Raw genomic sequence first — 72,089 nt, forward strand, 5'->3', positions numbered from 1 at the left:
AGTGATGGACACCACCTTCCTGAGACGTCCATCTTGAAAAATACCCTTGAGAGTGGGGAAGGTTTTGTTTTTCTGTTGGGATTGGATGAGTCTACAACATTCTGGTGTATTTTGTGATCCTGTACTCTGGAGAGTCCCCACCGGGCTGCGATGCAACCAGCTGAAATTATCTCTACCAGTTAGAATACATCTGTAGAAATTTGTAAGTTTCTTTGGTGAAGTATTAAATCTCCACATCTACTTAATGAAGTAGAGCTGCTGACCTGTCTTGTTTGTGATTGCATCAACGTGCTGGAAGCCAGGATAGATACTCCGAGGTGTTAATGCTCAGGAGATTGAAGCTACTCATAATTTCTATAACTGACCACTCAATGAGGACTGGAGTGTATTCTGGTCTGAAATCACTGACAGAAGGATACTAAAGCAACAGTCATTGGGAAGGTAGCCCAGTCAAGTTTCTGGACAATAATGCCTCCCATGATGTTGATGGTGAAGGACTTAATGGAGAACATATCACTGAATGCCAAGATTATGAAGTTAGTCCCTCTCTTTGATGTATGCTTGTGCACCCGTGAGCTATGTATGAGGTCAAGTACTGTTGGAAAAACCTACACTGAGTATTGGTAAACAGGTCATCAATGAATGTGCTACTTCATAGAATTTCCAATGGCATTATCCATCATTCAGCTGATGGTTGAGACTATTAGTGCAGTAATTAGCTGGATTGGATTTGTCTTCGATGTTTATAAATACGGTATGCTTGGGCAATTTTCCTAGTGTTGGGTAGATGCCAGTTTTGTACTGCATGGGAACAATTTGAAAGAGATATCTTTAGATCTGGAGTGCTACAGCTAGAAAATATTTGGTCGTATATCCTCTACAATAACCATGCTCTGTACTATTTATTGATACTGTGTACGGTGAATTGAATTGAATAAAGCCTGGCTTCTCTAAAAGTGTGGCTCCTTTGTCCGTGTTTGTTAATAGATGGGTGGGTGGGAAAGGGGCTTGTCTTGCTATTGCTCTTTGTTCTGTTGTTATTGTTGATGCTTGGGTTGTTCTCCTGAACATTGCGGTCATGCTATGTTGGTGCTGGAATGTGTGGTGACTCCTACAGGCTATCCTCAACATAACGTTGGGTTGTGATGGTTGTTAACACAGATGACTCACTTCACTGTATGCTTCGATATACATGTGATAAGTAAGTAAATCTGAAATTGGCTCTGCATCTGAATCCAGGATAGAGGCCACTTAGATTTCATTTATACTTAAAGAAGCCTGGATAGCCAATTGAACTGGGCACAACACACACAAAAATACTTTAAATCCCAATTTAGAACTAAGATTAATTATTCATTTCAGATATGAACAAATCAAGTTAGCATCATAAAATAAGGAAGGGAACAGTGCTATTGAGTTATATTATGTTTTAGCAGCTGGATATATGCATTTTATCAGTAATGGTATCATCAGCTTGATATACTGTGAGGCCCACTGATCCAAAATTCACCTGACTGAAGTCAGTTCAATGCTGTCATTGAATAATGCATTTAGGGTTGCTAGTGGATAAATTGTGGACTTTCTGTGTATGGCCACACATTCACAGGAGAGTCTTGCTGGTAACAATGATGGCAACCAGAAAACACTGAGTGTCTGGGCAGCTTTCGCTTTCTGCCAGAGTGCAGGTGCAGATGCTACTCCAGAAATAAGCCTAATATTGTTTAGGGTGAGAAACACTTTGGTCTTTCTTCTATCTCCTAGAGGTAGGCCTCTAGGCTTTGCTGAAGTGTCATCCTCCAGAAAGGCTTGCAGAGATATCCTCTATCCTAGTGGAGGGTGTTGATTTATTTTCTGTACTTGGGTGATGGTGACCTTAAAATTACCACAGATCCTGACAGACTCATTCTTTTTGGCTACTGAGACCCCTGGTGTAGCCCATGGGATCTACACAGCCTTGGAAAGAATTCCTCTAGTTGCCATGCGGTCTAGCTCAATGGCTACTTTATCACAGATAATATAAGTATCTGGATAGGCTTTGAAAAACTCAGGTGTGGCACTTTCCTTCAACAGCATTTTACCCTTGATAGGTCTGTGTTTTCCAATGTCATCATAAAACACTTCTATGGCATTATCCAGTACCTTTCTTGATTCACTTTCAGTTGACTCTATTGGAGGAGATGTGGCATGCCACTGGTTGATGGATCTCCTATCAAGCTGTAGTTATCTCAGCCACTCACATCCTCACAATGCTGGCACTCCTGTTTTTACCACATACAAGCCCTGTGTGGCTTGTTGGTTGTTGTATTTCACTATTACGAATGTCATTCCCATAGGAGTTATCTTTTCTCTTGTATGAATTGTTAGATAGCTTTCGTTCATATCTGTGAATGCCGTTTGATCTCATTTTGTGGAATGACTGAAACTGTCCAATTCAATTTTATTTAATTTACCATTCACTTCTGATGTAAGATATAATGACCGTCTTTTGCTAGTTTTCACATTGTAAATCCAAGTTGACCCAGCCCTGTATCATTCTCATCATTATCAGATTTTTCATCAACAGCATGCAGATTAGTGCTTTAAAAAATGCACCATTTTTAAACTTTTTTCTCTTTCCAGTGCAATCCATTTATTTTTTGTCTGACCAACATGTTCTTTGATCTGTCCAACTCTGTTGTATTTTCTGCAAGTTCCTCTCTAAACCTGCATTGGTCTGGTGTATGTGAGTCCCTGCCACAATGATAACAAAAGTTGGGCAGGCAGGTTTCTGTTTAGATGTTGCAATTTTGCTCATGTTCAATTTTATCCCTGACAGCATCTCAACTGTGCCTCTGGCTCCTGTTTCCATTGATACAGTTATTTCAACTGCTCTTTTAAATATGAATCGTGCTTCAGTTAGGAAACTTTTTTGAATGCTTTCTTGCAAGATTCCACAAACTAAACAATCTCTCAGTGCATCATTAAGCCCATCACTGAACCGGCAATGCTCAGACAACTTCTTCAACTTAGCCATGTAATCTGAAATGTACTCCCCTTCTTTCTGTTTCCGCTTTTGAAACCTAAAGCATTCTGTAATCAACAATGGTTTTGATTCTAAGTGTTCCTGTATTACATTCTGGATCCCCTCAAAGCTTAGCCTGGCTGGTTTGTTTGGAGCAAACAAACTGTGTGCTTTTCCACCCACTGCACTCAGCAGATCTGGTACTCATAGCTCATGATCAATCACACCCCTCCATCCTCCATTTTTCTTTCATTCATATGCCTATTTAAGAGATGATTACAGCATCTCTGAAGTCCCCTGCATGTTCTTTGCTTCTCAGGTGCTAGAGATGAGATTGTGAATTTGTGAATGAAAATCCTCCCCACAAAGCTTTCAAATATCCTGAGCCAAGGTTCAAATTTTATTCAGCCAGCTTCACTGAGCAGGTCACCTCATTCGCATGCCTGTCACTAGGTTCCTGAAACACTCAGCTCAGCTGTATGATTGATATCCTGAAGGGCTATAAATATTCTTTGTGGCTGTATGTTTTTGTGATATCACAAACGTATGTGCTACACGTGCTAGGTGTTAAGTGCTGTGTGATGTGTGCTACTGTCAATGCGTTTTGGACCTTGGCCCTGGAGGAACACTGCTTTGTTTGGCAATATTCATGTATGGTCGATAGATCATTAAACTTGAACTTGAACTTTGTGATGTGAAAAGAAATGGTTACAACCCAGAGAAAATCCACATAATCACACGGAGATGGTGCCACCTGTACACAGAGAGAAATGTTAGGACAAGTCTCACTGGATTGATGCTTGTTTGCAGAGACAAATGTTGGTAAGACCTCAGACAAAGCCAGGAATCAAAATATTGAGCATGATACCACTTGTGTCCTGAGATGCGTATATTTCAATGCAAGAATTAACATAGAAAAGGTGGATGAGTTCAGGGCATGAAATAATACCTGGAATTATGATGTTGTAGCCATTAGTGAGACTTGGTTGCAGGAGGGGCAGGGCTGGCAGCTCAGTACTCCAGAGTTCCTTTGTTTTAAATGTGACAGAGCAGGAGGGATTAAAGGGGGAGGGGTGGCGTTACTAATCAGGGAAAATGTCACTGCAGTGCTCCATCAGGACAGACTGGAGATCTCATCTAGTGAGGTGTTATGGGCAGAACTGAGAAATAAGAAAGGTATGTTCATGTTAATAAGGCTATATTACAGACCACCCAACAGTCTGAAGGACTTAGAGAAACAAATTTGTGGAGATATCACAGACCTTTGCAAGAAAGGTAAGGTTGTTATGGTAGGTGATTTTAACTGACACATATTGACTGGGACTCCCATTCTATAAAAGGACTAGATGGGATAGTATTTGTTAAATGTGTTCAGCAAAGTTTCCTTAATCAATACGGAGAACTCCCATTGAGAGACTGTGTGATACTTGATTAGGGAATGAGACAGTTCAAGTGATAAAAAATTATGGAGGGGACACTTTGCATCTAATGATCACAATGCCACTTGTTTCAAAGTAAATATGGAAAAAGATAGTTCTGGTCCATGGGTTGAAATTCTAAATTGGAGAGAGGCTAATTTTGATGGTATCAGAAATGATCTGGCAAGTGTGGATTGGGACAGGTTGTTTTCTGACAAAGTTGTACTTGGTAGCTGGCAGGCCTTCAAAAGTGAATTTTTTAAGAGTTCAAAGCTTGTATGTCCCTGTCAAATAGAAGGTAAAGATAACAAGTGTAGGGAACCTTGATGTTCAAGAGATATTGAGGCCTTGGTTAAGAGGAAAAGGGAAGTGCGTAGCAGGTACAGGCAAATAGGAACAATTGAGGTGTTTATAGAGTATGAGGAATGCAATAGAACACTTAATAAAGAAGTCAGGAGGGCTAAATGAAGGCATGATGTTGTCACAAGTGCGGAGGACAGGTGGTCCCGAAAGCAGGACACAAACATGTTTTGTAGCGTTAACAAGAGTAGAGTTTATTAATCATTACTGGAAAAGCAGGGAAGCAAGGATAGTTCAGAGGGAGATCAAGGAGTGAGCAAAGCAGAAGTGGGAATAAGCATGGCCAGACTCGGACTTGGACATGGAACTTGGAACATGGAACTTGGAACTCAGATTTGGAACTTGGGACCCGGCCTTGGAACTCAGAACAACAGAGCCTGGATTTGGAACTCGGAACACCAGAAATCTGGACTTGTTACTTGGAACATTGAAGCCTGGACCTTTCTTAGACACAGGACATGGAACACTGAGCCGGGGCTCCTCCTTGGGTACAGGGCATAGAGCTGGGACTCTTCTTAGACACAGGGCATGGAACACTGAGCCGGGACTCCTGTTTGGACACAGGACAGAGCCAGGACTCTTCTTTTAGACACAGGATGCGGAACACTAAGAGACAGGATTCCCCAACTCAGAGTAGTGGCAAACGGCCAGACCCATTCAGTGGAGATGAGAACACAAAGAGACAGTTCCCCACTCAGTGTAGCGGCAAACAGCAGGACCTACCCAGCGGTGACAAGGACACGAGGAGACAGTTCCTAACTTAGAGTAGCGGCAAAATGGCCGGACCTACCCAACGGAGATGAGGACACGGAGAGACGGTACCACACAATGATAGGCAGTTCATACCTTGACACGAAATGGCTTCAAGTAGTGGCAAGCCCTTGACGCAGTCCAGGAACTACTGACAGCGGCTCTAGTCTCACTCCAGCGGGTTAACTTGATGGACTCACCCCGGCGAGGTAGCTTAGCGGCTCGATAAGGCAAGGTAACTTAACAGGCTGGCTCCAACGAGAAGAGGCAACTTACTGGCACTCGCTTCGGGGAGAAGACTTGAGTAGCTCCGGTGACGTAACTTGGCTCATTCCGGCAGGGTGACTTGCTCGCACTTGCTTCGGTGACGTCCGATGACGATCTAGCCCGAGTAGCTATAAGCCTGACACTAAATATTGCTCGTTCAGCTAAAACTCAAGTGCTTTTAATTACAGAGCCCAAGAAACACAGGGAAACAATGAATTAAGGAAAACAGGGAGTCAACGGTCCTGATCGTGACACAAAGCAAATTTAAAGGGACCCAGGGAATAACCGATCAGGACCGTGACAGAAGTTGCCCTAGCATACAAGGTGAAGGAGAATCCTAAAGATTCTACAGATAGGTTAAGAGCAAAAGGATTGCAAAGGACAAAACTGGTCCTCTGAAAGATCAAAATGATAATCCATGTGTGGAGCCAAAACAGGTAGTGGAGAACTTAAATTTATTTCTTGAATCTGTATTTTCTCAGGAGATGGACACAGAGTCTATAGAAGTGGGGCAAAACAGCAGCAAGATTATAGACCCTATACAGGTTAAAGAGGAGGAGGTGTTTGCTGTCCTGAGGCAAAATGGTGGATAAATCCCCAGGGCCTGATAAAATGTTTCCTCGGACCCTACGGGAGATATGTGCAGAAATTGCCCAGGCCCGAGCAGAGATACTTAAAGCATCCTTAGCAACAGGAGAGGAACTAGTGGATTGGAGGATAGCCAATGTTGTCCACTGTTTAAAAAAGGCTCTAAACATAAACCAGGAAATTATTGGACCGCTGAGTCTGACATTATTTGTGGGAAAATGATTGGAAGATATTCTAAGGAACCAGGTATATAAATATTTGGACGGACATGGACTGATTATGTGTAGTCAGCATGGTTTTGTACATGGTTGACCATGTCAAACCAATCCTACGGAGTTTTTTGAGGAATTCACCAAGAAAGTGGATGAAGGCAAGGCAGTAGACTTCAGCAAGGCATTCGACAAGTTCCTGCATGGGAGGTTGGTCAAGAAGGTTCAGTCGCTCAAGATGAGGTAGTAAATTGGATTAGGCTTTTGTTATGTGGGTAAGCCAAAGAGTGGTAGCAGGTGGTTGCCTCTTTGACTGGAGGCCTGTGACTAATGGTATGCTGTAGGGATCATAGCTGTTGTTTGTCATTTCTATCAATGATCTGAATGATAATGAGTTTAATTGGATCAGCAAATTTGCAGATGACACCAAGATTGGGGGAGTAGTGGACATTAAGAAGGGAACCATGGCATGCAGAGGGATTTGGATCAGCTGAAAAAATGGGATAAAAATGGCAGATGAAATTTAATGCAGACAAGTACACGGTTGCACTTTGGTAGGGCCAACCAGGGTAGGTCTTGCACAGTGTCAGTATGGGACTTAAAAATCTGGTAGAACAAAGGGATCTGGGAATTCAAGTCCATAATTCATTTAAAGAGTTGCCACAGGTAGATAGGATCATAAAGAAAGCTTTTGGCACATTATAGTCATAGTCATAGTCTTAGTCATACTTTATTGATCCCTGGGGAAATTGGTTTTCGTTACGGTTGCACCATAAATAATTAAATAGTAATAAAACCATAAATAATTAAATAGTAATATGTAAATTATGTCAGGAAATAAGTCCAGGACCAGCCTATTGGCTCAGGGTGTCTGACCCTCCAAGGGAGGAGTTGTAAAGTTTGATGGCCATAGGCAGGAATGACTTCCTATGACGCTCTGTGTTGCATCTCGGTGGAATGAGTCTCTGGCTTGATCCATCAGGTAGTCAAGAATCTATGACACCAGGAAAGCATCCACCTGCATTGCTGTCAGCTTCTCCCCTAGCAGAGCAGGGCGGATGGTGTTGAACGCACTGGAGAAGTCAAAAAACATGACCCTCACAGTGCTCGCTGGCTTGTCCAGGTGGGCGTAGACACGGTTCAGCAGGTAGACGATGGCATCCTCAACTCCTAGTCATGGCCGGTAGGCGAACTTCATATAGCCTTCATATTTCAAAGTATTGAGTACAAGAGATGGGACGATATGTTGATGTTGTAAAAAAATATTGGTCAGGCCTAGTTTGGAGTACTGTGTCAAATGTTGGTTACCTACCTACAGGAAAGATGTAAATAAAATTGAAGGAATACAGAGAAAATTTACAAGGATGTTGCCTGATTTAGAGGACCTGAGTTATAAGGAAAGATTGAATAGGTTAGGACTTTATGCCTTGGAATGTAGAAGATCGAGAGGAGATTTGATAGAGGTATACAAAATTATGAGGTATAAAAAATTTAGATAGGATAAATGCAAGCATGCTTTTACCACTGAAGTTGGGTGGGACTACAACAAGAGGTCATGTGTTAAAGGTGACAGGTGAAAGGTTTAAGAGGAACATGAGGGGAAACCTCTTCACTCTGAGGGTCATGAGAGTGTGGAATGAGCTGTCAACACCAGCGATGCATGTGAGATCAATTTCCATGCTTAACTTAGTTTGGATAGATACATGGATAGTAAAGGTATGGAGGGATATAGGCCCTGTGCAGGTTGATGGGAGTAGGCAGTTTTAATGGTTTCAAAATGGACTGGATGGGCCAACGGGCCTGCTTCTGTGCCGTACTATTCTATGACTCTATGGGTGTGAGACAGACACTCTACTAGCTGTGTCACGGTGCCACCCACTTCAAGGAATGTCTGAAAGCCTCATTGAATACTTGCGCCATGCTGTTGCTCATGGGAATGCCTGATCTCTTACCATTCAGACTGGAGAAGGTGCATTGGGTTGCAATTATGCACTCAGTTCCTTTCATTGGGAAGATGTAACCAATAGTAGAAGAAAAGCAGAGTGTCACAAACAACCAACTAAGGTTGGCACATGGATGCAAGAAAATTGTTTGGTTGTGGGCTGTATAGGAGGGAAGAGTTAGACTGATTATCAGAAAGAATCATATAGGTCGGAAAAACATCAAGAGCCAAAGAGCCCAAACGATGCTGTTGTTAACCAAATCTGCTAGGCAAAACAGACACCTTCAGTGGCAAAGCCTGTGCATACTGCATAGGACTCTACAACCATCTCAGAACCTATGGTGCTGGAATGGAGTCAAGTCAACCTCATACCTACGGGACTGCCAAAAAGAATTTTACTGTTCATTAGGAGCTATGATGTATTTGATGAAATAATCGATTAATGTAGGAATCCATTAGACTGAGCTGAATTTAACACTGAAATTTGATAAATATTTAATTTTATTTTCAAGGAGTATTAGTCTATTAATTAATTTTCAATGGGTATTAGTCCATCTCATTCAAGAGAACTTTGGATACAAATATTAAACAAATGTGGCAACAAAAACCTATCAATAGTATCACCACATGAATATTGCTGAGGGCTAAATCAATAAATAAATTAACAATGTGTGAAGTCCTCAGACATGAATATTGTTTTTTGTTGAGCACCTTATGATTGAATTGTGCTCCGGGTATCAAGAACAAAGTCACTTTATTGCAGTTACCATTTAAGATCATTGAAAGGTTGTAGAGATGAGCAACATCCTGTGCCTGATGAATCTGCACTGCGATGAAAGCTTAAACAGTGCTTCAGGCTGACTTTGATAGCTTGAATCCTAACAACTATATTGTTCTCGGAGTGTTCTTTGTAAGCATATTTATAGAGAACAATAATTACATCACTTGAGTTCCTCACTGGAGTATGCTTTAAGAAAAACCAACAGCCAAGATGAATTTAACACTTATTCTGTATTGTCACACTTTAACATTCTAGCCATCATCAGGAATGGTTATCATTACATTGCTATTTAGCTGGGATACTGGGAAAGTCAGCAGTATTATCAGTCAAAGCCCACAAAGCACAATCCCCAAGCCTAAGCCTAAGGGTGCACAGAGGAGATTTACCAGGATGTTGTCCAATCAGATCATGCTTTATGAAGATACGTTGTTGTGCTTGGAGTTTCTGTTTGGAGCAAAGGAGGATGAGAGGTGACTTAAAGAAGTGTACAAGATGATAAGAGGCAAAGATTGAGTGGATAGACAGAGACTTTTTCCCAGGAAGTGTAGTTTAAAAAGGATTGGAGGAACATATAGGGGGGTTGTCAGTGACATGTTCTTTTCAGAGGGTGGTGAGTGCATGAAAATCCTGTCAGGAGTGGTGATAGAGGCAGGTATATTCAGGACATTTAAGCACTTAGATAGGCACATGGATGTTAGAAAAGAGGGAGGTCTATGTAGGAGGAAACGGTTAGATTGATCTTAGAGTATGATAATTGGTCAGCAAAACATCATGGATCAAAATGCCTGTACTGTGCTGTAATGTTTTTTGTTGTGTATTTAATATATCATTAATATTTGAGTAATATTCTAAATATAGTGTTTGATTAATTATTCTTTGTATTTTGCAGTGTTAATTACGGGTTACACTGTAGGTAAAAGTACGCGAATGGCATACATCATTACACCACTACATCGTAAATGAGCACTTCACTAAAGAAACACAAAGTGGACACTCACCTCCCAGCTCCTGTGATTTTCTTTCAATTAGTTTCCAGAGTTACAAAACATGGCAGAGGCGAACAGGAAGTTTTAAAATGTATGTGAAATTACTACCTACTTGTTGAAGCACAGTGAGACATTGGAGTTTAAAAAAGCACAACATGCTTTTTATTCTTCGCAAGGGGCGAAAGATAGTCAAGTTAAAACAAAGGCAGAAAACAGGCGGAATTTACAGGTTCATAAACAGTGAGTGATAATAATAATAATAAAAGATAACAGAAATGTCTGTCTACGTTGGAAAGGTAGACACGTTCATTTGCACAATAGGTACAATATATATATAGGTCGGCACAATATTATGGGCTGAAGAGCCCATACTGTGCTGTATCGTTCTATATTTTATGCATCTTCAAGGAAAGGAGAGCAGTTCAACTGTGGTAAGTCTGGAGGTGTTCCATAATATCTGCCATGTGGAAGCTGAGCCCTACTTCCCAAATTGCAGCATCATTTCTATCCACATAGAAGCACCGTGGATGTGATTTTTACTGAGCAATTTTTTCAGCAAAATACAGAGAGAAGCTCTAACATGTTTTTCCTTGACTTCACTAAACTTTTTGCCTTCGTTGACTGTGGAAAACCTTCCAAAGATTTGGTTACTATTTTATATGTGCTCAATGACAACATGCCAGACATGATATTAACCTATGGGTCCACACATAAACATTATCAATAGGTTGATGTCAAACAGCGGCATGTTGTTGCCCTAACACTCTCCTCAACCTGTCTCACTGCAATGTTGCATTTTACCACCAACATGCAGAACTGTTCAAACGTCTTAGGCATCCTAGATTTTTTATGTTGTTTCAGATGGTATGGCCTCCACAGGGCCCTGATCCCAACATCATCAAGGCTGTCTGGGATTACCTGCAGAGACAAATGTAAGCAAGAGAGCCAAAGTCTGCAGAAGACCTGTAGCAAGTCCTCCAAGATGCGTGGAACAACCTACCAGCTTATTTTCCTATAAAACTGCATAACAGTGTACCTAAGAGCACTAATGCAGCTTTAAAGGCAAAGGGTGGTCACACCGAATATTGATCTGATTTTGTTTTTTACTGCTTACTGCTCTTTATAGTATTTTTTTATACTGAGAAAATTTTCATTTTATTATTTCTGAAAGCATCTTTGCTTTACAGAATATTTTAACATGAGCCTAAGTATTTTGCACAGTACTGTATTTCCTGTGGAAGAGAAGCTAATCTTTAGAACCATTAGGAAACTGTTCTATGGTGTATTCTGTGGTGACTATATCCTGGAACCAAGGTCACCTGAAACTCAACTGTGAACATACATCTATTGATGCTTCTGGACACATCTTCAGTGATGTTCCTGGAATCATCGGGTGCTTCATGTCTTTCAATATCATACAACCTCCTCCAGGTGACCCAGCCGGGGCTGATCAGACCCCAGCTTGTGTCCAGATGGCTAGCTACTTATGACTCCATGGCTCCCCTCTTTTGAGCCACAGCCATCTTGAGGCCCTCTCTGCCGCATCGGTGGTACTGCGGATGGCTCTCCTCTTCCTCTGTCCCTCGATGCCCAAAATGCTGAAGGCTCTAACTAAAGAACGGGCTATGAATCCCCTACAACCAACCTCCACTGGGAGACACCTCGCTCTCCATCCAGCCTGCTGACAGTTGCTGACCAGTCCTGCGTACTTGGAGAGCTTCCTTTCAAAGGCCTCTTCCAAGCTGTCTTCCCATGGGGCTGTCAGCTCCAGCAGCACCACTTGCTTAGTCGACTCAGACACTAGGACAATGTCTGGTCGCAGGGTGGTGGCTGCAATATGGTTGGGGAACTTCAGCTGCCCTTCGAGGTCCATCAACAGCTGCCAGTTCCTTGCAGAGTTCAGAATGCCTGCAGATGTTCTTTTGGCAGGTATTGGCTGCTCCCCAGCTCTGACAAAGGCAATGGTCTACTTGGAGGGTCGGGACCGCTTCGCCCACTCAACTCCTGTGCTGACAGCTTCAGCGATGGTCTTCAGGACCTGATCATACCCCCACCTGTACTGTCCCTCACCAAGTGCCCTTGCACAGCCGCTGAGGATGTGCTCCAGGGTTCCTCGCTTGGAGCACAGTGGGCACACAGATGACTCTGCCTTGCCCCATGTGTGCAGGTTGGATGGGCAATTATACCGCAGCATGTTGATAATGAGTGTCTACCCTTTACCTCAGTAAATTACCACACAAATCTTAATTACTTCAAAACTTGCACTTTAATAAATATATACAAATATTCAGATAAATTGTGTTGGCCCTTGGCCAACAACTTAGGTTCCTGAATTCCTTTTGACCCAGTATTCATCCAGACCCCAAGTCCAATTCAAAACACCAAAATAGAAATCGCTCATTGGCTAAACAGCCCTGGTACAAAGATAGGGTTGTCATTGTGATAGTTAATCTTTGGAGTTTTTGGCAATCTGCATCCAAAATCTTTCATTATTTATTTTCTTTTCTTATTAGTTCTGCTTTGTTTCCATTGGTTCTGACTTATCTGGCTAGCCCTTGTCCACTTTTCATTGGCTCTAGCCCAAGGCTACAGGTACTGACCTCATTGGTCTTCTCCAAATTATCCGATGTCAGTTTCTTGCTATTCCCAGTGTCTGACTATTTTAAATGAGTTACAGTCCAATTACGTCAGACACTGGATTCAGGTTACTTCACTTCTGACACAGGCTGCTCTTTTATAATTGTGAAAGAGGTTATCGAAAGTGGCTTCCTACTGTCTACCTTCAATTGCTTTAATCCAGCAAAGACCATTTCAGGAGATAGTTCACAAAATGCTGGCTACAAGTACATTTACACAAAATGATGGTCTTAATTCCTTTCACCACATGGCAGCAACAAAGACATTTATTTTGTCTACTTCCACTGTCCTTGACTCTTTCCAGATAGCTACTCTCAAAATTGTTAACTCCTTCATGGTCAACAAAAAAAAACTCAGGTTTAGGATATGATCGGCTCACTGATGTTCATGAGAGGATATATCTTGTAATCACCATTTGCAGGACCAGAGACCTCCACCAATCTGCCCACTACACTTTGTCAATAAAAAAAATCATACAAGTCCTTATAAAACATGGGCCACTGAAGCTAAGGAGAGACATGATCAAAGTTTATAAAATTATGAGAGGCATAGACAGCCAAAAGCCTTTTTCCCAGGGTAGAAGCATCAAATACAAGAGGGCTTCAAAGAGGGGGAAACATCAGTTGGGATGTGCTGGACAATTTGCTTTCTGGATGGAATGTGATAGGTGCCTGGAGAATGCAAAGTCAAAGTACATTTACTATCAAAGTATATATGCAGTAGACAGCTCTCAGTTTTATCTTCCCCACTGACAGCCATGGAACAAAGAAAACCATGGAACCTGCTCAAAGAAAAACATCAACCTCACCCAAGCACAAAAAAAATTCAAATCATGCAAGTAGCAACAAAAAGAAACAGAGCGAAAAACATAGGACATAAAACACAAAATTGAAAGGGTCCAGGCATATTCAGTTCAGCTCAGTTTGTTATCTAAAGGCCAACTCAATCAAAATTGCCCAAAATAGCAACAATAAAAAGGAGTGACCAGAAACCAGAAACACATTATAAAATGAACTATGTTGTCCAATCCATAAATCGTGTTGACTAAACCTTGCTGAAGACCCAGAACTCCAGCACCTACCTCCAAAAGTGTCGAGGGAGGGAGAGAGACCTTTTGAACAGCTGCCAGGTGTGATAGTGGAAGCAAGTGGTGGCATTCAAGAGGTGCTTAGATAGGCAAATAAATCTGCTGGGAAAGGGGAGATATGGATCACATAAAAGCAGAAGGGATTAATTTGGCATTATGCTCAACACAGATATTGTGGTCTGAAGGGCTTATTCCTGTCTGTCTTTTTCTGTGTGCTATGTTCTAGTTTCTGTATCTCCTAGAACATAGAACATAGAAATTTACAGCTCATTACAGGCCCTTTGGCACACAATGTTGTGTCAACCAGGTAATCAACTCTGGAGACTGCCTAGTGCATAGCCCTCTATTTTTCTAAGCTCCATGTACCTATCTAAGAAGCTCTTAAAAGACCCTATTGTATCCACTTCCACCACCACTGTGGGCAGTGCATTCCATGCACCCACCACTCTCTGTGTGAAAAACTTACCCAACATCCCCTCGGTACCTGTTTCCAAGCACCTTAAAGCTATGCCCCCTCATGTTAGCTACTTCAGCCCTGGGAAAAAGCCTTCTCCACATGGTCAATGCCCCTCATCACCTCATACACCTCTATCAGGTCACCTCTCATCCCCTGTCGCTCCAAGGAGAAAAGGTCAAGTACACTCAACCTATTCTCATAAGGTACGCCCTCCAATCCAGGCAACACCCTTGTAAATCTTCCGTGCACTCTCTTTCAAGAGTCACTTCATGCAACAGCAGACATCAAGGATGTAATTCATTGTCTTCCAAGCTGCAGCCTTTGATTGATTGTTAAAATAAGAATATTCAAAGAGCAAGGGGTCAGGGCTGGTACCAATCTCATGACCTACTGAGCAGCAGTGATCCCTGCCTTCTACATGTTTCTGAGACTTGGACAACATAAAACAGGTATTTCAAGGCACTGAAAATATCCACGTATTCTATCTCCATAACATGTTGCAAATTCTCCAGAAGGGTAAACAGCCAATGAGAACATCCTGTGCCAAGCCTACATCCTGAGCATTGAAATCCTACTTATTCTTAATCAGATGTATTGGGCTCACCATGTCACTTACTTGTCCAACACCAGATTCCTAATCTAGATATCCTGTTCCAAGCTCTATCATGGCAGGTATTACCAGGCATGCAGAGAGTAAAAAATTCAAAGATGTGTTTAAAACTTCCTCACAGGGGTGCAATATCCTGTGGTCTCCTGGGAACGACTTATCCATAACCACTCAAGATCAAGGAGGAGCATTCGGGACATTAATGAGAACCTTGAAGCTATGCACCATGTAAGGAGGGCCTGCATAAGCAGCAGAAAGGGCACACAACCTCATAAAGTACCCACCTGCATGCCGCCTGCCCCACCTGAGGAACAGTTCTCTGGTTCTCACATTGGCTTTATTCCTTACCACAAAAGAACACAAAATTGGAGCAAAATTGGACCGAGAAGAAGGTTGAGTCATTCGGCAGAGATGGCACACAGTATTCGGTGTCGGAGAGCTGATCAGAGCTTGAAGTTTTCGGATGATTCAGAGTCGGATTGTGGTCGGCATGACAAGGAGAGTTTTTCTTCCTTCTCCCGTCTGCGTGAGATGTGGGACACTTGAGGAACTTTGAGCTTTACTGTGCTCACGGACTTCTTCATGAAGTTATGGTATTGTTACACTGTTTTGTAACTATATGTTATAATTATGTGTTTCTGTCAGTTTTTTCAGTCTTGGTTTGTCCTGTGCTTTTGTGATATCACACCGGAGGAAATAATGTATCATTTCTTAATGCATGCATTACTAAATGACAATAAAAGGGGACTATGTGCCTTCATAATCTAATCTAAATGCAAGGTGTTCTTGAAGGGAGAAGGAAAAGACAAGCTATGAATGACAGATCCTAAATCTGATGCTGAAATTTTACTAATGACACTAGATATTGAAACTGAGACTTACTCCTTTTTTCATCTTGAGCAGAAGGCCACTAACATCAAGGTTGTCTCCTGATAATCAGGGAGTTTTGCACCTTAAAGTCTCTTTAGAAGTAAATCTTGTGAGTTATTGAAATTTGATCTTTTTGTTACATCATTTAGCCATGTTGCTCAGTATATTTTAAACTTCAATAATCCGATAATCTGGAGAGTAAGTATCATTAATAGAAAGCATTTGACTAATGAAAAATCTCCTGCAGTATGTACTTGCCATATTCAATTAATAGGTGTTACATAGGCTTGCATTCAATAGCTCTCCGTTGTTCACCGATTTTCTCATGATGATTGTCAATGCTTCTGAAATCTTGTCTCTGGGGTCCTTCAGCATGTTGGGATAAATATTATCAATCTCAGGCGACGTGTTTATTTAGAGCCCTGTTGTTCTCTCTAGGGCTTCTATGTCATCCTAATCTCTAGTTGGAAAGGGATGTTGCAAATTTCCTTTCATATGATGAAGTAAATACTTGTAATATATTCCACCCAATGAAAATTAATCAGCTGCAGGCATTGGGTATGCTGTAGGTGTTGTTGTTGTGTTCACCCAATTCTAATCACAGTTTTACTTTGTCGAATCTTTTATGGCCTTCCATGTGCCACCATCTGGGCTGAGAAAATTTAGATTTTGCACATTTTTTAAATTTTATTTTCTTTTGCTCCTTTTACTTATCACTCACTTTTATATTTCATGATTGTTTTTCTAATTTAGTCCAATAATTTTCAAACTAGATTTCCCTATTAATCAGTTTTAGTTCCTTTGGAGACACAAGAGAAACTGCAGATGATGGAAAATTGGAGCAACACATGCAAACTGCCAGAGGAACTCAATTGTAATTCCTGAAACGTCGATGGTACCTCTTCCTAGAGATGCTACCTGGCCTGCTGCGTTCACCAGCAACTTTGATGTGTGTTGCTTGAAATTCCTGATGAAGGGTCTCAGCCTGAAACATCAACTGTTTGTTTGGTGAGTCCTGATGAAGAGCTTTGGTCTGAAATTCCATAGATGCTGTCCGGTCTGTTGAATTCCTCCAGCATTTTGTGTACTTCTTGTTCCCTTTGAAGCAGATGTATAAACTGATGATCCACTCCTAGTCTCATTAACTATGCTTTCTTTGTTGATCTGATTTATAATTTATACTCATGTTGCATTTTCAATAAGGTATCTCACCGTAGAGATCTTGTGGAATGTCTATTACCATTTCTATAATTTTATTGAATTAAATGTTTCTCTGACAGACAATAGGAGGCATAGTTTTTATCATAACACAAACTGTGGTTATGTGTTGATGGTAACCCAATCAAAAGTCAAAGTCAAGTTTATTGTTATCTGCACAAGTACGTGTAGGCACAGGTACAAAGAAAAACTTACTTGCAGCAGCATCATAGACACTTAGCGTCATGTAAGTAACATTCACAAGAAGTCCATAAACATCAATAAAACAATTTTTACAAGAAAACAACTTTAGAACAAAAAAGAGTCTATTTTAATGCAAAATGATCAAAATGATTAGTGTTGCAAAACTGTAGTTCCTATTTCAGGGATCTTTGTTTTGGCATCTGACTAACATTATCCTATTCTTGAAGGTTTTCAAGAGAGGATTGATAAACTTGGTTTGTTTTCTCTGCAACGCTGGAAGCTCAGTAGAGCTTTGAAAGAGGTTTATAAGATTATGAGAAGTATAGATAGAGCCGACAGAGAGTATCTGTTTTCCACGGTTGAAATGTCTAATATCAGACAGCATACATTGAGGGTGAAAGGGGACAGGTTTACCTGGGATGTGAGGGTTAAGTTTTTTACTCAAGGAGTGGTGGATGCCTGGAATACACTACCTAGTTTGGTGGTAGAGGCTTTTGGATAGTCACATGGATTTTAGGAAGATGGAGGAATTTGGATATTGTGTAGGTAGAAGGGATTAGTGTTTGGCTGTTTTTGATTTGCTTTTCAGCTGGATTCGGGCCAACGTGCTGTACTGTCTAAAAACAGCAATGACATAGCTGGCAGGCGATGGGGGATGGGGTGAGGAGAGGCTGAGGAGGGTGGTGGGGATTCGGTACCAAGGACGAGCATACCAGCAGTTAACTGGGAATTAAATGAGTGAAGCATTTTCTTTTTTTATTTTTAAGATTTTACTTCTAACTTTCCATTTCTAATAGTTAACTGCAGAAAAGATAGAGAAAAAAATACTAAGAGTTAAGCTTCCATACACATAGGTCAATGAAAATCTTGTTGTTAGGTTATTTTTGTTCAGAGACACTTTCCCCCTTGCAGCTTAATGGGAAGGTCTCAAGTTTAGTTAAACCTGTAGCGAATGTTTCATAGGCAGTCATTTCTTTCAATTTATCATTACTTAGATTTATAGCAATGTAGATTTTGAAGGATATCTCACATTCAACATGTAAAATATAATTAATCCTAAAGGGCTTAGCTTTTCTTTCTTTTCCAAGTAATGCCCTTGTTATAAACAAGGTTAATAAAATTAGTCCTTAAGCATATAAACTATGTGATCATTAGAAATCAGCCACACTACACATAATTTTAATTATCTTTGCTGAGTAGTAATATGTGAATGAATAGAATTTTTGTTTGCAGTGGTCCCACTGAGTAACATACTTTAAATTAAGAAAAAAACTTAATTATATTCCCATTATCTGGTGAAAAATATACAGTATATTCTGTTAAATGAAAATGTACTGGTGACAAATTTAAGAGAAGTGAACTTTAGCGGGGTAATTAATGTTCCAAAGTGGCTTGTTTCCTAGTCTGTGCATTATTGGGCAGAGGAACTTAGAGAGTCATCCATTGCAATAATTTCAGTTTCTTTTAAATTGAGTTTTAAAGTCAGTGCAGAATACTAATATCAGGTCACAAATTATGAATAATATGAATGCATGCTGATATTTTCTGAGCCTCCACTTTCCCTGCTGTGTCTTTGTTCTACACAGAAATTGGTAGAAAAAATAACAAATTGAATCAAAGAAAAATGGTGCTGGAATTCTGATATTAAAACAAAGTCCTGATGAAGAATCTCAGCCCAAAATGTTGATTGGTTGTTCCCCTTCACTGATGCTGCCTGACATACTCAGCAGCTCCAGCACTTTCTGTGTGTTACTCTGAACTTCCAGCATCTGTAGAATCTCTTGTATTTATCAAAACAGAGAGCAGTGAACTGCAGATCAGCCAGCATCTGTGGAGTGTTGGATTGGACTGTATAGTTGTTACCTTCCCTGTAATTTAACTTTCTTATGCTTGTTTGTATTGTTTTTTTCATATATTAGGCGGCCCAGTAGGTTAATGGTTAGTGCGGCACTTTACAGTACGGTCAACCTGGGTTCAATTCCCGCTGCTGCCTTTAAGGAGTTTGCACGTTCCCCCCATGACCACATGGGTTTCTTCCAGGTGCTCTGGTTTCCTCCCACAGTCCAAACACATATTGGTTGGTTGGTTAATTGGTCGTTGTAAATTGTCCCGTGATTAGACTAGGATTAAATTGGGGTGTTGCCAGGTCATAAGGGTCTACTCTGTGCTGTATTTCAATAAATAAATAATCACCTATATACTTGCAATTGTTCTGTGCATTTTTTAAGCACCATTATTGTGTCAATTTTCACCACTACCCCGGCAACCCTTCCATGCACCTACCATTCTGTGTAAAACACTTGTACATTTCTTTTAAACTTATCCCATCACCTTAAGGATGTGAGAGATGTGACAAAACCAAAGCATATGGAGAAAGCACATGTAGTCATAGGGAGATCATGCAGATCTATACATTTAAAACTGGAATTCAGACTGAGCCACTGTGCCATATGTATTCAAACTCTTCCCAGTTAATCAATACACTCAAAATATTCCCTGAGACACCAACATTGAATTGAATTGAATTGACCTTATTTCTTACATCCTTCCCATACATGAGGAGTAAAAATCTTCACGTTATGTCACCATCTAAATGTGCAATTTCCATTTTATAATTAATAGTATGTAGAACAGGACAGTCAATATAGCATGAGAATAAAATTGTATCAGCGTGAATTAATCAGTCTGATGGCCCAGTGGAAGAAGCTGTCCCAGAGCCTGTTGGTCCTGGCTTTTATGCTGAAGTATCATTTCCTGGATGGTAGCAGCTGGAAAAGCTTGTGGTTGAGGTGAATCAGGTCCCCAGTAATTCTTTGAGCTCTTTTTACATAGAAACATAGAAACATAGAAAATAGGTGCAGGAGTAGGCCATTCGGCCTTTCGAGCCTGCACCGCCATTCAGTATGATCATGGCTGATCATCCAACTCAGAACCCTGTACCAGCCTTCCCTCCATACCCCCTGATCCCTTTAGCCACAAGGGCCATATCTAACTCCCTCTTAAATATAGCCAATGAATTGGCCTCAACTCTTTCCTGTGGCAGAGAATTCCACAGATTCACCACTCTCTGTGTGAAGAAGTTTTTCCTAATCTCGGTCCTAAAAGGCTTCCCCTTTATCCTCAAGCTGTGACCCCTCATTCTGGACCTCCCCAACATCGGGAACAATCTTCCTGCATCTACCCTGTCCAATCCCTTTAGGATTTTATACGTTTCAATCAGATCCCCCCTCAATCTTCTAAATTCCAATGAGTATAAGCCTAGTTCATCCAGTCTTTCATCATATGAAAGTCCTGCCATCCCAGGAATCAATCTGGTGAACCTTTTTGTGCACCTGTCTCTGTAAATGTCCTGAATAGTGGGAAGTTCACATCTATAGATGCACTGGGCTGTAATGCCTGATAATTCTGATGAAGAGCAAAACAAAAAAATCCCGGAAGTTTATGCAACACACATCAAAGTTGCTGGTGAATGCAGCAGGCCAGGCAGCATCTCTAGGAAGAGGTACAGTTGACGTTTCAGGCCGAGACCCTTTGTCAGGAGGGTCCTGACGAAGGGTCTCGGCCCGAAACGATGACTGTACCTCTTCCTAGATACGCTGCCTGGCCTGCTGCGTTCACCAGCAACTTTGATGTGTGTTGCTTGAATTTCCAGCATCTGCAGAATTCCTCGTGTTTACGTCCCAGAAGTTTATATCTATCACATACGACCACAACTGGTAAACCAAATGATCTATCTCTGCTGGTCTGCATCCTATAACAAATATTCCCTTGGATTTCCTCCACCACCAACCACAGTTCCCAATTTCTCAACCTCCTCCTATCCCCCATTATCATCTTGGCTCTTTGACAGCAATTTAAAACTTGCTTTGTTTCTTACTTTACCCAATACACCAAACTGCTAAAAGTAGAAAGATTTTAACGGGTGAGATTTCTTCTCATGATGCACATATTCATTATTGGAACTATGATTGGTTGTCACAGCAGGAGTCACCATTACGAATGTTTCTTTATCAATTTGTTTGTCTTGAAAGACTAGTCACACAAACAAATGCTTTTCTGTCAGAGAAATTTTTGTGCAAAGTTTATACTTTATTTTCCAGTTATTATGAAATCACTGTCTTGGTACATGAGATATTAAACCAATACCATACCAAATCAAAGTAACTTTATTATCAAAGTACATAGACATCACAATATGCTACCTTGAGATTAATTTTCTTGCAGATATTTATAAGAAAAAAAATACAATATAATTTAAGAAAAACTATACATAAAGAGACGACCAACTGATGTGCAAACGAAGACAAACGACAAATAAAAAATAATGCTGTGAACATGAGTTGTAAAGAGTCCTTGAAAGTGAGTTTGTACGTTGTATAATCTGTTCAAAGTTGTGGTTACTGAAGTTATCTATGCTGATTCAAAAGCCTGATGGTTGTAAGGTAATAACTATCTCTGAACCTGGTGTGGGACCTATGGTTTTGATACTGTGACAAGAATACACATAGATGTTAGCTGTCCTGTGTGATCAGCAGTTGGTCTGCCACCTGTCTTCAGGAGAGAGAGAGATAAGGAAGACAATGGAGCAGCATTTGGGAGATGTGTAATGAAGGGACGGGAGAGAGAACTGTCTAGAGCGGCTCCCCCTTTGAACCCTGAACTGTTTGAAGTGATGGACAGGCGATACCCCAGCAGGGGGATAAAAAGGGACAGGTTCGCTAAGGCAAGACACACACGACACCACGAGGTAACGAGACCCTGGAAGCGGTGCCTCCCCGCAAGTCGGCGGGAGTCATTTGGAAGGCTGGTTGCGGAACCAAGCCATAGACGCACAGGGTGGAAAGGTACGATCAGCGGGAACCCGGTGTGTGTCCACCCTTGCTTGGGTGCCAGGTTCACTGCAGAGGATCGACTGCATCTGGAGGAGGGGTCACAGTCGGTGACCTCAGGTGACATCACAAAGGACTCGCCTGAAAAGCTGCTTGTGAGAAATATCGCAGGTCTGTGTGTGGAAGCCATTTTGAATGATCATTCGTTCTTGTTCTCTCTCTCCTTCCCCCACATTGTCCATCGCCACAGCAACGATTACTGCGAACTGAACTAAATTGGACTGAACTTTGTGTCACTTTGGAATTGGTCATTTACCCCTAGACAACGATAGAGCTTGATTGATCCTGTTATCTTAATTCGGTGTACATGTGTGTTTATCATTGCTGAACAGTTGCATTTATTATCCTTTCAATTACTGTGTTGCTCGTTCCTTTAATAAAGCTTTCTTAGTTTTAGTAATCCAGATTCCAACTGAGTGATCCATTTCTGCTGGTTTGGCAACCCAGTTACGGGGTACGTAACAATACCAAGTAATTTCTTAGTTGTCATTTATTTTGTAATTTAATTAGCTGATCTTCCTGATCAGGATCTGACCATCAAAGTTTGCTTTCATGCTTTGAAACTGGACCACTTTAGGGAGAGCTTCATGAAATGAATAATGATACCTGGAGATAGGGCAAGATACCTGACATTGAATTGGTTAAAAATCAATTTTAATGACCATGAAGGCAGAACCATCATGCTCTGATATACCCACCAATTTGCTTATGGTGTACAACTATAGCATATAGAAATATTATTTTAGTAACATGTATAGATTCCCAATTTATACTGCTCATTAATCTTTAATGAAGCCTTAGTAGCAGCTTTTCAAATACATTAAGGGAGCCAGCAGAAAAACCAGAAGCAAATACAAAAAAGCAAATGTTTCAAGGTGCAAGAAAATTATGAGTTGTTGCCTAGAAGCTTTCTCTCAATTTCTCCCAATGGTGGCACCTTTAATTTCCCAGACACTCACAAATAAGTCTTATATACACATAATCCTTGCTGCATAACTCACAAATCTGAAAAAAAAATGACTGAATTCTATAATTTATAGCCCCTTGGTTAGCAAACTGGTTAATTCAGTCAAGTGAAGTCCAGTAAGGTTCAAGGTCATTTAAAAAATGTAAGTCATGATACATATTCTCAGATTACAAACAGCATTGGCAAGGGATTTCTCTTCCACCAGCCTGTATCTACTTTCTTCTTAATTATCTTTGTTTTCCTCCCTTTCCAATTGAGAATGACTTGTTTTCATTCTGTTTTATAAGTACTGGGGTAACTAATGAAGCCAATGAAGGAACCACAATCTTGACATCAGATGAGGCAGGAGGATTTTGATGGGGCAGATTGGGGGTAGGGGAAGAGAGGGCTGTGGTTTGTGAGGTGAAATTCTGCCAATTATGGAGACTTTTTGTGCACCAGGATGCATGGACTCACATTTCTCAGTATCATCTCGACTACTGCTTCATTAACCGAGCAGTGGTCACGGGCAGGTATTGTAAAATGTCAGTAGGAATGATACATTCATTCAAAGAGGCCCTCTGAGCAACTTTGACGCTTTTCCATAGTTCACTGGCAATTCCCTTCTGTGATGGAGCTCAGAAAAAAAGCCATTGTTCCTCCCAAATATTGTGTTAATATAATATTTGCATAAGAGGCAATCACAGACTAATTTTTGAGATGACATGAGCAGCTAAAAAATTGTATTGAGATTATTTAGAGTTGAGAAGAATGAGGGATTTTATAATGAAATATATAAAGTTCTGGAAGAATATTTGTGTCACATTGCATTTACAATAGCTTGGGTCTGATTAATCCAGTGCATTACAGTATGACGGATATGTTACATGTGGACGTTGAGATGTTTTCACCAATGTAAACATTTTGAACGAGGGGTCTTGGAGTACGAAAGGAGCACGCAGTATCACTGTGGGAGATTGTCCCAGACATTTCACTTGCAATTGCAAGACTTTGTTGGATAGTGATAATGTAAGTTGCTGCAGGCCTGTTAACCTTGTCTAGTAGCATGACGGATGACATGGAAGCTATGTAGCCCCAGTTGTATCAATGACTAGGCCTCAAGCCGTCTGCTTGTCTACTGCTACAGATCAGGCGAGGAAAGAACAGAGGCGGTGTAACATGGCGTCCGTGCTCGGAAGGGTGCTGGCCTCTCCCATCAGTGCTGCCCTCCTGTGATCAAGCAGTGGAATGACAGGTCAGATTGTGTATGTCTGCGCACTGCCGGGAGACTATACCATCAATTGTGGGACATGTCACTGAAAGTCTTGGACTATATGTTCCTTTTTTCACATGAGTATGCTTTTTGCTCGCTATTTTGAATGTGCCACACGAGGAAATCTGCAGATGCTGGAAATTCAAGCAACACACACAAAATGCCGATGGAACACAGCAGGCCAGACATCATCCATAGGAAGAAGCACAGTCAACGTTTCGGGCCAAGACCCTTCGTCAGGAGTAACTGAAAGAGGGGATAGTAAGAGATTTGAAAGTGGGAGGGGCAGGGGGAGATCCAAAATGATAGGAGAAGACAGAAGGGGGAGGGATAAAGCTAAGAGCTGGACAGTTGATTGGCAAAAGGGATACAAGGCTGGAGAAGTGAGAGGATCACGGGACGGGAGGCCTAGGGAAAAAGAAAGGGGGAGGGGAGCACCAGAGGAAGATGGAGAGCGGGACTGCTGGCACACTCAGGTTGGAGGAACAATACCTTATATTCCGTCTGGGTAGCCTCCAACTTGACGGCATGAACATTGATTTCTCTAACTTCTGTTAATGCCCCTCATTCCCTTCTTACCCCATCCTTTATTTATTTATTATTTTTCCCTTCTCTCTCTCTCTCTCTCTCTCTCTCTCTCTCTCTCTCTCTCTCTCTCTCTCTCTCTCTCTGTCTCTCTGTCCCTCTCACAATAACTCCTTGCCTCTGGTGCTCCCCTCCCCCTTTCTTTCTCCCTAGGCCTCCTGTCACATATCCTCTCCCTTATCCAGCCTTGTATCACTTTTGCCAATCAACTGTCCAGCTCTTAGCTTTACCCCTCCGCCTCCTGTCTTCTCCTATCATTTCAGATCTCCCCCTCCCTCTTCCCATTTTCAAATCTCTTACTATCTCTTCTTTCAGTTAGTCCCGACGAAGGGTCTCAGCCTGAAACATCGACTGTGCTTCTTTCTATGGATCCTGTCTGGCCTGCTGCATTCCACCGGCATTTTGTGTGATTTTGAATGTGCAGTTTTGTTTGTTTTGCACCTTGGCCCCAGAGGAACGATGTTTTGTTTGCTATACCTAATATGATTGAAAGATAACTAAACCTCATTTGATTTGAGTTGATAATTGTGATATTAGGGGATGGTCATATAAAACCAAGTTCTGTAGGAATATCTTTTTGCAGAGGGCAGAAATTCTGTGGTATCATCTATATTAAACGTTTGAGGAAATTAGATCATTCTGGATACTTAATGAGTAATTAGACATTTTTATAGTATTTTTGGGAATCGAGGAGTAGGGGAACATTTTGTTGGAGGTTCTTTGTAGGCTTTGATCCGGTAAAAATTACTGTATGCCTCCTAATCTTTGAAATGGTCTTCTTGAGCATCATGTACTATCCCTTACTCTGTTGATTTAACTCATCTAATGATATAAAAAGGTGGGTCACAGTCATAGTTTATGTTGGTGCTCCTTCAAAAAGAAACTGTGCACTCAAAAGAAGTTTCCCATTTAGGTTTGTTTTAATAAAGCATTGTGCAAAAGACTTAGGCACAAATATATAGCAAGGGTTCCTAAGACTGCTTGCTCCCTTCCCACTCTAAGTCCACCATACAGTCTCATATCAGAAAACAGGTCTTTCATCACTCACGTATGCCATGAAATTTGTTTTTTTTCTCGGCATCAGTACAGTGCAACACATTCTTGCTGATGTTAGCCTATTCAATTCATCCTACCCATTCATAGATGCAAGCTCTTATAATGTTGGCAACCAAAGACAGAATTCTTCTCCTGTGTTCCTGCTGTTCATTTCTTCTGAATTGAAGTTGGATACCATATAAGTTATTGTAAGCTTTGATGCTTGTTGTTTTAAGCTGTCTTGTCAATCATCATCGAAGAGCTACAGTTCTGCTTTACTGAGATCTCACAAGGGACTAAATGACAGCCTATAGCATTTACTTCCTGCACAAAAATAAACTGGCAACATAAAATCAAATCTCTGTTTAGGTATGTCAGATATATGTCTCAACATAATATTGTAGAGGTAATACAGTATATGAAAAACATTTTAATGGGTCTTTTCAAAAGTAAAGAAAAATATTTTAGAAACAGAAGTAGATCTTTTGAACCCCGGAGCCTTCTTCATTATTCAAAAAGGCTGTGGGTGATCCTGGGTCTCACCCAATCTTATTATTTTCAAATTCAATCACATTCAAAAATATATTTTTGACGTGATTGAATTAGAAGATAATTCAAGTGAGTTATCATCAATCATACCTCGTTGGACAATCCCCATATCCCATGAATCAGTTTAGTGTGTCTAATGTAGTCATCATCGTCGTGGCTATCCCTCGAAGTTCAGGATGATGGTCTTCGTTCCGAAGAAGTGGCCCACAGAGTGAAGACGCCTGTGCGTGTATTTGTTTAACGTGTACTTGATGTTGCACTCCAAGGCGCACATGATACCTCACAAATCAACTAACTGATTCCAATGACATGGAAACCACGACGATTGGAGCTGATGGATTTGTTGCAGCATTCATCTGCCTTCACAGCCGTTGAGTTCGAAGTAATTTTGTCTGCCTGTTCCGCCGTTGAGGTCTTATTTGGATTGTTCTTTGTCAGGGACCTCACCCTCGACTTTACCGCCATGGGTGGCCCTTCAGCCCACAATATTGTGCTGACCTTATAACATACTCTAAGAGGTTGTATCAGGCATTAGTGAGGCCAAATTTGGAGTATTGTGTGCAGTTTTGAGTACCAAATTACAGGAAGGATATTAATAAGGTTGAAAGAGTGCAGAGAAGGTTTACAAGGATGTTGCCAGGACTTGAGAAACTCAGTTACAGAGAAGGGTTGAATAGGTTAGGACTTTATTCCCTGGAGCGTAGAAGAATGAGAGGAGATTTGACTGAGGTATATAAAGTTATGATGAGTATAGATAGAGTGAATGCAAGCAGGCTTTTTCCACTGAGGCTAGGGGAGAAAAAAAAACAAAGGACATGGGTTAAGGGCGAAGGGGGAAAAGTTTAAAGGGAACATTGGGGGGGGGGTTTCTTCACACAGAGAGTGGTGGGAGTATGGAATGAGCTGCCAGATAAAGTGGTAAATGTGGGCTCACTTTTAACATTTAAGAAAAACTTGGACAGGTACATGGATGAGAGGTGTATGGAGGGATATGGTCCAGGTGCAGGTCAGTTGGACTAGGCAGAAAAATGGTTCGGCACAGCCAAGGAGGACCAAAAGGCCTGTTTCTGTGCGGTAATGTTCTATGGTTCTATGGTTCTAAGATGAATCTAGCTCTTCCCTCTTAAATACCCTCCATTTGTCTATCACCTATGTGCCTATCTAAGAGTTTCTTCAATATTCCTATTGTATCTGCCTCTACTACCATCTCTGGCAGGGCGATCCCTGTGCACACCACTCTCGGTGGTGTGATCTTACCTCTGTCATTCCCCTGTAATTTCTTCCAATCACCTTAACATTATGCCTCCTGGTATTAACAATTTCCGCACTGGGTAAAATTTCTGGCTATCTGCTTGATCTGTGTTTCTTATCATCTTGTACACTTCTATCAAGTCAATTCTCATCCTCCTGGATTCCAAAAAGAAAAGCCCTGACTTGCTCATCCTCTTAAGAAATGCTCTCTAATCCAGGCAGAATCCTTGTAAATATTTTCTGAACCCTCTCTTTGGTTTTGGAATTGGGTGAGACAATAAGTGAGACCCAGGATCACCCATATTCTTATTGAATAATGGAGAAGGCTCAGGGGAACAAAGGATCTGACATGACAACCTTCTACACTCTGCACAGTACCACTAACCTTTGTGTCATCTGCAGACTTACTAACCCACCCTTACATTTCCTCATCCAACTAACCCCATTCCCCCTTCCCCCTTCCCCTCCTCATCTTCCAATTTTTTGCCGACATTTTGTTTTTCTCGACATTGACCTAGCTGACTCAGTAAATAAAGCTACATTTCTGAGTGAATTGAAGAAAAAAGATGCATTTTGTCAATGGGAGTATAGGACAAATGTTTGTTTCAAATTTCAACCGGCAGGAGATGACCCAATTTTGTATAGTAAAACTGATTTACATAATATGTAATTGATTTCTTGACAACATTGCCATCAGTCCAGGTAGAGAACAGTTGATGCATTGTACATTCAAAATCGAATATTATGATGGACTATGGTAATATTCATCTACATTTCCAATTTAAGAACAATGCATAAATATTCAATGCACAAAGGTAATATCAAGCTAACAGATGGAATATTGCACCCTCTTTTAGATACCTCATATTCAGAAGAATGTCAAGAGCACGTGAGAGGGTAGAAAATAGTAATAGGGTGTTAGATGGTCAGCACAAGAGGTAGAATGGCAATTCTTCTTAAAAATGATGTGGAAAAATCTATAAATTGAAATTAGAATGGGTATGGAGAAATAACAGATGGGTAGGAACAATTCACCTCGAAAGAAAGCTGGCCCATTTAAAACTGACTGAGTGGCTTTCTCTTTATAAAATGCTGCATATGTTCACAAATATTTATATCAAAACCCACAAAAGAATCACAGGTTACTATATAACTCATTCAATGTTGAAATAGTTTATCGTTTAATATATAAGACATGATAAAAATTTAAAACAGTTAAAGAATTTGAGTTAATTAAAACATTTCAGGAAAGTCAATCAATTAAAAAAATATTCTAACCTATCTAGTATTTCCCAAGGTTTCTTGCAACTATTTCTCTATTGAAACGAATGGGATCACACCTGCTGTGGAATTCCATAAAATTCATGGTCTGCCATTAAAATCCAATAGGCAAGATATTTAGTTAAATCCTAAAATGCAAGCTATTTGCTTTTTCACATGGATGTGCTGTGATTCCCTGGGTTTCTGTAGAGGAATTACAGGAAAATTACACACAGAATTGCAGTCTTGATGAAGGCTCTCGGCCCAAGAAGTCGACACTTTATGCAGTACTGTGCAAAGTTTTAGATACATACGTATGGCTAAGGAGCCTAAGACTTTTGCACAGTACTGTATTTGTCAATGTGGAATGAAGAGTGTGTTTGTAAATCCAACAGAAGCAAAGGATGCTAGGAATTGCGAGGGAGGAACACTGTGAGAGGGGTACTGGACAAGTGACAGAGAAGGAGTGCTGGGGTGGTGTGGAGTGGAGGGGAGAATTGGTCTCAGGTACAGACTCACCCAGCCCTGAGACACCGGGCAAGGTCATTTGTTTATAAACAATTGGTTTATTGATCATTACATAATGTGTCTCTGGTGTTTCCCACTCCCTCCCCTCTCTCTTCCCCTTTTTCCCAACCATGACTCCCCTCTTCCCAGTCCCTTTCCACTCTCAGTCCACAACAGAGATACATATTAGAATCAGGTTTATCGTCACTCACATATGTCATGAAATTTGTATCTTTTGTGGCAGATGTACAGTGCAATACATAAAATTACTACAGTACTCTGCAAAAGTCTTAGACATACTAGCTATATACCTGTACCAAAGGCTTTTTTAGAAACATTGAAAACCTACAGCACAATACAGGCCCTTCGGCCCACAAAGCTGTGCCGAACATGTGCTTAGCTTAGAAATTACCTAGGGTCTCTTAAAAGATCCTATTGTATCCGCCTTCACCATTTTAGCCGGCAGCCCATTACATGCGTTCATCACTCTCTGCGTAAAAACACTTACCCCTGACATCTCCACTGTACCTACTTCCAAGCACTTAAAACTGTGCCCTCTTGTGCTAGCCATTTCAGCACTGGGAAAAAGCTTCTGACTATCCGCACGATCAACGCCTCTCATCATCTTATACGCCTCTATCAGGTCATCTCTCACACCCTCCGTCACTCCAAGGATAAAAGGCTGAGTTCACTCAAGCTATTCTGATAAAACATGCTCCCCAATCTAGGCAACATCCTTGTAAATTTCCTCTGCATCCTTTCTATGGTTTCCACATCCTTCCTATAGTGAGGCGACCAGAAGTGAACACACTACTCCAAGTGGGGTCTGACCGGGGTCCTTTCTAGCTGCATCATTACCTCTCGGCTCCTAAACATTTCTTGCACAGTATTTTATCTCTCCATAGATATTGTACCTCTCCATAGATGTTCCTTTAATATTCTGTGTGTGTTAAATAACTAGTGGCTGTACCAGTAATTTACTTGCATTGTTGTGAATTCTGAAGATAAGTTTGGCAGTGTTTATATTAATTACTTGAGCAATATGTGTTTTGTAAATTAGGAGTTTGTCAGATTATTTGTATTTTTAAGATAAACTTAAATACTAATTTATATTTGTGAATAATATTTGATCATTATTGGGATTAATATTAACCTAACTCATTGACTGGGTCAGATGGAGTGAAAATTGCACGTTATTTTATATTTCGTTGAAAATAAAAATTAGGAAGAGTTAAGTGAGAACACCACTTAAATTCATTAACTACAACGGATTTTTCTTCGGGTGGGTGTTTGTTTGCAGCTAGGTAGTGATGCTTAAATTGTTTTTTAAAGATTGTGTCTTTTAATGCGATGTGTCTCTTAAGAGCCATCGTTAGTCAGTACTTGGTGCTGCATTGTTAGTAGTCGAAATACAAGCTATTTCTTAGGAATGTTAATATAATCATCAATTTACATTTAGTTATTTTGCCCATTCAAATGGGCCTCAAGGTAATTTAGTTCCTTTATCCCCACACAGCATGGAGGAAAGAAATCTTACTGTGCATCTTTTCCAATATTGGAACACACAATGGTCTTTTTACACATGTTAGTTTTATGCTCACAAAGGGTGCACTAAAAGCATAATTTAATTATGCAGCCAAATAAATTATGATTCCCCTTCAGCACAAGTGCAGCCATAATTCAAAAGCTTCGAGGTGCTGCCTCATTTTCTTTCATAAGACAGAGGGATTTTCAATCACGAGTTCCCCCACAATCGTATCAAGATGAACACATTAGTCAAAGCCCTTGTCTCTTAGGATGAAATAATCTATATTGTAATGGAGTGAAAAATACATTGATCATAACATTTTATTTAGTTTATATTTGGTCTTCTTTAAAAGAAATTGTGATAATCTATTGAAAAGTATTCCAGTGCCCTGGTTGCTGCAACTCTGAAATGATGTCTATGTGTTTTGAAATTCAACCTTGGGTTTCAACACAAGACAACCCATATTGTAGTATGGGTGTGTCCTGCCAAAGAAATTATTCTTTTGGAATCAATGCAATGGAATTTCAGAGGTAGATTATAAAGTGAGCATCTGGTGCACTATATGAAGTGCTGCTGCCTCATAGCTCTGGGAACTTTGCTCCCTGATGCTGGCTCTATGGAGCTTGCCCATTTTTCCAGTAACCATGTGTCTTTTCCCAAGTTGTCCACATTCTCCCCCACAATATCCAAAAGACTTGCAGATTGGAAGGTTAATTGGTTACTATAAATTATACTTACTGTAGGTGAGAGGAAGGGGGATTAGAATGATTTTGATGTACAGGTGGTAGAGAATAGAAAATAAGTGGGGGAATGGGACTTATAGAATTGGTCTCTGCACAAGAAATTATATGATTGGTTAAGTCAGGGGTTCCCATCCTTTTTTTATACCATGGACCAATACCAATACCACTTAACCGTTAAGTGAACGTAGAATATAGAAATGTACAGCACATTACAGGCCCTTCGGCCCACAATGTTGTGCCGACCATGTAACCTACAGTGGTCAGCTTTCAGTATTAAAAAAATGAAAAATAGTAAAACTTCACACTGACATTTGAACACTACTGATTATATTTATTTTATTTACTTATTTAGAAACACAGCATGGTAACAGGGCTTTCCAGCCCAATGAGACCGCATAACGCAATTCCACCCATTTGACACAATTAACCTTGTATTTTAGAATATGGGAGGGAATTGGAGCACCTGTAGGAACCCCACGTGATCACGGGTAGAATGTACAAACTCCTTACAGACCGTGGCGCAATTGAATCCAGGTTGTTGGCACTGTAACAGCATTATACTATCCACTATACTACTGAGGTGCCCCAGATAATTGTGAATAAACTTCCAGGCAATTTCAACTAAACCTAGTTACTTTATTGTTCTTACCATGCTATTTACACAATCTGCAGCAATTCTGCTCAGCACATCCATGCTGGCTCTTAGGGGCACAATCTCGAGACATGCACACCATTATTTCCGAACAACTAATTTCTACTTTTAATCCCCTTCAGCTCCCCTAGGATTCTTATTTTTTTGCAATTATTATTGGAATTGGCATTGGTTTATTATTATCACATGTACCAAGATAAAGTTAAAAGCTTTTCTTCTCATACAAATCAAATTATTACACAGAGCTTTAAGGTCGAACAAGATAAAACAAAAGCAATGCGGAATAAGGTGGAAACGCGACAGAGCAAGTGTATTTCAGGTAAATAATAAAGGGAAAGATCATAATGAAATAGACTATGAATTCAAGAGACCATCTTGAACAAGCATGCAAGAGGTCCTTTCAGGAGTCTGAGAACAGACTCTTCCAGCAGCACTTGCATCCACTGTGATGAAGAGCCTTGAGGGATAGATGATGAACCATGACCACTCCTGTCTGAGGAACAACTTGGATCTGCTTCAGTTTGCCTACTATCACAACAGGTCATCAGCAAGCCCCATTTCATTGGCTTTTGACTCAACCCTGGAACATCAGGACAGTGAAGATGCTCTTCAGGATGCTCTTCACTGACTACAACTCTGAATTCAGTATTATCATCCCCTCAAAGCTAATCAATAGCTTCAAGACCTTGGCATCAATATTTTCTTGTGCAATTTGTTCCTCAATTTCCTCACCTGTAGACCCTAGTGGGATCGGATTGGCAACAACACCTCCTCCACAATCACCACCAGCACCGGTGTACCACAAGGTTTTCTACTGATCCCCCTGCATTACTTGCTTTACACTTAACACTATGAGGCTAAGCATAGTTCCAATGCCATATTTAGATTTGCCGGAGACATCTCTATTGTTCGCTGAATCAGTGAGGATATTTAAAATCTAACTGTGTTGTGCCACAAAAACAACCTCTCACTCAATATAAGCAAGACCTAGGAGCTGATTATTGACTTCAGGAAGAGGAGAGAGGAGTCTATGAGCCAGTCCTTATGAGGATCAGAGATGGAGAGGATCAGCAGCTTTAAAGTCTTTGGCATTACCATTTCAGAGAATCTGTACTGGGTCCAGTATTTAAGTGCCATTATGAAGAAAGCATGGTGGCGCCTCTACTTTCTGAGAAGTGTGTGAAGATGGGCATGTCAGCTAAAACTTTACCAAACTTCTATAAATGTGGAGTGGGGAGTATAGTAACAGTTTGAATTATGGCCTAGCATGGAAACACTAATTCCCTTGAATAGAAAAGCCTCAACCATTATACTCTTGAACTGGAGGGGATAACTTCACTCATCTTCACTCACTCCATGCTGGTTCCAGAACAGATCCTCTGACCCTCCCTAACTCTGGTCCCCTAATGAGGACTAGCTCATACACCCCTGGTTTCTTCCTCCTGTAGTTGTGAACTCGGCCTTTTCTCCATGGAGCAACGGAGGATGAGAGGTGACCTGATAGAGGTGTATAAGATGATAAGAGGCATTGATCTTGTGGATAGTCAGAGGCTTTTTCCCAGAGCTGAAGTGCCACAAGAGGGCACAGGTTTAAGGTGCTAGGGAGTAGGTACAGAGGAGGTGTCAGGGGTAAGTTTTTTATGCAGAGAGTGGTGAGTGCGTGGAATGGGCTGCCAGCAATGGTGGTGGAGGCGGATGTGATAAGGTCTCTTAAGAGACCTTTGGATAGGCACATGGAGCTTAGAAAGATAAAGGGCTATGGGTAACCCTAGTAATTTCTAAGGTAGGGTCATGTTCGGCACAACTTTGTGGGCCCAAGGGCCTGTATTATGCTGTAGGTTTTCTATGTTTCTATGTTTCTATGCAGTCAATAATCAGCTCTTTGGTTTTGCTGATGTTGAGTGAGAGGGTATTGTTATGGAACCATTCAACCCAATTTTCATTCTCCCTTCTACGTACTGATTTGTTACCACCTTTGATTCAGCTAATAACAGTTATCGTGCTCAGTGATGACTGAGTTACCAGCAGAGCAGCGTTGTCTCTCCAGCTGAAACCTTCCTTCATATCAATTGCTAGTCATAATAGCTGTGACGGGACTTTGGAAAAAACAATGTGAATTTTACTGATTTGTTTAATAATGGTTCAGTCTCTCTGATCCTTTGCTCTGGAATCTCTGGTGAATTGGATGTTGAATACTAACCCCTGAGACCTGATGATCTGGCATAATGCTGGAAATACCAGCAAGCCCAGACTATTCATTGGATTCCATATCATTTGGTATACTGAATTTGCTATCAAGTCCTCAAATTGCATATTTAGTAACAAGGGCAGCGCAGTTCAGAGGCTGACGCAGATGCTGGAATCTGGAGCAACAAATTATCTGCTGGAAGAACAGAGCTGGTCGAACAGCATCTGTGGGGAGAAGGAATTATTGACTTTCTTTGTAATTGTGACTTTTACTCCACACTCAGTAGCCACTTTATTAGCTACACCTGTACACACTCATCAATTCAAATATCTAATCAGCCAATCATTAATCATAATTAACTATTTCCAATTCCATGTACTGAAGAACTTCTGGGTGTACAGCTGTCATCGGCTCGTCACTTCCTTCCATCCAATCCATTTTCACAGTATTTTTGCTGAAGGAAGGCTGAAAGTATTGTCATAGATGCCTGCTCGCACCCATCTCCTATAACCCAGCCATTCCATTTTCTCTCTCCTATTTTCTGGAAGAACATACAGGATGTCGAAACCAGTCTTAAGAGCAGTTTCTTCTCTGCTGCCATCAGACTTCTGAACCAATCACCTGTTTCACGTTCTCTTCCCAATGTGCTGCCACCTTAATTATACCTCACACTAATGTCATTTTAGCATTTCTTTTTGCTCTTCTTCATTTCGCACCACAGGTTTTGCAATCTTTGTTGAACTTATTGCTATATTTATTATTAACTGTTTACTTCATGAACTCCACGAGAGCAAGTAATTTCATTGCACCCTGGTGTGTACATCAGTAAACTAATCTAAATCGGAATCTCCTTAACCCGTGAAGAAATGTTAATGAGTAGTGTAGAACTTGAATGAGGACGTTTCATTAAAAATGTTGAAATTACTTCATAATCAATTATAGAAAGTGAAATGGGGAAATACAAATATGGGATTTTAATGATAGTAAAATAAATCTGTACAATAAGATAATGTATTATAGTCAGAATGATTGACATTTCACATACATTAAAGTTAATTTCAAGCCCAGAGAGTCTTTTTCAAGAAGTACTTTAATAAGAGAATGGGCAAACTATTACTTTCTGACATGTTTTGCAAGTATTTTTAATGTAAATCCAATTAACTTCATCCTCTTGCATGTAATTGAAACCCACGTCATTCAGTGTGATTCTTTTATAATGCTTCTGTAGAAGGAGGGCAGCTTGGGCAGCAACTTGCTGCTTCCCATATTTAGCTGCCTATATATGGCAACTGCATGTTGTTGTCTCGTGTATTCTTCAGTGACAGAGAATGCTGATAGTTTCCCCTTGCTTTTACAAACAAATCTGACTCACAGAATTCAAAAATCAGGAACATTTGCTTTGATTCATGGTTAAAGTTGGTACTTCCTTATGCCAATATCTAACAGTCATCCCATCTGCTGGTGTCTACATCATTTGAATAATGCTAGGTAGTAAATATTTGAGGTTATCTTGTATTTGGTTTAAAAGCTTTTGGTCAGAAGTTGGGTCATTTCCTATAGGATGCGTAGCCTCTGAGCAGCTCTTGCAAGCTCTTGTAAGCTGGAATTTAGAAGATTGAGGGGAGGTCTTATTGAAATGTACAAACCTTTAAAATTCTGAAGGGATCGGACAGGCTAGATGTAGGAAGATTGTTCCCGATGTTGGGGAAATCCAGAGCGAGGGGTCACAGTTTGAGGATAAAGGGGAAGCCTTGTAGGACCGAGGTGAGGAAAAACTTCATCACACAGAGAGTGGTGAATCTGTGGAATTCTCTGCCACAGGAAACAGTTGAGGCCTGTTCACTGGCTATATTTAAGAGGGAGTTAGATATGGTCCTTGTGGCTAAAGGGATCAGGGGGTATGGAGGGAAGGCTGATGCAGGATTCTGAGTTGGATGATCAACCATGATCATACTGAATGACGGTGCAGGCTCGATGGGCTGAATGGCCTACTACTGCACCTATTTTCTATGTTTTTATGTTTCTATCACTGTTGTGTCTGGCCCACATTGAGTTTCTGGTCAATGGTGAATCCCAAGACATTCACAGGGAGAGATTAACTGATGGTAATATCTTGCAATATCAGGATCAGGATGATTATTCACTCCAATGTTGGAAATATCATTAACTGGTACTTTTGTGATGCCACAGAAACCTCTGTCTGAATGTTCATGATTTGTTGGATGCCAACATGAAATGCTCATGAGAAGTTGTGGATAGAATTGAACATAGAAATAGAACAGGCCTTTTGGCACACAGTATTGTGCTCTACCAGCTGAAACACAAATCATACACCCCCCAAAAATTAATTCCTCCCAACTACACAATGTCCATATCTTTCAATCTTCCTCACATTCATGTTCCTATCTAAATGTACCTTATAAGCCTCTAATGTATTTTCCAGTGAATTAGAGATGTTATTTCCAATTTGCACAGATTGTGGACTTCCGGTTAAGAAGTGAAGATCTTGATGCAGAAGAAGGGACAGAGGCCTAGATTCTGTAGCTTTTTGATCAGGACTATAGGAATAATGATGTTAAGTGCTAGGCTTTAGTCAATAAACAGCATCCTGACATAGGGATTTGCATTGCCTAGATGATCCAAGGCCACATGGAGAGTCAATGAGATAGCGCGTGCAGTAGACCTATTGTGGCGATAGGCAAGTTGCAGTGGATCCAGCTCCTTGCTGAGGCAGGAGTTGATGCTGGCCATTACCAACCTCTCAAAGGATTTCATCACATTAGTTGTTGGTGCTACTGGACAATAGTCATTAAGGCAGCTCACACTGGTCTTCTTGGGCACTGGTATAATGTTTGCTCTTTTGAAGCAGGTGGAAACTTCTGAGCACAGCAGTGATAGATTGAAAATGTCTCTGAATACCCCTGTCAGTAGTTTGGCACGAGCTTTCAGAACCTTACCATGTATATTGCTAGGGTTCACCCTCCTGAAAGACAGCCTGACGTAGGCCTCTGAGACAGAGATCATAGTGTCATCGGGTGTTGCAGGGATCCTCGTAACTGTAGTTTTTTTTCTCCCTTTCAAGGCAAACATAAAAGGCACTGAAGTCATCGGGTAGTGAAACTTCACTGCTGCTAATGATGTTGGATTTCACTTTGTAGGAAGTAATGGCCTGCAATCCTTGTCAAAGTTGACATGCATCTGATGTCAACTTCAACCTTGTTCAGAATAGTTTCTTAGCTCTTGCAATAGCCCTCTGCAAGTCATACCCAGTTTCCTGTACAGACCTGGGTCACCAGAATTAAATGCCATTGATCTAGCCTTCAGCAGACTACAAACCTCCTGGTTCATCCATGGCTTTTGATTTGGAAATGTATGGTAAGTTTTCATAGACACAATATCCTATCCGGAGGTGATAAGAGAGCATAAGGTTAAGAATCACAATATGATCGAGTTTACATTGAAATTTGAGAGGGAAAAAATAAAATCCAGTGTGTCAGTATTTCAGTGAAATAAAGGAAATTACAATGGCATGAGAGGGGAACTGGCTGAAGTTGACTGGAAAGGGACAATTGCAGGAAGGACAGCAGAGCAGCAATGGCTGGAGTTTCTGTGGAGAATGAGGGTAGTGCAGGACAGATATATTCCAAATAATAAGAAATTTTCAAAGGGAAGAAGGACACTACCATGGCTGCCAAGTGAAGTCAGAGCCAAAGTGAAAGCAAAAGAGAGGGCATCCAAGGAAGCCAGATATAGAGGATTGGGAAGCTTTTAAAAACTTGCAGAACGAAACTAAGAAGATCATTAGGAAGGAAAAGATGAATTATGAAAAGAAGCTGGTGACTAATATCAAAGAAAATACTAAAAGTTTTTTTAAGCATATAAAGGGTAAAAGAGAGTCAAGGGTAGATATAGGACCAATACAAAATGACGCTGGTGATATTGTAATGAGAGATGCAGAGATGACAGAGGAACTAAATGCGTATTTTGTGTCATTCTTCACAGTGGAAGACGTCTGCAGTATCCCGGACATTCAAGAGTGTCAGGGAAGTGAAGTTCGTGCAGTGAAAATTATGACTGAGAAAGTGCTCAGGAAGCTTAATGGTCTGAGGGTGGATAAAACTCCTGGACCTGATGGAATGCACCCTTGGGTTCTGAAGGAAGTAGCTGGAGAGATTGCGGAGGCATTAACAATGATCTGTCAAAAATCAATAGATTCTTGAACCGGATGACTGGAAAATTGCAAATGTTACTCCGCTATTTAAGAAGGGTGGGAGGCAGCAGAAAGAAAACTATAGACCTGTTAGCCTGACATCAGTGACAGGGAAGTGGTTGGAATAGATTTTCAGGGATGAGATTACGGAGTACCTGGAGGCACATGACAAGATAGGCCAAAGCCAGCATGATTTCCTGAAAGGAAAATCCTGCCTGACAAGCCTACTGCAATTCTTTGAGGAAATTACAAGCAGTGTAGACAAAGGAGATGCAGTAGATGTGGTGTACTTGGATTTTCAGAAGGCCTTTGACAAGGTGCTGCACATGAGGCTGCTTAGTAAGATCAGAGTCCATGGAATTACTGGGAAGCTACTAGCATGGGTGAAGCATTGGCTGATCGGCAGAAAACAGAGAGTGGGAACAAAGGGATCCTATTCTGGCTGGCTGCCGGTTACCAGTGGAGTTCCACAGGGGTCGGTGTTGGGACCGCTGCTTTTTACGATGCATATCAATGATTTGAACTATGGTATAAATGGATTTGTAGCTAAATTTGCTGATGATACAAGGATAGGTGGAGGAGTGGGTAGTGTTGAGGAAACAGAGAGCCTGCAGAGAGACTTAGATAGCTTAGGGCAGGGTTCGGCAACCTTTTTGCCTCCGTGGGCCAGATCGCGTATTAATGAGCGGACGGTGGGCCAGATAAATGCCATAAAAACTTAGAATATGGGAATTATCCATTTAAATACATCTAGTTATATTTTGCCTCAAATTAATGAATAACGCATGCTAGAAAATCATTTGTGCTTAACCAAGCATGCCAATTAATAATCAAATAATTCAGTTTAGTTGTAATTTAATCAAGACACCTTATGAATCTCTTAAAAGGACACAAAGAATAAAACGTATGAACATGATGCATTGAATGGTGGTAAATTAAGCATAATAAAAAAGAAAATTTTAATGCAGTCGATTAATCATTGTGAAAGTTGATGCTGTTTGTTGCTTGAAAGCTTCTCAATATTGGGTGTCAGACTTGTTGATGCCAAGAGCAAGACATTATCCAGATGGGCATCAGTCAATCTTGTTCTCAAATAGTTCTTGGTGTGCTTCATTTTTGAAAATAATTGTTCACACAGATAAGTGCTAGCAAACAATGATGCCACCTTTTTTGCATGGTCCACTAAGTTAGGATACTTCCCACTTGGATAAATATATTTTCTATAGAAGTCAAGCACTGATACATCTTCAGAATGAAATTTCAATCTCAATATGTCATCACATTGCATCTCAATCAATTCCATTTGAAAAATATCTGATGCAGTGTCCACTGCCATATCAAATGGAGTAGCAAACAGCTTGAACTCATTTGCATGCAAGTGAAAATCAGCAAAACGATCAAGCTCTCATCAAGCGCAATTGAAAAAAATTGCAATTCGTTGCAGGCATCCCTTAAACAACTTTAACATCTGCTGATATTTCTTCAACTCGCCGTGTGATCGTTCTTGTTGACAGGCTGATAGATACAAATAAAGATTTCTTTTCAGGGCAAACAATATCCACCACTGCCAGTAAACATTCTTTGACAAATTCTCCATCTGTAAAAGGCTTCATCTTTTCTGCAATACGTTTTGAGACTCCATAGCTGGCATGGGTATTTCCTTCATTTTCACTGCTTTTCTTGGCAAAAAAAAATGATGTTTGTTTTCCGAAACTAACCTTCATTCGTTCAACTTCATCTTTCCTTGCTTGCCCAGTAAACTTGTTCAAATTTCCACTATGGCGGGTCTCGTAAAATTACTTGATATTTGCCACCTCCTTCACAGCAACATTTTCGAGATAAATGAGACAAACTGGTTTCCCAGCTTGCTCGATGAAGAAGTAATCTAGTGTCCAAGTGTCTTGGAAATTTCAACACTCAGTGTCTAACTTCCTGTGTTTTGCATTCATTGCCATTGGAATTTTTTTCTCCGATTTTATTTCGAAGCGGGAATTATTCAACAAGTATCATTGCACTTGTAAGTATCTGGATGTTTAGTGTGGATTACTTGTTAAAACACAGTGACTCTGTTTCTCTTTACAAATTTGAACGATCCCATCTGAAAACCTGCGCGTGCACGGAGAATATCTAATACATATTAATAAGGTAGTCTGCTGTCCTGTCATTCGTATATACCAGTGTTTGGTTTGGAACAAAACAGAACCTGGGGCCAGTGTAACATGACGCCATGCATGTCCATCAGTGAGGTCACGTGAAACACTAAGAATAAGGAAATACTAAGAACAGTTTGTACTGGAGCCTACCAGAGAGAACGCAATTCTAGATTTAGTGTTGTGCAATGAACCGGATTTGATCAGGAACCTCGAGGTAAAGGAGCCATTAGGAGGTAGTGACCATAATATGATAAGCTTTAATCTACAATTTGAGAGGGAGAAGGGACACTGGGAAGTGTCAGTATTACAGTTGAACAAAGGGAACTATGGTGCTATGAGGGAGGAGCTGGCCAAAGTTCAATGGAACAATACCCTAGCAGGGATGACAGTGGAACAGCAATGGCAAGTGTTTCTGGGAATAATGCGGAAGGTGCAGGATCAGTTCATTCCAAAGAGGAAGAAAGATCCTAAGGGAAGTAAGGGGAGGCCATGGCTGACAAGGGAAGTAATGGACAGTATAAAAATAGAAGAGAAGAAGTATAACATAGCAAAGACGAGTGGGAAGCCGGAGGATTGGGAAACTTTTAAAGAGCAACAGAAAGTAACTAAAAAGGCAATACATGGAGAAAAAATGAGGTACGAAGGTGAACTAGCCAAGAATATAAAGGAGGATAGTAAAAGCTTCTTTAGGTATGTGAAAAGGAAAAAAATATTAAAACCAAAATTGGGCCCTTGAAGACAGAAGCCGGTGAATTTATTATGGGGAACAAGGGAATGGCAGACGAATTGAACAGGTACTTTGGATCTGCCTTCACTAGGGAAGACACAAACAATCTCCCAGATGTAATAGTGGCCAAAAGACCTAGGGTAATGGATGAATTGAAGGAAATTTATATTAGGCAGGAAATAGGCTGTTGGATCTGAAGGCTGATAAGTCCCCGGGACCTGATGGTCTGCATCCCAGGGTACCTAAGGAGGTGGTTTTAGAAATCGTGGATGCATTGGTAATCATTTTCCAATGTTCTATAGAACCAGGATCAGTTCCTGTGGATTAGAGGGTGGCTAATGTTGTCCCTCTCTTCAGGAAGGGAGGAAGAGAGAAAACAGGGAATTATAGACCGGTTAGCCTGACGCCGGTGGTGGGAAAGATGCTGGAGCCAATTATAAGAGATGAAATTACGACACATCTGGATAGTAGTAATAGGATTGGTCCGAGTCAGCATGGATTTACGAAAGGGAAATCGTGCTTGACTAATCTTCTGGAATTTTTGAGGATGTAACTATGAAAATGGACAAGGGAGAGCCAGTGGATGTAGTGTACCTGGACTTTCAGAAAGCCTTTGATAAAGTCCCACATAGGAGATTAGTGGGTAAAATTAGGGCACATGTTATTGGGGGCAGAGTACTGACATGGATTGAAAATTGGCTGGCTGACAGAAAACAAAGAGTAGCGATTAATGGGTCCCTTTCGGAATGGCAGGCGATGACCAGTGGGGTACCGCAGGGTTCAGTGCTGGGACCACAGCTGTTTACAATATATATTAATGATTTAGATGAGGGAATTAAAAGTAACATTAGCAAATTTGCCGATGACACCAAGCTGGGTGGCAGTGTGAAATGTGAGGAGGATGTTATGATAATGCAGGGTGACTTGGACAGGCTTGGTGAGTGGGCAGATGCATGGCAGATGCGGTTTAATGTGGACAAATGTGAGGTTATCCACTTTGGTGGTAAGAACGGGAAGGCAGATTATTATCTAAATGGAGTCAAGTTAGGAAAAGGGGAAGCACAATGAGATCTAGGTATTCTTGTTCATCAGTCACTGAAAGCAAGCATGCAAGTACAGCAGGCAGTGAAGAAAGCTAATGGCATGGTGGCCTTCATTACAAGGGGAATTGAGTATAAGAGCAAAGAGTTCCTTCTGCAGCCGTACAGGGCCCTGGTGAGACCACACCTAGAGTACTGTGTGCAGTTTTGGTCTCCAAATTTGAGGAAGGACATTCTTGCTGTTCAGAGAGTGCAGCGTAGGTTCACAAGGTTAATTCCCAGGTTGGCGGGACTGTCATATGTCGAAAGATTGGAGCGACTGGGCTTGCATACTCTGGAATTTAGAAGGCTGAGAGGGGATCTTATTGAAACATATAAGATTATTAAGGGATTGGACACACTGCAGGCAGGAAGCATGCTCCTACTGATGGGTAAGTTCCGAACCAGAGGCCACAGTTTAAGAATTAGGGTGTAGGCCATTTAGAATGGAGTTGAGAAAAAACTTTTTCACCCAGAGAGTGTTGGATATATGGAATGCTCTGCCCCAGAAGGCTGTGGAGGCCAAGTCTCTGGATGCTTTCAAAAAAGAGATGGCTAGAGCTCTTAAAGATAGCGGAATCAAAGGTTATGGAGATAAGGCAGGAACTGGATACTGATAGTGGATGATCAGCCATGATCACTGTGAATGGCGGTGCTGGCTCGAAGGGCCGAATGGCCTACTCCTGCACCTATTGCCTATTGCGTATTGTCTATTGTCTATTGGAAAATCACTCGCAGGCCGGATAAACATAGTATCCCAATATTTGCTCGCTGGCCGATCAAAATACCTTTGCAGGCCAGATTTGGCCCGCGGGCCGTAGGTTGCCTACCCCTGGTTTAGGGGAATGGGAAAAGAGGTGGCAAATTAAATACAATGTTGGAAAGTGTATGGTCATGCATTTTGGTGGAAGAAATAAATGGGCAGACTATTATTTAGATGAGGAGAGAATTCAAAATGCAGAGATACAAAAGGACTGGGGAGTCCTTGTGCAAGATACCCTAAAGTTTAACCTCCAGGTTGAGACGGTTGTGAAGAAGGTGAATGCAATGTTGGCATTCGTTTCTAGAGGTATAGAATATAAGAGCAGGGATGTGATGTTGAGGTGCTATAAGGCACTCGTGAGACCACACTGGAGTATTGTGTGCAGTTTTGGGCTCCTTATTTTAGAAAGGATATACTGACATTGGAGAGGGTTCAGAGAAGATTCACAAGAATGATTCCAGGAATGAAGAGGTTACTGTATGAGGAACATCTGTATTCCCTGAAGTTCAGGAGAATGAGGGGGGTTCTCATAGAAACATTCCGAATATTAAAAGGCCTGAACAGTTTAGATAGGGCAAAGTTATTTCCCATGGTAGGGGAGTCTAGGACAAGGGGGCACGACTTCAGGATTGAAGGACGTCCATTTAGAACTGAGATGTGGACAAATTATTTTAGTCAGAGGGTGGTAAATCTGTGGAATTCGTTGCCACGAGCAACTGTGGAGGCCAAGTTACTGGATTATTTAAGGCAGAGATATACAGATTCTTAATTAGTCAGGGCATGAAAGGGTATGGGGTGAAGGCAGGGGAGTGGGGAGACTGGAAGAGTTGAATCAGCCCATGATTGAATGGTGGAGCAGAATCGATGGGCTGAATGCCCTACTTCTGCTTCTATATCTTATGGTCTTACGGTCTCACACTCATCCACACAGGTTTTAATAGAGTCGGTGACAACTGTGACATACTCAACAAGACCTAAAGATGAATCCCTGCATACAGTTCAGTCCACCAATTCAAAGCAGTCCTGTAGGCACTCCTGTGCCTCCTTTGTCCATCCCTTCTTGGTCATCAATACTAGTGTTGCCGTCTTCAGTTTCTGCCTGTACTCAGGGAGTAGAAAAACAGCCAGGTGATCAGACTTTCCAAAGCGTGGGTGTGGAATAGCATGGTAAATACTCTTGATCTTAGTGTAATTGTGGTCCAGTGTGTAGTTTTCTTGGGTATTACAAGTAATTTGTTGATAATCGTTATTTGGTGACCTTTTTCAAGCTGGTCTGGTGAAAATACCCTAAAGTGATGGGAAGACATCAGGTTGCGCTTTTTCATGCCTGTAGATTCCATCACTCAGTTTGCCTAGAGCCTTTTTGACATTGGAGTGCACACCGCTACCAAAATGATCAATGAACTCTCTGCAGCCGGTAAAATAGTGGCATTTGATCGCAAGGTACTCCAGGTCTGGTGAACCCAAATGGAGTCCTGAGTTTTACCCACATGGACTTAGTGTCTGAACCCTCCATTATGTCTCCCCTGAGTGCAGTTGTGATATTGTGCCTAATTAGTAATCCAACCTTCTCGAACAACCCCTGCCCTTTTGTGTCCTTCCCTCTTTTCTACAACTTCGAAAACCTGGTACATTAATCACCCATTCTTGCCCTTCTCTCAACCAAGTTTCTGTAACTGCCACAACATCCTAGTTCCATGTACTGATCCATACTCTAAGATCAAACAACAGGAATTCTGCAGATGCTGGAAATTCAAGCAACACACATCAAAGTTGCTGGTGAACGCAGCAGGCCAGGCAGCATCCCTAGGAAGAGGTGCAGTTGACGTTTCAGGCCGAGACCCCTCGTCAGGACTAACTGAAGGAAGAGTGAGTAAGAGATTTGAAAGTTGGAGGGGGAGGGGGAGATCCAAAATGACAGGAGGAGACAGGAGGGGGAGGGATGCAGCCAAGAGCTGGACAGGTGATTGGCAAAGGGGATCTGAGAGGATCATGGGACAGGAGGCCCAGGGAGAAAGACAAGGGGGGGGGGGAACCCAGAGGATGGGCAAGGGGTATAGTTAGAGGGACAGAGGGAGAAAAAGGAGAGTGAGAGAAAGAATGTGTGTATAAAAATGAATAACGGATGGGTTACGAGGAGGAGGTGGGGCACGAGCGGGCATACTCTAAGCTCATCACCTTTAGCCATAATATGCCAAACATTAAAATACATACACTTCAAGCTATCCGACACATCATACTTGTCATTTCAATTTTGCTTTTTAATACTTTCCCCAACATTTATCTTACCGTCCGATCCTTCACTTACTGACCTGGTGCTCTGGTTCCCAGCCCCTTGCAAAACTACTTTAAACCCTCCCAAGTAGCATTAGTAAGTTTTCCGAACAGGATATGGATCCCCCTCCAGTTCTGGTGCAAGCGGTCCCTCTTGTACAGGTCACCCCTTCCCCAGAAGAAGTTCTGATGATCTAAGAACTTGAAACTGTGTCCTCTGCACCATCTCTGCAACCACTCATTCATCTGTGCTATTAGCCCGTAACACAGTGAGTAAACTGGAGTTTAATACCTTGGAAGTCTTTCTCTTCAGCCCCTTTTCTAATTCTATATACTTTCTGCATAGGACCTTTTCCCCTTTTCTGCCTAGATCTCTGGGTCCAATATGCAGTATAATCTTTGGCTGTTCACCCTCCCCGTTGAAAGTATCTTGCAGCCACTCACAAATCCTGGACTCCAGCACCCACGAGACAACACACCATCCTGCTGCAACACACATAAAATGCTGGAGAAATTCAGCATTATGGAAAACAGTAAGCAGTTGTGTTTTTTGGGGGAGCTGAGACCCTTCATCAGGACTGTTGGGGTCTATCTTTTGCAGCAACAGAATCTCCAGTTTGTTCCCCTATCAGTATCTCACTGCCTACCTTTACCCTTCCCTGCTCAGCCTCAGAACCGGCCGCAGCTCGACTAGCCTGGCTGCTGCTGCTGTGCCCTGTCGTCAATATAATCTGCACTCCTGACTTCTTGATACCAAAGGAAATCACATCCCCTCAGTTCTAGACTTGGGCTCTTTGGTTCATGTTTGGATGGAGGTGATGGTATCTGGTTTCAAAGGTCCTGGACACCCAAAATGGGGCATCAGTGAAAAATAATTGATGAGTAAGTACAGTTTCATTACACCCTCAATGACAGCTTCTCTTTCCTTTCTGATGACAGAGAGTGATCTCTGTTCATACACAGAGGATTATGTCTGTGTATTAACTCTCTGCATGCTCTCATTCTAAGATTTTCTCCAGTCGTTCTGCATTCCAAGCTCAATCATTGAAGTTTAATACTTACGTCAGTCAAGAGGGGAGTTAACTGCTTGAAAAAAAATGTTTCTAGCAATGTAGCATTTTTCAAAAAAATCATGTCATCACAAAATATTTTATGGTCAAACAATTATTCACAAAATATGTACTCAGTGGCCATTTTACAAGGTACCTCACGTATCTAATATAGTGGCCACTGATGGAAGATATTGTGAGATAAGCTTGACAATCATTCTATGTGTAACCCCTTTCTACAAATAGCAAATGAGATGAATCATCATAGTTTTCTTGGGATGTAACAACCAACTGGAAAAGCTCTCATATATGACTTAGAATCCACCAAAGTCTTATTAACTGAGCCACTTTCAAACCATTCAATGTTTCATGAGGGTGGCTGTATTCTGACAGTTCAGTACTGCCATGAAATATCGGCCCCAGACCACTTTCTGGTACCCTAGAACAGGGCATGAATCTGCAACATTGTGATGTTGACTGAAGCTGACATTTTCTGGTTAGGAATAATTATCTGAGATATGGACTTGTCTTTCTTGCTGTCGTGATTAGCTCAAGACATAAGCAAAGTTTGAAAGCTTGGATTGAAAGGAAGGATCTGTGGCAATTCTCTATGATAGAGAGGTTGTCAGACAACCCAGAAACATAGTTGTTTGCCTGAAAATCCCTTGCCAATCTGCAGTGCTTTATATTGTATCTCATCTCTAAAATTCATTCCAGTGAAGTCAACAACATGACTTTTGGAGGCATAGTACAGTGCATTGACACTACAAGAGGACTGGAATATAAAAGCAAGGATGTATGTTGAAACGTTATTAAACATGTGAGGCCCTGCTTGGAGTATTGTGAGCAGGTCTGGGCCCCTATCCTAGAAAGGATGTACTGAAACTGGAGAGGATTCAAAGGAGGTCCACGAAAATGATTCCAGGATTGAATGGCTTGTCATATGAGTAGTGTCTGATGACACTGGGCCAGAATTCACAGAAGAATGAGGGGTGACCTCATTGAAACCTATTGAATGATGAAAGGTGTTAATAGAGTGGATATGGAGAATATGTTTCCTTTGGTGGGAGAGTCAAAGATCAGAGGACACGGCCTCAGAATAGAGGCTGTGAGGAATTACTTTAGTCAGAGAGTAGCAAACCTGTGGAATTCTTTGCCACAGACAGCTGTGGATGTTAAGTCTTTATGTATATTTAAGGCAGAGTTTGATAGGTTCTTGATTGGTCAGGGTGTGAAGGGGTATGGGGAGGAGGCAGGAGATTATGGCTGAAAGGAAAATTGCGTCAGCCATGATGAAAGGGCAGAGCAAATTTGATGGGCCAAATGGCCTAATTCTGCTCCTATATCTTATGGTCACATGGTCTTGTAGTGCATTTTATCCTGTTGAAGAGGAATGAATTATCTAACTTTATTTTTTTTTATTATTTAGAGACAGAGTCGTGCCGCCAATTACCCACAATTTATCCCTAACTTAATTACAGGACAATTTACAATGACCAATTAGCTGACTAACAGGTCTATCTTTGGACTGTGAGAGAAAACTGGACCACCCACAGGATATCCATGTGGTAATGGGGAGTACATACAAACTTCTTATAGAAGACCCCTGAATATAACTCCAAACCCCAACACTCTGACCTGTGTAAACAGGAATCTCTCCTAACCATATATAATCCTGAGATTCATTTCTTGTGGGCATACTAAATAAATCCATAGAGTGATAACCCTAACAGAATCAATGAAAGACCATGTAACTTGGGCATTCAAACACAGTGCAGAAGACATCAAACTATACAAATACAAAAAGAAAGAAGTAATAATAATAAATAATGGAAACACCAGTGCCTTTGGATGGAAACAAAGTAGTGGATTTAGCCCAGTACATCCCAGGTAAAGCCCCTCCATCTGTTGAGCACATTTACATGTAACAGTGTCGTTGAAAAGCAGCATCCATCATCAGAGATCCACACCACCCAGGTCATGCTCTTTTCTCACTGCTGCCATCAGGTAGAAGGTACAAGAGCCTTAGGATTTGCACCACCAATTTCAAGAACCGTTACTACCCCACAACAATCAGGCTCTTGAACAAAAGGGGATAACAACACTCACTTGCCCATCCATTGAGATGTTCCCTCAACCAATGATCTCACTTCAAAAATTGTTTGTTGTTTCACATTCTTGTTATTTATTGCTATTTGTTTATATTTGCATTTGCACAGTTTCTCGTCTTCTGCACTCTGGTTGATCTTTCATTGATCCTGTTATAGTTATTATTCTTTAGTTTTGCTGAGTATGCCACAGGAAATTGAATCTCGGGGCTGTATGTGGTGACATTTATGTACTCTGATAATAAAAATTACTTTGAACTTGAACTTTAAATAAGCAATTAATATCAAAAACGTGAGATGAAGAGCCCTTGAAAGTGAGTCCATTGGTTGTGGGAACATTTCAATGATTGAGCAAGTGAAGTTAAGCAATTTAGCTCCATTGGCAGATAATACTGAAGAAAATCAGTCAGTGAGGACGATGTACCATGAACACACAATGAGCAATATAAGTTCATAATTCATCTTCCATAGTGTCATTTACTGTGGAACTCCTTGTCTTTCATACAGTTGGGTTTTGTGATGCATAAATTACATTATAACCTTATCTTCCCAATATTTCTTTGAGACTCCTTTAACTGATAAATTATTTTAAGTGGTAAAGCATATGAAGACTTTGCTGAACTAATCAAAACTTTTAATCTCTTGATCACAAAGGTTCATTTTATCTATTGCAATAGGATCATTCATTCTAGATGGAATCACGAGCCAATTTGGAGGGAGAGGTAGGGTAGAGAATTTTAATTTCCCTCTATGTTTCAGCTAATTCTCCAATTAATTTAAGAATACCAATGAATTTGCATACTGGCTCTTCCCACTCCTATTAATAATGTCAGAAAGGCTTTCCTTAAAGTGAATTCAGTGCTTCACTGGGAATAAACTGATTTTCAGAACATTCTTTTTACTTAATCCTTGATTTTGCAAACTCCCACTGCAGCACATTGAAGAATAAAACATGGGAGATGTAATGAAAGTTTTATTTAAAGGGGAAATACTGGACATGGGTATAACAGGCTCAACTGGACTCAGCTGGATACATTATTTTGTCGTTATGCATATTATTTGAGAAACACAATGGAATGTAGTTGGATTTGTATGCAAAATAATTCACAATTTTACACCCATTGTAAAACATGGTAAAACACAGGCACAAACTTGATGAGCAGAATGTCCTGTTTATGTGCTGTACTGCTCTATGACTTTATAACATCAAGTCAAGTCAAGTCACCTTTTATTGTCATTTCAACCACAACTGCTAGTACAGTGCACAGTAAAAATGAGACAATGTTTTTCAGGACCATGGTCTACATGAAACAATACAAAAACTACACTGAACTACGTAAAACAACACAAAACTACACTAGACTACAGACCTACCCAGGACTGCATAAAGTGCACAAAACAGTGCAGGCATTACAATAAATAATAAACAAGACAATATGCACAGTAGAGGGCAGTAGGTTGGTGTCAGTCCAGGCTCAGGGTATTGAGGAGTCTGATGACTTGGGGGAAGAAACTGCTACATAGTCTGGTTGTGAGAGCCCGAATACTTCGGTGCCTTTTGCCAGATGGCAGGAGGGAGAAGAGTTCGTATGAGAGGTGCGTGGAGTCCATCATAATGCTGTTTGCTGTACGGATGCAGCATGTGGTGTAAATGTCTGTAATGGCGGGAACAGAGACTCTGATGATCTTCTCAGCTGACCTCTCTAGCCGCTGCAGGGTCTTGCGATCCAAGATGGTGCAATTTCCGAACCAGGCAGTGATGCAGCTGCTCAGGATGCTCTCAATACAACTGCTGTAGAATGTGGTGAGGAGGAGGCGGGGGGTGGGTGATGGACTTTTCTCAGCCTTCACAGAAAGTAGAGATGCTGCTGGGCTTTCTTTGCTTTGGGGCTGGTGTTGAGGGACTAGGTGAGATTCTCCACCAGGTGAAAACCCAAGAAATTTGGTTCTCTTAACGATCTCTACAGAGGAGTCGTCGATGTTCAGCGGAGAGTGGCTCTGCACTAGTCCGTTAGCCGCTGCACCTCCTCTGTGTATGCTGACTCATCGTTCTTGCTGATGAGACCCACCACAGTCTCATCACGGTCTCAAGGTCACACGAGCGAATATGCAGTCATTTTAAACAAGTACAGACAAAACAGACAGATACTAGATTTAGGTTTGATATAGCTTTCCAGATGCACTCTCTTTAAGCTTTCTCAGCTAAACAAGTACCAGGCATTGAGAAAGGTCTTCCACTAGTGTTTTTTGAAGTTTGTTATTTGCTTTGAACTTTCAACTGATGGCATGATTCTTCAAGTGTTTGTTAACTCCAACACCATATACAAGTTTGCTGATGACACCACTGTTGTGGGTCATATCAAAGATGGTGATGAGTCAGCATACAGGAGGGAGATTAAAAACCTGGCTGTGGTGTCATAACAATAACCTCTCACTCAATGTCAGCAACACCAAGGAACTGATTGTAGACTTCAGAAGGAAACAGAGGTCTGAGCCATCTGCATCAGATGATCAGAGGTGGTGAGGGTCAGTAACTTTAAATTCTTGGGTGTTACTATTTCAGAGGACTTGTCCTGGACCCAGCATGTAAGTGTAATGACAAAGAAAGCCCAACAATGCCTCTACTTCTTTAGGAGTATGCGGAGATTCCGCATTACATCAAAAACTTTGACAAACTTCTATGTACTGGGGAGTGTGTTGACTGGCTACATCAAGGCCTGGTATGGGAACACCAATGCCTTTGAATGGTAGATTCTAAAAAAGGTAATGGATTCGGCCCAGTACATCATGGATTAAGCCCTCCCAACTACTGAACACATCTACATGAAACACTGTCATAGGAAAGCCGCATCCATCATCAAAGATTAGCACCACTCAGGCAATGCTCTTTTCTCACTGCTGCCATCAGGTAGAAGGTACAAGAGCATCAGGACTTACATCACCAGGTTCAAGAATAGTTACTACTCCACAACCATCAGGCGATTGATCAAAAGGAGATAACGACATTCACTTGTACATCCACTTAGGTGTTCCCTCAACCAATGACCTCACTTTAAAAACTCTTCATGTTGTTATTCCATGTTATGGCAATTTATTTCTATTTATTTACATTTGCATTTGCACAGTTTCTTGTCTTCTGCACTTCACTTGATCTTTCATTGATCCTGTTGTACTTATTATTCTATAGATTTGCTGAGCATGCCCACAGGAAAATGAATCTCAGGGTTGTATTTGGTGACACTTATGTACTCTGACAATAAAATTTACTTTGAACTTGAACTTTAAATAAGCAACTAATATCAAAAGCATGAGATGAAGTGTCCTTGAAAGTGATTTCAATGGATGTGGGTGGAATGCACTGCCTGGGGTGGAGGTAGAGGCAGAAACATTAGGGATTTTTTTTAGATTATATTAGATTAGATTATGAGGACACTCAGTCCTCGTTTATTGTCATTTAGTAATGCATGCATTAAGAAATGATACGATGTTCCTCCAGTATGATATCACAGAAACACAAGACAGACCAAGACTTAAAAACTGACAAAAACCACATGATTGTAACATATAGTTACAACAGTGCAAAGCAATACCGTAATTTGATAAAGAACAGACCATAGGCACGGTAAAAAAAAGACTCAAAGTCTCGAAAGTCCTATCATCTCACGCAGATGGTAGAAGGAAGAAAACTCTCCCTGCCATGAACCTCCAGTGCCACAAACTTGCCGATGCAGCATCCTGGAAGCACTCGACCGCAGCCGGCTCTGAGTCCACCTGAAAACTTCAAGCCTCCGACACCGAGCGCCGAGCACCATCTCTGCCGAGCGCTTTGACCCCAGCCACGGCCGCTAAACAACAGGCAAAGCCAAGGATTCGGGGCTTTCCCCTCCAGAGATTCTCGATCGCACAGTAGCAGCGGCAGCGAAGTGGGCATTTCAGAAGTTTCTCCAGGTGTCCCTCCATGCTTCTCATGTCTGTCTCCATCAAATCAGGGTTGTGCACGGCATCCTACTTGACAAATACAGATATCATTCACCGGAGAGGTCGCATGCGCTGTGTTGCACCACCATCTTCTCCTCCCCTTATTAAAAGATTTTTTAAAGATTTTTAAATAGACATATGAATGTGAGGAAAATAGAAGGATTTGGGTGTTGTGTAATCAGAAGAGATTAATTTAGTTAGCCATTTGATTACTAATTTAATTGGTTTACCACAACATTGTAGGCCAAAGTGCTTGCTCCCGTGCTGTGCTGTACTGTTCTGTTCTCATGCCTTTAAAGTCAGAGCGATAGAACAAATGCTGAAGAACATGTACACATTGAAAGCCATTGGATTCATTACTAGGGATTCCCCTTGAACTGTAGCATGGCTGGGAGAATGAGTAGGGGCCCCAATATAACAAGCCAAGTTGTTGGAAGTAGGAGGAATAATAAAGGGAAATCCACCATTGAAGACATATATACAGAAAGGTGCCAGAAAAAGGCCAGCAATATCATAAAGGATCCCACCCGCCCTGCTTTTATAGACTGTGCCACTCCCATCAGGAAAGAATCCACACAGCGTCCATACCAGTACTACCAGATTCAAAAACAGTTACTTCTCCCAAGCCATCAGGGTGATCAGAATCAGAATCAGGTTTATTATCACCAGCATGTGTCATGAAATTTGTTTAACTTAGCAGCAGCAGTTCAATGCAATATTTAATCGAGCAGAGAGAGAAAAAAGATAATAATAAATAAAATAAAAACATGATAATAAATAAACAAGTAAATCAATTATGTATAGTGAATAGATGATTAAAAAATGTGCAAAAACAGAAATACTCTATATTTTTAAAAAAAGTGAGGTAGTGTCCAAAGCTTCAAAGTCCATTTCGGAATTGGATGGCAGAGGGGAAGAAGCTGCCTGAATCACTGAGTGTGTGCCTTTAGGCTTCTGTATCTCCTGCCTGATGGTAACAGTGAGGAAAGGACATGCCCTGGGTGCTGGAGGTCTTTAATAATGGACGCTCCCTTTCCGAGACACTGCTTCCTAAAGATGTCCCGGGTATTTTTTCACCAGAGATTTTTTCTTGCTGGTGCTGTAATAGGGCTGAATTATTCAGTGATGGTGCTGAGGGATGTACTATATAGTAATATGTATCGGCAAGGCCAGATGCATAGCATTCAAAAGTCAGTTTCAAGCGTTATGTGCCTACTATAAACGCCTCTGTTGATTCACAAGCAACAGCAATTGATAAATATAATATAGAAGTGAACTGTGACAGTGTCAACAGCATCGGAGACAACCCGGGCTACACAGAGCATAAACAGACAAACCAACAGAGCACCCGACCCACAGCGCACAACGAGAATCACGCACCAATCCCGCAATCAGTGTCAAATGCATGCTTTTCAACTGAAAAACACAACGTCCACTGCTATTCACCTTACATAGAGAGACAATGCCAAAAGATACACCGTTATTAAAGTCAAATAAGGCAAACAACAGATGCAAGGCTTTACCAGCAGTTGGACAAATCGTACTCTGACCATGCAATACCTCAATTAATTCGGCTACTGAATTTAAAACAAAAATCAACAGAATCACCGCTTGGAAGTCTGAGCAAAACCGATAGGCTTAATGGCAGTAAATATAATATTTTAGGATTTGCAGGAAACATAAGGACTATGGGGTATCTGCCACAAAATAATAATTATAATCAGCATTAGTCTAGGCCCAAATTTTTTAAAAAAATCAACTGCACTCACCGTTGATGCTTTCAGCGAAGCACAATCCATCTGTTGTGATTGGTGGCGAAAGCATCAATGATTTTTTGGATGTCAAGTGCTTTGGTCCTCCGGCTGTTTATGGCGAACAGGGCCAAGTTGCTGTTCCGAGCATCGCTGTTGCTATTCCTTAGGTAGATTTTGAGGAGCCTGAGGCAAGAGAAACTTCGTTCGCATGAGGCAGGTGTCACAGGCAGAGTCAGTGATATGCAGATTAGTTTGTATAAATCTATAAATGCATCGTGGTAGGGTCTCATTAGAGCTAGAAATTCCGCTGTGTCATTCACTGTCTGTCCTTGCTTTTGTTTTGTTTCCAGCAGACGCCGAACCTGATGTAGCTCTGCAGTCAGGTTCACTTCAGTCGCTCCATAGTATTGGGCCATTGGCCAAAGACAACTCTTGTCTAGGAAGAGCTTGTGCTGGGACTCAATGCTGACACTCCAGTCAGAACACCCCCAGTCTCAATTAAGAACCGTCTTTTCATTTCAGTCAGAAGTCAGTCTATAACCGGATAGAAACAGTGGTTGCGAATGTCATCAGAGGATGTGACAGGTGTGCGTTCAGTTTGGGCCTCAACAACAAAATCATGTAGGCGGCGGGGTGGCTGGGCCTGTCTCCTTTCATGTGGTCTGCTCTGTCTACCGGCCTTGACACACAGGTCCCTAGCTCCTGCCTAAATTTCACTTCATGATTCCTCTCCCCGTTTTGCTGAGAATGCGTCGACAACAGACTGAGCCAAGTCCACAGCGGATGAAAGCTCCAAACTGGGAGATTGTAGCTGGTCTGTCATGAACGGTGACTCGGAATAAATCCTCAGAGTGAGAAGTAAAGCAAACTGTTCGTCAATCAGTCCATTTACAGCTCTGGCCTCCGTTTTCCTCCGTGCATTTGGTTGACCCTGTGGTAAACCACATATATAAGTTGTAACTGGGTTACCTGCCTGGACACGCCCCTCTTCTGACTGCTCCTGTGGCTCCTCCCACAGACCCCTGAATAAAGGCGATTGTGCCACTGCTCCTCCCTCAGTACAGGACAGATACTCAGCATGGACGTTGGTCCATTTACTGTTAATAAAAGCCTTTTAGTATTTACTCTACTTCCAGTCTTTTGGAGTAATTGATAGTGCATCAGACCCATAATATTCTGAGGTGTAGCTAGAATGGCAGGGAGTGATTTTCTTATAGCCCACAAAGCTGTATACTGCCATGCCCAGCGTGTATCTGACAATTTCTTCAACTCCACGGGCTGTGCAGTTGATTCTAGTTCTCTCTGTTTCTTCATGAAAAGATCATGGGCGACAGAGTTTGAAAAGAAGTTGTAAAGCAGCTGCACAGTTTCAAAAAACTCACCCACTTGTTGTTCCTTGCTCACAACATCCACTAAAACAAGGTTAAGTCTGTGAGCATGGCAGTGTTGATATAATGCCTACGGGACCTCTTTCCTGAACCTCTCTTGTACCCAGTTATTGCACCCGGACATCACTGCCACCCTGTCATAACACTGACCTTTTCACACGTTCTTATCAATAACACACTGGGTGAGTGTCTGTTCAACGCTTTTAAGAAGTGACTCTGCGTCCAACCCTTCTGCTGGAGTGAAGTGCAAGAATTCTTCAAGCACTGTTTCGTTATTCAAATACCGCACCACCACTGATATTTGCTCCTTTTTCCTCAAGTCTCTACTTTCATCCACCACGATGGCAAAATGTCCAGCCTCCTTAATTTCTGCACTTATTTGACATCTGACCTTATCTGCATAATACCCATAATTTCATCTTGGATATAGTGATGGGTGTTTTTTGCATTTCCAGGATTGCCCTCTTTTTTTTTTAGCTACAGTCTTATCAAACTGCCCAATTACACTGAACAACTCAACTAAGTTTTCCTTATTGCCAGATCCATCATCCTCCCGGTGTCCTCGCTGGGCAATGCCTTGGCACACAGTATAGCGTAGAGACTCAACTACTGCTCTCATATACTCACGGTTCTCTTGGACAATCTTTGCATGTCCTTTATCAGGCATATTTCCCAATCTTGAACCGTCTTGTTTTCTCAATCTGAATTCGGCCCATGCCTCCATAGCAAACTTATGAGCTGCACTTACATGGTGGGTTTTGAAAGCTGTTGTAGCTTTCCGCCAGTTGCAGTAACCGGTGACAGTGAAGGTAGACTCAGAATGGATCCCACGTTCTCCGCACAGGAACTGCCTGCATGTGAAGGAGAACATAGTATCTTTCGTGATCAAATATTCCAGCCAGGAGTACAGGTCAAACCAGCCATGAATAAAACTCCTTTGCTGATTGCCAAACTGTTGCGAAGGGTACTCTTTCAATGCTGGCCGATGGTGTCCTTCCTCATGCTGCTGGCTAACATCGCTAATAGTATTCCCACTCGCACTAAGAGCAGCTTCATCCACGTTCTCTTCCGAATCCTGCTCCATTTCTTGTTCCTCTACTTCGCCCTCACACTCCTTCGATGAACTGCTGTCAGCCTCATCCCCACTTACTTCTTTCTGCATGTCACTTTCAACTATGCTCAGGCTGAAACATCACTGATTCCTTTGGATGAGGTATTTTTCTCACTAAAAATCGATCCATTTTTCATGCTGGTCAAAACAATGCACGTGCCAGGCCCACGCTAGCTTGTAAAAGCACAATGTGTGTGTGTGGCATCCGTTAATCTCGCGGGACCATGGATCTGCGCCTGGATCCTGCACAATGTATGCATACTATCAACCTCTCGCCCTAACCCTAACCCTAACAAACCCTAGGCACACCCCGACTAACCCTGGCCACTCCCCCACAAACCCGATTACCTTTGTCAGGAGGGGCAAGATCCAAGAAAGGCAAGTGTTGGACCTGGTTAATGAAGGCGTGGGCCAGATCAAAGTGGCAGGGTCGCGTGAAATTGAATCTCAAGTGAGGAGATCAAAAAGCACAAGAGGGCTGATTTGCCCACTGCCCGCATACTCTCAACCTAACCCTAATACGAGTGAGAGTGATTGACATCACCACCTTAAGTGATCTTAGATCAGCTTAACTGATCTGAGGACAGCAACGGCAAGACATTGACAACAAAGTTTATGAATGAATAAGCAGGAGTCTAGAGTGGATCTGACCTTAGACCAGCACAGATAACTTTATTGCTGCATGGGTGCTATGGTAACTGAGGGCACTGTTTCACTAGATCAACTGGAGAAACAAACTGTATTCAAAACTATACAGAGAAAGCAAAGCAGCTGCAACTTGTATGTGAAATTTCAGTTAATTTCTTGGTGGTGCTATGGTGGTGCTATTGTAATTTCTGCTGAGGCTATAGCACCATCTAGCACCACCTTAGCGCCACCTCTGTCTGTAGGCTAGTGCCCAAGATGGAGCTGACTAGATTTACAACCTTTTGCAGCTTCATTCGGTCCTGTGCAGTAGCCCCTGCATACCAGACAATGATGCTGCCTATCAGAATGCTCTCCATGGCACAACTATAGAGGTTTTTGAGTGTATTTGTTGACATGTCAAATCTCTTCAAACTCCTAATAAAGTGTAGCCGCTGTCTTGCCTTCTTTATGACTACATCAATACGTTGGGATCAGGTTAGATCCTCAGCATCCCCATTTACAGTATTAAAAACACCACCAATATATAGACATCAGCCCACTTTATCATTTCTAGTCAGAGTCACCCTATGTTCACCTAACGTCACTTTATGTACATACACTCAGTCTATGTATTATATATATAAACTAATCTAATGTACATACAGCCACACTGAACTGTTACTTGAACATTGTGTTTTATGGGATTGTTTTTATATTTACATTTAATGTGTTTTCTTTTGCTTATTAAGTTTTATATGCAGCATCAGACTTGGACTAATAATCATTTTGTTCTCCTTTACATTTGTGCACTGAAAAATTAAAATAAACAATTTTGAATCTTGAATCTTGAAGTACTCATAGCAGAAAAGCCATGAAGTACAAGGAACAATTTTACCTTCGAATTGAGGGAAGACAGTGTATGGAAGATCTTCACCTCCACTGGGAAATCTTCGCTGAAACTTGGCCCATACTATTAAGTCAGCCACAAATGCTACTTGAGAACAGGGCAAAATATATTATGCAAATGAGTGTCAAGACAAAACTTAGATTGAATTTTGATGTGTCAGGTGCCTTCTGAGTGTGGAGTTACAGACATATGCAACATGTTAAACACGAGAGATTCAGCAGGTGCTGGAAATTCAGAGCAACACACACAAAATTAGAGGAACTCAGCAGATCACGCAGCATCTGTGGGGAGGAATAAACAAACACACGCAAAACGCTGGACAAACTCAGCAGGTCAGGTAGCGTGTCCTGATGAAGTGTCTCGGCTGGAAGTGTTGATTGTTATTCCCCTCCATAGATGCTGCCCTTCATGCAACATTTTGTGTTTTGTTTGCCACTATGGGTTCTAAGTTTTATTCCCTCTTAGTGGTCATTGTACAAAGTAGAATCATCAGGCTTTGTTAGGGGCACATCATCATCATTATGTACTGGGTTGCATGGTATGGGTGATCATGGTCTTTCCATGACCATGATAGGTATTGGCAATTTTTTGTACAGAAGTGGTTTGCTATTGCCTTTTTCTGGGCAGTATCTTTACAAGACAGGTGACCGCAGCCATTATCAATAGTCCTCAGATATTGTCTGCCTGACTTCAGTGGTCATATAACCAGGACATGTGTTATGTCCTAGCTGCTCATATGGCCATCCACCACCTGCTCCCATGGCTTCACGTGACCCTGAATGGGGACTAAGCAGGTACTACACTTGCTCAAGGCTGATCTGCGGGCTAGCAGAGGGAAGGAGCACCTGACATCTCCTTTAGTGGAGGTGTATCTCCACCCTACCACCCAAGACGTGCAGCATTTCTTATGATGAAGAACTCCTCCTACTATATACATATTAATTTGCAAGGGTCACATGCCCATTCTGGAGATGAACAGGATTCCAAATTCTTGATATCTAACTGGTATGTGATCAAAGTGAATAAATCCTACAGCTCTGTGCCCAGAATCTTGGCTGTGGGCATGAAACATTCATTCTGTTCTGCCAGCTATAATTAGATAGAAGGATATATATGTAGCTCCCCCTGGCCACCCTCAGGGTCGCTCGGCTCGCTGTCGTCTAGGGAAAAAGCCTTGGCCCCGGCAAACTGGATAATTCGTTTGTGTGGATGCTGTGTGATGTACCCCACCCCGCCCAAATAACAGACAATACATCAGATGCAATTAAATGATTTACAGTTTATAGATATTACTGGAACTATATAGTTAAAAGAAAATAAAATATAAAAGGAAAATAAAAGGCGCCACACTTATCAAAGTTCAATCTCTTCGTGCACAAAAACCGTTGGAGCTCAAGGACCTTCTTCTTCACCCTGCGACCCCTCGGACCACCTCGACTGGCCGCCTGGGACCAACAACGGTGGTCGACCAGACGCTCCTCACAAGTCCGTCTCCGTCTCCTCGCCGAATGTCCCGCTCGGGGTCCGACCCCGTTAGTGGACTCACAGCACCTGGTCCATCTTCTGTCTCGCTCTCCCGCCTTCTGCCCAAAACCCTGCGCATACAGTATCTTCAAATACACCAAAACCATAACAACTATCCCAATTGGTTAATAGCACCTTCTTATCACACTCTAAACCAAAATAAGCTGCTAGCGCAAACTTTCTCAGCGTTTAACACAACAAAGCCGCATTCCCCAGATTAACATAACAAAGACACCATTTTAATTAGCCTCCACAGTAACATAAAAGTCGAAACCCCTTTACATATGGATAGATACTTTATTGGCCCCAAAATAAATTACAGTGTCACAGTAGCATTACAAGTGCACAGATATACCGTTTGTACAAATATTCAAATATTAGAAGAGAAGAAAGAAAGAATAAAAAAAAAGTTATTTCAAACTGTCTTAACCGGAGGGGGTCATCACTTCCCTGGCTATAAGTTGACTCATTATAGAGCCAAATGGCCGAGGGTAGGAATGACCTCATATTGCGCTCTTTACAACAGCGTAGTTGTCTTAGCTCATTACAAAAAATGATCATCTGTTCAGCCAAGATGGCATGCAGAGGGTGAGAAACATTTTCCAGAATTGCCAGGATTTTCCTTAGGGTCCTTTATTCTACCACAGTCTCCAGCGTGTCCAGTTTTATTCCTATAACGAAGCTAGCTTTTCTAATCAGTTTATAAATTGTGTTGGCATCGCCTGTGTTGATGCCATTGCCCCAGCGCACCACTGCATAGAAGATTGTACTGGCAACAACAGACTAGTTGACCACGTGAAGGAGACGCCTGCATGCTCCAGAGGACCTCATTCTCCTCAGGAAGTAGAGTCGACTCTGGCCCTTCTTGTACACAGCCTCTGTGTTGGTGCTCCACTCAAATCTGTCATCCAGGTGCACCCCCAGGTACTTGTAGTTCCTCATCACATCCGTGTCGTCACCATTAATAATAATTGGCAGCAGTGCAGGCTTAGTCTTCCTAAAGTCCATCACCATCTCCATTGGCTTATTGATGTTGAGCTGCAGATGATTCAGCTTGCACCATTTGATAAAGTCCTCTACCAGGGCCCTGTATTCATCCTCCTGTCCTCCCCTTTATACACTCAACTATTGCTGAGTCATTAGAGAAGTTCTTGCAGATTACATGACAGTGTTATATCTAAAGTCCAAGGTATACAGGGTAAACAGGAAAGAACCCAAATTAGTCCCCGTTGGGGCCCCAGTGCTGCTTATAGCCAAGTCTGACACACAGCTCTGAAGCTGCACAAACTGGTCTGCCAATCAGGTAGTCTATTATACAGGATACAATGGAAGTGCCAACTTGTATTGAACAGAGCTTTTCCCTCAGCAATGAAGGTACTTGAGAAATCAGAAAAACATGATCTTCACTGTGCTGCCCTGCTTATCAAAATGGGAGTGGACTCTGTTTAGCAGGTAGATGATAGCATCATCGACTCCAACAGTAAACGACAAGGGATCGAGGGCTGATCTGACCAGGGGTCGGAGTTGAGCCAGGACATGCCTCTTTAGGGTCTTTATGATGTGTGAAATCAGAGCCACTGGATGGTATTCATTCAGGATTTTCGGTTGCCCCTTCTTGGGTACTGGGACCACACAAGATATTTTCCACATAGTCGGGACCCTTTCCAGGCTGAGACTCAGATTGAAAATGTGCTGGTGAACTCCACACTCCTTCAGGATCTTGGGGTTCACATCATCTGGTCCCAATGCTTTGCCATGTATGAATTTCCCCAGAGCCCTGCTCACCTGCTTGGTTGTGAAGGTGAGGCCATGATGACTGGGGAGTTGGTGGAAGGCGAAGATTGGGCCAATAGCAGTTGCTATGTGGAGGTGTGAATGGTAGGAGTAGGACAAGGTGGAGCTGTAGACAACGGTAGCCTATGTTGTTTGTTATAAACCAGCAGGAACAGAGATGAATTTGAGTCGAGTTTTTATAAAACAAACAATGACATTTATTAACCTCTACTCAAATAAACATGGAACAGTAAACGAATGACTAACTTAAACAGATGTTAACAGCAGTATGCTTGTACAGTTATCAAACAGTCGAACTTAAAGACAATTATTAACAGATCTTATTGGAACACAGTCTTAAGCTGGTAATGTAATAAGTCCAAATGATTCCTGAAATATTCGAGAGGAGAAACGTCTCAAACCAGCTTTGGACCAGCCCCCGAAGTAAAGACGTCACTGCTGACGCAGCTCCCAGCGGAAATGCCTTATCCGAAGTTATGACGCAGAACACAATTTCTCAAAGTAACTGACCTTTCGACAAAGTGATCATCGCACAACCTAAATCATGTCAGGGTTAACAAAACGTGCATGCCATGTACAGATGGTTCCAAATGTCAGTCACACCCATAATGCGCCGAATGCCACTGGTTAACCCAAATCCTTTTGGGGTCCGTTCGGAGCTGGGGATTCTTCACTCTCTTTCTTCTTCTCCGATGGTGTAACTACCAATGGTGGACTCCCAGCAAAATGAACTACACAACAACTGTGGTTTCCCCTTATATACCAGTTGGAACATGCCATCACGTGACATCACATCACCCCACTATCACAAGACAATTACATCATTCCAGGGGCATGAGACCATTACATTACTTCAATAGCATAAGACAGTTACATCATATTCACGAGATACTCACGGGACAGGTAACATGTTGAACTGGAGGGAGGCGTTGATGCTGCGGGAGCATTGGGTGCCTCGGCAGCTGGACTGGTGTGCTGAGGGGGGTGTGAACAGGAGGGCAATTTTCAGACCTATTGAAGAATTGTTTTAACTCTTTAGCCCATTCATGGCTGCATTCTGAGGTTCTACAGCTAGGATGATTGAAGCCAGTGATGTTCTTCATGCCTCTCCACACCTTCTGTGTGCTACTCTGCCCAAGTTTGTTCTCCAGCTCTCTCATGTATTTATTTTTAGCCACCACAATAAACAAAAAAAAAGTGATCATTGGGATATTTAAATTATCTGCTTATGAACTGTACGTGATTTCATTGCAATAGGGCTGATGGAAATTTTGGCTGATTCAGAACGATTCAGATGGGTGGTCATTCAAAAGCAAATAATTCACCTGCTGATTCTCAGAGATTTTCCAACTGGTAAATGGCATTTCAAAGTATAATGAAATGCACACCTTATAAACAGGTTTGGGAAAATATATCTGCCACGATTGAACAACAGAAGAGACTCAATACCCTATTGCCTTAATTCTGCTCGCATACCTATTTATTGACATTCAGCATGGCCCTCCTGGCCCTTTGAGCCAACCCATCCAGCAATTCCCAAGATTAACCCTACCCTAATCACAGGAAAATTTACAATGACCAATTAACCTACGAACCAACATATCTTTGGACTGTGTGAGGAAACTGGAGAACCTAGGGGAAACCCACATGGTCATGGGGAGAATGTACAAACTCTTTACAGGCAGCCGAGAGAAGTGAACCCAGGTCACTTGTACTGTAAAGCATTGTGCTAACCACTTCATTATGGGGCCACATATCCTATTGTCCCAGCGTTTTACAATTATATTCATTTTCTTTCATTCTCTCCTCCTTTTCTATCTGTTACAAGCCTTTTTATTTTTCTCTCCTTTCTTCCCTTCCTATGCCACTTCAGATTGAGATTCATTTATTTTATCACTTGTACATCGAAACATACAATGAAATGTGTTGTTTGTGCTATCAACTTATACATCCTAAGGATGTGCTGGGGACAGCCCATAATTATCAAGTATTCTGGCACACCCACGATGCTCGCAGAGCAACACAGAGCACAACAAAACAGAACTCAGCAAGCAATAAAACAACAGCAGACAGTTTCCATTGCTCCCTCACATGGGGATGGCTTTGGGAGTAAACCCAGAGGAAAAATCCAGAGCTGGAGTCCCTAAGGCAGTCTCGCGTTGAGTTCAATGTTGACTGGCAACTCCTATGACGCCATTGATGCCAGACTGTATTGGTCTCTGCTGTTCCTTTAGATTCATCAGCTTACTACCCTGGCTTGCATATTGATACCCAGCTGGGATGCAACATCCATGGTAGGTCCTCACTATTGGAAGACCTCCTCTTCATGACTCAACTCTTTCTGGCTGGCAGGAAGAATGAATGGGAATAAAGGGGGCCTTTTCTGAATGAAGGGATTAACGTATAAGGAGCGTTTAATGGTTCTGGGTCTTCACTTGCTGGTGTTTAGAAAAACGATGAGGATCTCTTTGAAATCTATCGAACATTGAAAGGCCTAGATAAAGGGGATGCGGACAGGACGTTTCTGGTAGTGGAGACATCTAGGACCGGAGGGCACGGACTCCGAATAGAGGGACGTCCATTTGGAACAGTGAAGAGTAGGAATTTCTTTAGCCATAGGGAAGTGAATCGGTGGAATTCATTGGTACAGATGACTGTGGAGACCAAGTCACTGTGTATGTTTAAAGTGGAGGTTGATATATTCTTGATAAGTCAGGATGTCAAAGGTTAAGGGGCGAAGTCTGGAGAATGGGGTTGGGTGGGATGCTAAGTCAGTTATGATGAAGTAGCAGAGCAGACTCAATGGGATAAATGGCCTAATTCTGCTCCTATATCTTATAGTCTTATAAAAATGGAAATGTATATCTTCACTGAAAGGAGAGTGAATTTCTGAAGTCTTCTACCCAAAGTAGTTGGAAAGGCTTAGTTCACAATTAAGATCTACTATGTCTTTGGTATTGATGGAAATCAGGGATTGGAGTTAGAACAGGAAATTGGCACTGGAGTAAAAGATCAAAGCATGATATCATATTCTAGTGCTGCTTAATATTGTGGCTTTCTGAAGATTTACATAAATATTGCTGTGTAGGCCTGATTGTTTAATGCTACTGTGCGGTGACCTTGGGATGATACCAGTTGTAGATACTATTATTGGGACAAAGTATACCCTGTTCTTGTTCCATAGTCTTTTAAATTCATCTTTTAAATTAGCATATTTCTAGTGTTTTTCACTAATTGATTTCTGCACTCTATGTGTGTTTCGAATGGCTAGATCTATTAAGTAAGTTGTTCTTGTTTGTTTATCCTGTAATGTTATTATTATTGACAATGTATGTGTCAGGAATGCGAAAGAATACTTTGTATTGGCTTAATCACTTAATCAAAAATTAACCATGGAAGACCCTGGAAAGAATAATCCTTAACCAAAAAAGGTACTGGTCTGACTTTCTACATCAGTATTTAAATATTGATGTTGGTGTAGCAATCAGATTTGAACCATAGTATTGTATGGAGCTCTTCACAGTCATTCCTTTCCTTTGGAGGTTCCATGGGCATATTCCCCAGCATGTGCTAAGTAAATGCTGAATTATTATACTAAATCTCAGCAAAACTGCACCAAAGTTTGGCAAGCACGTTTAGGACTTCTGTAAATGCTTGAGAACTCCAAATTTAATTGCATTTACACTGAGGAGTTCATCCATACTAGATGCAGAACTGCTGGTATTTTTGAACACATTTAAGCCTAGTATATTTCCACTGCTTACCTCAATATTTAACAAAGCTTCTTATTCCAGAGTTTGAAATCCTTTAAAAATATTCTTTTCCACAATGAGCAACTCACTGTTTCCTATGTTGGATTCCTTCCTTAAGGACTGCTGGCATCTGTTCCTGTCATAAGGCATCTCCCTTTAAGCAATGCAGACCAGCTTTAATTAGTGCTAGGAGGTTATGATTTCGGGGTTCCTGCTGATGTATCAAGCCAATTAACACTGCAGTTAGTGCTGGCTGCATGCAGAAATCATTATAATAAGCAGGCAGCTTGAAGCTGACATGTTGCTTTTCTTGCACTCAACAAATGTGGGTTAATAACGTCTCACAATCACCCTCGTGATTTTGAGGGCTGTTTAGTTTACCCCAATCATTCTCTAGCAGGATTTACTGAAGGTGAATACTGTAATATTAATTTATTCTTTAATCCTGGTTTAAAAAAACATTGCTTTAAGAGTATAGAACAATTATATAGCCTTACTTAATTAAGTAAAGCTGTACAATGATAATTGTTTTATAGGGATCAATATTGGTCAGGACTATTCTTCTTCATAATGGTGCCTTGAGATAGAACATATAACAGAGAACTGTAGAGGATTGTGCAGGCGTTTGGGCCTACGATGTTGTGACAATCTTTTAACCTATTCCAAGATCAACCTAACTCTTCCATCTCATATAGCCCTCCATTTTCCCTTCATCTATGTGCTTAGCCACATGCTAGATAAGCCCTAGTTTGGCAACTTATCCAAAAATTAACACAGATGACTGTGATCACCTCTTCATTGCCCGATTTGAATGTCAGCCTCTAGAGTGGGACTGTAACATAGAAATTTCCTACTCAAAGGAGAACATTTTATTTACAGAATGGCTTCAGCCCTACAATGAGTGTGTGAGACCTGCTCACCGACACCATTTCCAGTTCTGGGGTGAACCATTCGAATTGTCCCCAGGGAACTAAAGTTTATTATGTACCTACATAATAATACATCTTCCCTCTTAAAAAACAAACACAATACTATGTACTTATAAACCTGCAAATAACAAAACAAAAATATTGACATTAACTTCAATTGTAATAAGCAAATACAGGCCCTTATACACAATCAGAGGCGGTTTGATTATCCTTTCTGATCTGCGGCTTGTTTCCACAGATGTTTTGCTTTCATTTGCTACATTAATATTCATGAATTTCTGAGAACTCTGATCAACATGTTCATTTTTTACATCTGCCAGCCTCTGACAGGTGACGCATTACAGCCATGGTTTGCATTTGCGGTCGTAAATCCATATGGTTCCATCTCAGTGGTGTCCCCCACTCCATCTGGATCTAGTAAGAATGTAGGAGATTCTTCCTCTTGCACATATCCTTGCATGGGCCATGTTCCTGAATTGTGATCGTGGATTCGCTTTCATTCCCAGGCTTCAAGACTGGTAGGCTTTTTACAGTTTTGTCGTCATACTTATTATGTTTTTCTTTCCCTTTTACTTGAGCCAATTTGATCTTGGGTGCTCCTTTAGTTGTCAACAAGCTTTTGTGCGCAGGAAGATTAGTGCGTGTGCGTCAACTCTTCAGCGTTTGGGCTGGTGAGTAGTCGGCACTCTCAATGTTGGCAGTGGGCTTGGAGCGGTGACAAGGAGGGAGGGTAGGTACCTCATCGGGGTCACCAGGTGGGCACCCCGCTTCTTTGACGTTTCGTTGAAAAGCCCACGACGTCTCCAGAGGGCTCAACGGTGCTACCTGGCATCCCAGATACACCCCCCTCAGTTCCATACCCTCCTTTCTTCATCTTGCAGCCCAGTTGTTGTCTTTCCTTTTAATCCAAATCCAGTTACTGCTTTCTTCTGCTGCATTTGACAAGGAATTGCTTGCTAGTTGGAGTGAATAACCTCTCGCCCCCATCTTCTTCAATAGACTGGTCGTAGATATAGCCACGAATCCCCTGCACCCCACTTCTACAGGGAAAACCTTGGTCTTCCAGCCATTCTGGGCAGCTTCAGCTGCCAGTTCAGAGTACTTGGTCTTTTTCCCCTCATAAGCTTCTTTGACACCATCTTCCCATGGTACTGTCAGTTCCACAACATATGACAGCTTGGCTGTTGTGGACCACAGGACCATGTCTGGCTGGAGTGTTGTAGACACAATGTCTAGGGGAAACACAAGCTTATTTTCCAAGTCCATGTCCATTTTCCAATCCCGAGCAACCTGCAGAATGCTTACCTCTTTTGAAGTTATATGGTGTTCTGGAGGTTGGCCTGCTGGTACAAATTGTGTAATGTGAACATTTCTTGCCGAAGTTTGTGGGAGAGCATTTGTGGTGATGCGCCTCTGTTCCAAGATTGATGCCAGCTGTCTGAGAACTTGGTTATGCCGCCAAGTATACTTCCCCTGGCTGAGGCTCATGGAGCATCCTGTTAAAATGTGCCTTAGTGGTCCAGGTGCTAGACAAAGAGAGCAAGCGGGGTCTTCTCCCCAACACTGGTTCAGGTTCTGAGGTGTGGGTAGAAGGTCATAAGTGGCTCTGATGACAAAACTTATTTGAGATCCCTCCGTCTCCCAGATGTCCCGCCAACTGAGTTTCCTCTTTTCCAGGCTCTCCCAATTAGTCTGTTGGCCCTACATGGCCACCGAGACAGCCCTGGCATGTCACTCTGCCTCCTCCTGTCTTCTCACCTCCTCCACTATGAGCCGTCTCTTCTGCACTGTTGTTGCCTTGTGCCCAGCTCTCCCGAGTTGGACTTGGCCAACCACATCCCTGAAGCGAAGAGCAGACTTAGCACTCTGGACAAAAGGCTATTCTGCAGGGCACACTCCTGTAAATCATTAGATTTTTGTGGAAATCCTTTTGTCCATCTTGTGCTTTCTTCATGAGGTGCTGCACTACCTTGACCAAACTCTCTGCAAGGCCATTAGATTTTGGGTGATGTGGGCTTGAAGTTATATGTCACTAGCAAAGGACTCAAATTCACAGCTCGCAAATTGTGGACTATTATCTGTTAGTACTTCACATGGAACTCCATGCCTCGCGAATACAGTTTTCAGGAAGGCGATGACCGATTTGCTGGATGTTGATTGCAGTGTTGCAATCTCTTTGTAATCAGAAAAGTAGTCTGTTACAGCAATATGACTCTTCCCATTACACTCAAACAAATCCATTCCAACTTTGAAATACAGCCTGTCTGGTACAGGGTGTGCTGTAAGGGGTTTAGCTTGCTGCTTTGTTCTGTAGATAAGGTGTATTTCACAAGAAGCAGCAGTCTGGCTGATGTTTTGGTTCATTCTCATCCAGTACTTTACTTCCTAAGCTCTATGTTCACATTTTTCCTCACCAAGGTGTCCTTCATGTATTTTCTGGAGCATTTCCTTGCATAGTGCTACTGGAATCATAAACCTGTTCCCCTTGAAGACCATATCTTCCACTACAGGAAATTCACTACACGCCCAATAATTCTGAATACACATTGGACAGTCATTCTTAGCTGCTGACCATCCTTTTTGTAAAGTCTCTTTCAATATCTTCATTGCTTCATTTGTCCCTGCTGCTTTCCTAATCTTGTTCAATCAGGAGATACTAGAATGGAGATGACAATCATGTCAATGTGGGCCTATATATCAGCATTAATCACTTGGTCACTCTTTGTTTCTTGTTGACTGCTTGAGATGACATCTCAGCAGCAACCTTTATTTTTACTGATTGTAGAGCATATTTCTGCAGCCTTACCAACTTGCGCTGTCTCCTCAATGACAGACATTCAGTGGTTTGGACATAATTGAGACCAGAGGTCTGTCTCCACTTCAGAAGCTTTCCATAGATGTACTGATGGAACCATTCACATGCATATGTGCTGGTGAGAAGCTCTTTCTATACTTGTACATATTTGGCTTCCACACTTGTAAATGCCCTTAATGGTATAGGCCACAGGTTGCCACGTGCTATCATGCTGCTGCAGTAGTACGGCTCCAAGACTATACTGGGACAGATCAGCCAAGATCCCCGTACAGCTTTCCAGATCATAAAATTTCAGCACAGGCTCTTCAGTTCAGACACTTTTCAGCCTCTGGAAACACACTTCTTGCTCGTGAGACACAATCCACTTTTTTCACTGCTCAGGGAGTGACCTGAGTGGTGCTGACACAGCAGACAATCGAGGGGTGAACTTATCCAGGTAAGTAACCATCCCTAAGAAAGGCCTCACCGCTTTGTTTTGGGGCCTCTCCATGTTTTTAATTGCTGACATCTTTCTTGGGTCAGGCTTCACTCCCTTTCTCTCTTTCGTAGGAGATAAAAGGAAGAGAGGAAGTGAAGCCTCATTCAAAAAAGATGTCAGCCATTGAAAGTCAGTATCTTAACACCAAACTCACATTTCACTTTATTTAATTTCAAATTGACATTCCATGTCACATCAAGCACCTGCTGCAATCATTCATCATCTTCCTCCTTGAAGGACCCCCCAGATGATGATATCATCTACCATGGTCTCGAAGCCAGGTATGCTCCCAAAGAGCATGTGGATAGTTTTATGGTAGCCCTCTTTTGCAGACAGAAACCTGTATGGGAGCTGATGAAAGTGATATTTTCCCTGTGGCATATTAAAAGCACACAGTCTCAAACTTTCCTCATCAAGCTTCATCTGCCAAAACCCAGACAAGCAGCAAGTTTGTTAACTAACTTGGCACCTGCAAACCAAGAAATCATCTCCTTCTTTGCTGGCAATTTAAAATGTGCTTTTTTTATTGAGGTCTCTTGGATCTAGACATATCTGCAATGCTCCATTTTTCTTTTGTAAAATGACCAGTGAACTGACCCAATCTGTTGGTTATTCAATTTTCTGCATGATATTTGTCTGTTCCATGTGTGCTAGTTCTTGTTTGAGTTTGTCCCTATGTACAAACTGAACTTTTCTATATGTGTTAAGGGGGTTTCATCTCTTATGTTACTGTGTAGGCTAATTAAAATGGTTGCTTTGTTATGTTATACTTGGGAATGCTTCTTTGTTATGTTAAATGCTGAGAAAGTCCTCCTGCTAGCAGTTTGTTGAATCACGTTACTGATAAGAAGATGTTATGAACCAATTGAGATAGTTGTTATGTTTTTGGTGTATTTGAAGATACTGTATGCGCGGGGTTTTTGGGGCAGAAGGCGGGAGAGAGAGACAGAGGATGGACCAGGTGCTGTGAGCCCGCTAACGGGGTCGGACCCCGAGCGGGGCGTTTGGCGAGGAGAGGAGATGGAGACGGACTCGTGTGGAGCATCCGGTCGACCACCGTTGTTGGTCCCAGGCGGCTGGTCGAGGTGGTTTGAGGGGTCGCAGGGTGAAGAAGAGTCCTGAGCTCCAACTGTTTGTGCACAAAGAGATTGAACTTTGATAAGTGTGGCGCCTTTTATTATCCTTTTATATTTTATTCTCTATTAATTATATAGTTCCAGTAATATCTATTAACTGTAAATCATTTAATTGCATCTGGTGTATTGTCTGTTATTTGGGCGGGGTGGGGTACCTCACACAGCATCCACACAAACTATTACCCAGTTTGGCGGGGCCAAGGGCTGTTTCCCTAGATGACAGTGAGCCGAGCGACCCTGAGGGTGGCCGGGGGGCTACATATGCATGCGCAACAGGAGCCATTGTCTCATCTACATGAATCTTGTGTATGCCAGGTGAGCATCCAATCCTCTCAGAGAAACCTGCATACACTCTTATTAATATTGCGTGGTCATCTTTAGTCTGTGAAGCCACTGCGGAATCTCGTTTCACCAGGTTGAGCTTTTTATGTGCACTCAGATCTAATATTGGATGTACTCTCTTTTCTACAATCAGTAGCTGTACCTTTAGGTGTTGCCCCTTGTGCTTGACGGTCACAATACAACCCGCTTTTACTGGAACATTATCTCCAATATAGTCTGTTACTTTTAACTTCACTGAACAAATCTGGCTCTTTACTTTAAGAGTCTTGTAATAATCCATGGATAACAGATTTGCCTGGTCTCCGGTGTCAAGCTTGAAGGGAAGTACTGTCTCCTTCACAGTCACTGGAATGACACATACTGTTTTACCAGTAGCAGCTGTCTGTAGAGAATCCAGCAAGAATTCCTCCATTTCCTCAGCAAC

Source organism: Mobula birostris, chromosome 3 (genome assembly GCF_030028105.1).
Source record: "Mobula birostris isolate sMobBir1 chromosome 3, sMobBir1.hap1, whole genome shotgun sequence".
NCBI lineage: Eukaryota > Metazoa > Chordata > Chondrichthyes > Myliobatiformes > Myliobatidae > Mobula > Mobula birostris.